General features: G+C 44.0%; 1 protein-coding gene across 4 annotated transcripts; it reads left to right on the top strand.

The window, feature by feature from the left end:
* The first annotated feature begins 34,247 nt into the window (after positions 1 to 34,247).
* LOC135538312 (BICD family-like cargo adapter 2) lies at positions 34,248 to 68,257 on the top strand. Of its 4 annotated transcripts, none has more exons than XM_064964224.1 (10): positions 34,248 to 34,501; positions 39,410 to 39,894; positions 41,493 to 41,708; positions 42,144 to 42,260; positions 42,470 to 42,616; positions 44,401 to 44,553; positions 47,537 to 47,611; positions 61,429 to 61,511; positions 65,656 to 65,770; positions 67,000 to 68,257. In XM_064964224.1, the coding sequence occupies exons 2-10, from the start codon at positions 39,613 to 39,615 to the stop codon at positions 67,177 to 67,179; spliced, it is 1,368 nt and encodes a 455-aa protein (XP_064820296.1). In that variant the 5' UTR covers positions 34,248 to 34,501; positions 39,410 to 39,612; the 3' UTR covers positions 67,180 to 68,257. The 4 variants fall into 4 exon arrangements, with proteins under 4 accessions (XP_064820296.1, XP_064820295.1, XP_064820299.1 ...); XM_064964223.1 differs by having other exon boundaries at positions 34,248 to 34,523; XM_064964226.1 differs by lacking the exon at positions 34,248 to 34,501 and adding an exon at positions 34,537 to 34,563.
* The last annotated feature ends 3,832 nt before the right edge of the window (positions 68,258 to 72,089 follow it).

The raw sequence follows: 72,089 nt of genomic DNA, 5'->3' as shown, positions 1-72,089 counted from the left end.
CATGAAATAACTGAAATGTACTAAACAACAGACAGAAACGTGAAAAAACTATACAGCCTATTTTGTGACTACAAACACAGAGACAGGAACAATCACCCACGACACACGACACACAAAGAATATGGCTGCCTAAATATGGTTCCCAATCAGAGACAACGATAATCACCTGACTGATTGAGAACCGCCTCAGGCAGCCATAGACTACGCTAGACACCCCACAAAACCCCAAGACAAAAACACACCACAATAACCCATGTCACACCCTGGCCTGACCAAATAAATGAAGATAAACATAATACATTTTGACCAGGGCGTGAAAGAACCCCCCCCCCCCCTAAGGTGCGGACACACGGACGCACATCAAAACAATAGGGAGGGTCCGGGTGGGCGTCTGTCCATGGTGGTGTCTCCGGCTCCGGCGCGGGACCCCACTCTATAAATGTCTTAGTCCCCCCTCCTCGCGTCCTAGGATAGTCCACCCTCGCCGCCGACCATGGCCTAGTAGTCCTCGCCCAGAACCCCACTGGACTGAGGGGCAGCTCGGGACTGAGGGGCAGCTCGGGACTGAGGGGCAGCTCGGGACTGAGGGGAAGCTCGGGACTGAGGGGAAGCTCGGGACTGAGAGGAAGCCCGGGACTGAGAGGAAGCCCAGCACTGAGAGGAAGCCCAGCACTGAGAGGAAGCTCAGCCAGGTAGTTGGATTCGGCATATCCGGGCTGGCTGGCGGTTCTGGCAGATCCTGGCTGGCTGGTGGTTCTGGCAGATCCTGGCTGACTGGCGGTTCTGGCAGATCCTGGCTGACTGGTGGATCTGGAAGAGTCTGGTTGACAGGCGGATCTGGAAGAGTCTGGTTGACAGGCGGATCTGGAAGAGTCTGGCTGACTGGCGGATCTGGAAGAGTCTGGCTGACTGGCGGATCTGGAAGAGTCTGGCTGACTGGCGGATCTGGAAGAGTCTGGCTGACTGGTGGATCTGGAAGAGTCTGGCTGACTGGCGGATCTGGAAGAGTCTGGCTGACTGGCGGATCTGGAAGAGTCTGGCTGACTGGTGGATCTGAAAGAGTCTGGCGGATCTGGAAGAGTCTGGCTGACTGACGGATGTGGCTGCTCCATGCTGACTGGCGGCTCTGGCTGCTCCATGTAGACTGACAGCTCTGGCTGCTCCATGCAGACTGGCAGCTCCATGCAGACTGACAGCTCCTTGCAGACTGACAGCTCCTTGCAGACTGACAGCTCCATGCAGACTGGCAGCTCCGGCTGTTCCATGAAGACTGACAGCTCTGGCTGCTCCATGTAGACTGACAGCTCTGGCTGCTCCATGTAGACTGACAGCTCGGGCTGCTCCATGTAGACTGACAGCTCTGGCTGCTCCATGCAGACTGACAGCTCGGGCTGCGCTAAACAGGCGGGAGACTCCAGCAGCGCTGTAGAGGAGGAAGGCTCTGGCTGCGCTAAACAGACGGGAGACTCCAGCAGCGCAGGAGAGGCGAGGCGCACAGTAGGTCTGATGCGTGGTGCTGGCACTGGTGGTACTAGGCCGAGGACACGCACAGGAAGCCTGGTGCGGGGAGCTGTCACCTGAGGGCTGGGGTGTGGAGGTGGTACTGGGTAGACCGGACCGTGCAGGCGCACTGGAGCTCTTGAGCACCGAGCCTGCCCAACTTTACCTGGCTCGATGCCCACTCTAGCCCGGCCAATACGAGGAGCTGGTATGTACCGCACCGGGCTATGCACCCGCACTGGAGACACCGTGCGCTCCACAGCATAACACGGTGCCTGCCCGGTCTCTTTAGCCCCCCGGTAAGCACAGGAAGTTTGCGCAGGTCTCCTACCTGGCGTAGCCATACTCCCTGTGAGCCCCCCCCAACTCTCAGGCTTCCTTCCGCGCCGCCGTGCTTGCTTCGCCATCTCCATTCTCCTATAACCCTCTTCGCACTGCTCCAGTGAATCCCAGGCGGGCTCCGGCACTCTCCCTGGGTCGACCGCCCACCTGTCTATTTCCTCCCAAGTAGTGTAGTCCCGATATTGTTGCTCCTGCTGCTGCTGTTGCTTCTCCTCATACCAAAGCCTCTCAGCTCTCGCCGCCTACAGTTCTTCTTTGGGGCGGCGATATTCTCCTGGTTTAGCCCAGGGTCCTCTCCCGTCGAGGATTTCCTCCCAAGTCCAAAAGTCCGTTTTACGCTGTTTCTCCTGTGGCTCCTGCCTGTTGACACGTTGCTTGGTCCGTTTGTGGTGGGTGATTCTGTAACGGTTTTCTGTAGGCGAAGGAAAGTCGGACCAAAATGCAGCGTGTAGATTGCGATCCATGTTTAATGAAAACGTAAAACACGAATCAAGACAAATAGTACAAAAAAAAAGAACGTAACGAAAACCGAAACAGCCTATAGTAGTGTAAACTAACATAGAGACAGGAACAAGGACACTAAGGACAATCACCCACGAAACACACAAAGAATATGGCTACCTAAATATGGTTCCCAATCAGAGACAACGATAATCACCTGACTCTGATTGAGAACCGCCTCAGGCAGCCAATGACTATGCTATACACCCCACACAACCCCAAGATGAAACACACCACAAATAAACCCATGTCACACCCTGGCCTGACCCAATAAATGAAGATAAACATAATAAATATAGACCAGGGCGTAACACATGTTATTTCTGTTGGTGCAGGGTGAGCTGCACATAGTGGACTTCCTACTAGGGCACACCGCCTCAGTTCTAACAGTATACATCTGGTTCATAGGCTCATGATTACTGCTTACAATAGCTGTAGGATCAGCAGAGGTATTCAGGGCAGTTGGAGGGACATCAATTGGGTTAGTTACATTGTGTCTACTAACTCCCCTGGTTTAATGTGCATTTGCTGAAGCATTATGACATCTCTGCATCACAATGGTAGGGATTAACTGAGCTGGGCTTGAGTCATTGATAAGTCATTGCTTCAATGCAGCCTTATAATGTTGTGAAAGGATCCAGGAACCCAAATGATTTGGGTGGTTCCCATCGTCCTTATAAAACGTGTTTTGTTTCCAAAAGGTGTTGAAATTGTCTACAAAAGTTACACCCATTGAGCTACAATAATCACATACCCAGTTGTGAAGAGAGAGAATCCTCCTGAAGTGTACAATGCTACAGGCCAGATATGATGGGTATTTTATAGTGTCTAAGGAAGCCACTTCAAGCCTACTGTATAATCCTCGTCAAGCAAACAATTGCCTCAATGGAACTGTGATTGATCCAGTTGGTCCTGAAACAAGCATAGTAGATAGAGCTCCTACAGCTCTGGAAACATTCATTTACTTCTCCAGACAAAGAGGGCTCTATTGGAAAACTCATCTGGGATTAACTTTGTTAGCTTGATGTCTAGCAGTTTAGCTAGCTAGCTAGCTAAGGTTAACGGCTCTGTCAAGCAAGCTTCAAGCAGTCTGTTAAGCGGGATTCCGGGACAAGAAATAGTGGTCCTAGTTGTTCAAAGCTAACCGCGTCGCGGAACTCATGCAAAAACAAGCTCAGTATTTATATCCAACGAAGATATTTTTGTAGTTGTAAAAAAAAAAAAGAGTGTTTCCAGCATACAGTGTTCAGCATACAGTATCAATATACTTGTTAGCCTGTTGTTAGTATGTTATTAGTCTGTTATTAGTCTGTTGTCAGCCTGTTGTTAATCTATTATTAGTCTGTTGTTAGTCTGTTATTAGTCTGTTGTTAGTCTGTTGTTAGTCTGTTGTTAGTCTGTTGTTAGTCTGTTGTTAGTCTGTTGTTAGTCTGGTTAGTCTGTTATTAGTATGTTATTAGTCTGTTGTTAGTCTGTTGTTAATCTATTATTAGTATGTTATTAGTCTGTTGTTAGTCTGTTGTTAGTCTGTTGTTAGTCAGTTATTAGTCTGTTATTAGTCTGTTGTTAGTCTGTTGTTAATCTATTATTAGTCTGTTGTTAGTCTGTTGTTAGTATGTTATTAGTCTGTTGTTAGTCTGTTGTTAATCTATTATTAGTATGTTATTAGTCTGTTGTTAGTCTGTTGTTAGTCTGTTGTTAATCTATTATTAGTATGTTATTAGTCTGTTGTTAGTCTGTTGTTAGTCTGTTGTTAGTCAGTTATTAGTCTGTTATTAGTCTGTTGTTAGTCTGTTGTTAGTCTGTTATTAGTCTGTTGTTAGTCTGTTGTTAGTATGTTATTAGTCTGTTGTTAGTCTGTTGTTAGTCTGTTGTTAGTCAGTTATTAGTCTGTTGTTAGTCTGTTGTTAGTCTGTTATTAGTCTGTTGTTAGTCTGTTATTAGTATGTTATTAGTCTGTTGTTAGTCTGTTGTTAGTCAGTTATTAGTCTGCTATTAGTCTGTTGTTAGTCTGTTGTTAATCTATTATTAGTATGTTATTAGTCTGTTGTTAGTCTGTTATTAGTCTGTTGTTAGTCAGTTATTAGTCTGTTAATTGTCTGCTGTTAGTCTGCTATTAGTCTGCTGTTAGTTTGTTATTAGTCTGCTGTTAGTTTGTTATTAGTCTGCTGTTAGTATGTTATTAGTCTGTTGTCAGTCTGTTGTTAGTCTGTTGTTAATCTATTATTAGTATGTTATTAGTCTGTTGTTAGTCTGTTATTAGTCTGTTGTTAGTCAGTTATTAGTCTGTTGTCAGTCTGTTGTTAGTCTGTTGTTAGTTTGTTATTAGTCTGGTTAGTCTGCTATTAGTATGTTATTAGTCAGTTATTAGTCTGTTGTTAGTCTGTTGTTAGTCAGTTATTAGTCTGTTGTCAGTCTGTTGTTAGTCTGTTGTTAGTTTGTTATTAGTCTGGTTAGTCTGCTATTAGTATGTTATTAGTCAGTTATTAGTCTGTTGTTAGTCTGTTATTAGTCAGTTATTAGTCTGTTGTCAGTCTGTTATTGTTAGTCTGTTATTAGTCTGCTATTAGTCTGTTGTCAGTCTGTTATTAGTCTGTTATTAGTCTGTTGTTAGTCTGCTATTAGTCTGTTGTTAGTCTGTTATTAGTCTGTTGTTAGTTTGTTATTAGTCTGTTATTAGTCTGTTGTTAGTCTGCTATTAGTCTGTTGTTAGTCTGTTATTAGTCTGTTGTTAGTCTGTAATTAGTCTGCTATTAGTCTGTTGTTAGTCTGTTATTAGTCTGTTATTAGTCTGTTGTTAGTTTGTTATTAGTCTGTTGTTAGTCTGCTATTAGTCTGCTGTTAGTCTGTTATTAGTCTGTTGTTAGTCTGTAATTAGTCTGCTATTAGTCTGTTGTTAGTCTGCTATTAGTCTGTTATTAGTCTGTTGTTAGTCTGTAATTAGTCTGCTATTAGTCTGTTGTTAGTCTGTTATTAGTCTGTTGTTAGTCTGTAATTAGTCTGCTATTAGTCTGTTGTTAGTCTGTTATTAGTCTGTTGTTAGTCTGTAATTAGTCTGCTGTTAGTCTGTTGTTAGTCTGCTATTAGTCTGTTATTAGTCTGTTGTTAGTCTGTTGTTAGTCTGCTATTAGTCTGTTATTAGTCTGTTGTTAGTCTGTTATTAGTCTGCTATTAGTCTGTTGTTAGTTTGTTTTTAGTCTATTAATTGTCTGCTATTAGTCTGCTATTAGTCTGTTATTAGTTTGTTATTAGTCTGTTGTTAGTCTGCTATTAGTCTGTTGTTAGTCTGTTATTAGTCTGTTGTTAGTCTGCAATTAGTCTGCTATTAGTCTGTTGTTAGTCTGTTATTAGTCTGTTATTAGTCTGCTATTAGTCTGTTATTAGTCTGTTATTAGTCTGTTATTAGTCTGCTATTAGTCTGTTGTTAGTCTGTTATTAGTCTGTTATTAGTCTGTTATTAGTCTGCTATTAGTCTGTTGTTAGTCTGTTATTAGTCTGCTATTAGTCTGTTGTTAGTTTGTTATTAGTCTGTTAATTGTCTGCTATTAGTCTGGTGTTAGTCTATTATTAGTCTGTTGTTAGTCTGTTATTCGTCTGTTATTAGTCTGCTATTAGTCTGTTGTTAGTCTGCTATTAGTCTGTTGCTATAGTCTGTTGTTAGTCTGTTATTAGTCTGTTAATTGTCTGCTATTAGTCTGGTGTTAGTCTATTATTAGTTTGTTATTAGTCTGTTATTAGCATGTTGTTAGTTTGTTATTAGTCTGTTAATTGTCTGCTATTAGTATGCTATTAGTCTGTTGTTAGTCTGTTATTAGTCTGTTATTAGTCTGTTGTTAGTCTGTTGTTAGTCTGTTATTAGTCTGTTGTTAGTCTGTTATTAGTCTGTTGTTAGTCTGTTATTAGTATGCTATTAGTCTGTTGTTAGTCTGTTATTAGTCTGTTATTAGTCTGTTATTAGTCTGTTAATCGTCTGTTGTTAGTCTGCTGTTAGTCTGTTGTTAGTCTGTTATTAGTCTGTTATTAGTCTGCTATTAGTCTGTTATTAGTCTGTTATTAGTCTGTTATTAGTCTGCAATTAGTCTGCTATTAGTCTGTTGTTAGTCTGTTATTAGTCTGTTATTAGTCTGCTATTAGTCTGCTGTTAGTCTGTTGTTAGTCTGTTATTAGTCTGTTAATTGTCTGCTATTAGTCTGGTATTAGTCTATTATTAGTCTGTTATTAGTCTGTTGTTAGTCTGCCAGTAGTCTGTTGTTAGTCTGTTATTAGTCTGTTATTAGTCTGCAATTAGTCTGCTATTAGTCTGTTGTTAGTCTGTTATTAGTCTGTTATTAGTCTGCTATTAGTCTGCTGTTAGTCTGTTGTTAGTCTGTTATTAGTCTGTTAATTGTCTGCTATTAGTCTGGTATTAGTCTATTATTAGTCTGTTATTAGTCTGTTGTTAGTCTGCCAGTAGTCTGTTGTTAGTCTGTTATTAGTCTGTTGTTAGTCTGCAATTAGTCTGCTATTAGTCTGTTGTTAGTTTGTTATTAGTCTGCTATTAGTCTGTTGTTAGTCTGTTATTAGTCTGTTGTTAGTCTGCTATTAGTCTGTTGTTAGTCTGTTATTAGTCTGTTGTTAGTCTGCAATTAGTCTGCTATTAGTCTGTTGTTAGTCTGCTATTAGTCTGTTATTAGTCTGTTATTAGTCTGTTATTAGTCTGTTATTAGTCTGCTATTAGTCTGTTGTTAGTTTGTTATTAGTCTGTTATTAGTCTGTTATTAGTCTGTTATTAGTCTGTTATTAGTCTGTTGTTAGTCTGTTATTAGTCTGCTATTAGTCTGTTGTTAGTCTGTTATTAGTCTGTTATTAGTCTGTTATTAGTCTGTTATTAGTCTGCTATTAGTCTGTTATTAGTTTAGTCTGTTATTAGTCTGTTATTAGTTAGTCTGTTATTAGTCTGCTGTTAGTCTGCTATTAGTCTGTTATTAGTCTGTTATTAGTCTGTTATTAGTCTGTTGTCAGTCTGCTATTAGTCTGTTATTAGTCTGCTATTAGTCTGCTATTAGTCTGTTGTTAGTCTATTATTAGTCTGTTATTAGTCTGTTATTAGTCTGTTATTAGTCTGTTATTAGTCTGCAATTAGTCTGCTATTAGTCTGTTATTAGTCTGTTATTAGTCTGTTAATCGTCTGTTGTCAGTCTGCTATTAGTCTGTTATTAGTCAGTTATTAGTCTGTTATTAGTCTGTTATTAGTCTGCAATTAGTCTGTTATTAGTCTGTTATTAGTCTGTTGTTAGTCTGTTATTAGTCTGCTATTAGTCTGCAATTAGTCTGTTATTAGTCTATTATTAGTTTGTTGTTATTGTTGTTAGTCTATTATCTGCTATTAGTCTGTTGTTAGTTTGTTATTAGTCTGTTAATCGTCTGTTGTCAGTCTGCTATTAGTCTGTTATTAGTCTGTTATTAGTCTGTTATTAGTCTGCAATTAGTCTGTTATTAGTCTGTTGTTAGTTTGTTGTTAGTCTGTTATTAGTCTGTTATTAGTCTGCAATTAGTCTGCTATTAGTCTGTTATTAGTCTGTTATTAGTTTGTTGTTAGTCTGTTATTAGTCTGTTATTAGTCTGCTATTAGTCTGCTATTAGTCTGTTGTTAGTTTGTTATTAGTCTGTTGTCAGTCTGTTATTAGTCTGTTATTAGTCTGTTATTAGTCTGCTATTAGTCTGTTGTCAGTCTGTTGTCAGTCTGTTGTTAGTCTGTTGTTAGTCTGTTATTAGTCTGTTGTCAGTCTGTTATTAGTCTGTTATTAGTCTGTTATTAGTCTGCTATTAGTCTGTTTTTAGTCTGCTATTAGTCTGTTGTCATTAGTCTGTTGTCTGTTGTTAGTCTGCTATTAGTCTGTTTTAGTCTGTTGTTAGTCTGTTATTAGTCTGGTTAGTCTGCTATTAGTCTGTTATTAGTCTGTTATTAGTCTGCTATTAGTCTGTTGTTAGTCTGTTATTAGTCTGTTGTCAGTCTGTTATTAGTCTGTTATTAGTCTGTTATTAGTCTGCTATTAGTCTGTTTTTAGTCTGCTATTAGTCTGTTGTCAGTCTGTTGTCAGTCTGCTATTAGTCTGTTGTTAGTCTGTTGTTAGTCTGGTTAGTCTGCTATTAGTCTGTTATTAGTCTGTTATTAGTCTGTTGTCTGCAATTAGTCTGCTATTAGTCTGTTGTAGTCTGTTATTAGTCTGTTAGTCTGTTGTCAGTAGTTTTATTAGTTATTAGTCTGTTATTAGTCTGTTATTAGTCTGCAATTAGTCTAGTCTGTTGTTAGTCTGTTATTAGTCTGCTATTAGTCAGTCTGTTGTCAGTCTGCTATTAGTCTGTTGTTAGTCTGTTGTTAGTCTGGTTAGTCTGCTATTAGTCTGTTATTAGTCTGTTATTAGTCTGCTATTAGTCTGTTGTTAGTCTGTTGTTAGTCTGGTTAGTCTGCTATTAGTCTGTTATTAGTCTGTTATTAGTCTGTTATTAGTCTGCTATTAGTCTGTTGTTAGTCTGCTATTAGTCTGTTGTCAGTCTGTTGTCAGTCTGCTATTAGTCTGTTGTTAGTCTGTTGTTAGTCTGGTTAGTCTGCTATTAGTCTGTTATTAGTCTGTTATTAGTCTGCTATTAGTCTGTTGTCAGTCTGCTATTAGTCTGTTGTCAGTCTGTTGTTAGTCTGTTGTTAGTCTGTTATTAGTCTGTTATTAGTCTGTTATTAGTCTGTTGTTAGTCTGTTATTAGTCTGTTGTTAGTCTGTAATTAGTCTGCTATTAGTCTGTTGTTAGTCTGTTATTAGTCTGTTGTTAGTCTGTAATTAGTCTGCTATTAGTCTGTTGTCAGTCTGCTATTAGTCTGTTGTCAGTCTGTTGTTAGTTTGTTATTAGTCTGTTGTTAGTCTGTTATTAGTCTGCAATTAGTCTGCTATTAGTCTGTTGTTAGTCTGTTATTAGTCTGTTATTAGTCTGCTATTAGTCTGTGTATGAGCTAAATGGAGTAGAATGTGTGTGTGTACTCTATTTGCAGCCTTTTTATCAATCTCCGTTGAGCCAAACATTCTTTTGGATAAACTCCCCCTGTTCCCTCTCCTCTCCCTGTCCTCGTTCGTACCCTCACTCTCTATCCCCTTACTCCCTCCCTCCCTCCCTCCATCTGCCTCACTCTCTCTTTCTCCTTCTGTCAGTCATTGAGTCATGATGGCGGAGCGGACGGTGCCTCATGCATATCCCATGAGTACTCAGTGTGAACTGAACTCTCCCAGAAGGATCTACGACCAGAACTTTGGAGAGGGTAGGAACCTCTCCCTCTCTCTGTCGCTTTCTGTCTGTCTCTCTGTCGCTGTCTGTCTGTCTTTGTCTCTCTGTGTGTTTTTTAATCAGAGGTGTATTTAGTTTGTGATCTAGTGAAAGCTACGCTATAAAACTATCACTGGATCACTGGCTGTAGCTAACATGCTATATCTCTGTACTAGTAGTGAGTGGTGTGTGTGTGTGTGTGTGTGTGTCACTAGTCACTATAAATCCAAAACAAACAGAGATGAATGTCCAATATTGTTTTCCCCTGAACTAGGGAACCCCGCTCCTCAGAAGGACTGTGTGTATAAATAGAACGTCCAGCTGAACAGGGTTCCATAATAACCTATGGCAGCCTGGAACACACACGTAGGGCTGTAAAGCCTGCATAGAGACTGGGTATGGAAAAGCATGTCTGATTAGAGGAGAGGCAGAAAAATAACAGGGGTGAGTTTCTCCTAAGCCTTGTAGCCAGAGGTATGTTTTCAGACCCACACACCATCCTAGAACAGCTGCACTGGGTTTTATAGTAACTACTGTAAATCTCTTGCCCCCCCAGCCCTGAGAGAACAATCAAACTACTGTAAATCTCTTCCCCCCCAGCCCTGAGAGAACTATCAAACTACTGTAAAGCTCTTCCCCCCCAGCCCTGAGAGAACTATCAAACTACTGTAAACCTTGATCTCCTCCCCATCTATATGATTCTATTATCTAACTCCTGACCCAGCTATATGATTCTATTATCTGACTCCTCCCCCAGCTATATGATTCTATTATTTGACTCCTCCCCATCTATATGATTCTATTATCTGACTCCTCCCCCAGCTATATGATTCTATTATCTGACTCCTCCCACATCTATATTATTCTATTATCTGACTCCTCCCCCAGCTATATGATTATATTATTTGACTCCTCCCCCATCTATATGATTCTATTATCTGACTCCTCCCCCAGCTATATGATTCTATTATTTGACTCCTCCCCCAGCTATATGATTTTATTCTCTGACTCCTCCCCCAGCTATATGATTCTATTATCTGACTCCTCCCCCAGCTATATGATTCTGATTATTTGACTCCTCACTGCCCAGGTTACTATGTCCGTCCATGATTCCCCACCCATATTTGACTCCAGCTAGGCGGGGCATATCCCCAGCTGTATGATTTTATTCTCTGACTCACTCCCCAGCTATATGATTCTATTATCTGACTCAACAAATCCCCACAGCTGTATGATTCTGATATCTAATATGAAATGCTCCCCAGCTCTTACCCTCCAACTCAGAGACCCAGTCCACTCTCACCCCCACCCTGTCAACCATGGTTACTATGTCCCAGTGTTGGCCACTCTAGTCAATCATTGAGTCCAAGTGTTGGCAGCAACTCATTGGGCCCAGTGGGCCACTCTAGAAATTATTGAGAGGCGGAACTTATTGCCCAGGGAAGTGGTGTTGGCCACTCTGGTCAACTCGATTGACTCGTCAACTCATTGAGGAGTGTCCCAGTGTTGGCCACTCTGAAATGATTGAGTCACCCAGTGTTGGCCACTGTCAACAACCTACTCTAGGAGGTAAAGACTCTGGTCAACCCCCAGTGTTGGCCACTCTAACGAAAGTTGATGGACCACTCAACAAATGCCATATGAAACACAACATTGAAGTATCACACTCTGTAAGGGAGTGTCTCTGATATACTTACAGAATAATATTGAAATTGTCTCTAAGACCACTCTGGTCAACTTTGAATGCCAGTGTTACCACTCTGGTCAACTCATTGAGGAGTTGTCCCAGTGTTGGCCACTCTGGTCAACTCATTGAGTCCCAGTGTTGGCCACTCTGGTCAACTCATTGAGTCCCAGTGTTGGCCACTCTGGTCAACTATTGAGGAGTTGTCCCAGTGTTGGCCACTCTGGTCAACTCATTGAGGTGTTGGCCAGTCAACTTATTGAGTCCCAGTGTTGGCCACTCTGGTCAACTCATTGAGTCCCAGTGTGTCCACTCTGGTCAACTTATTGAGTCTGTTGGCCACTCTAGTCAACTTATTGAGTCCCAGTGTTGGCCACTCTGGTCAAGTTGAGTCCCAGTGTTGGCCACTCTGGTCAACTTATTGAGTCCCATTGGCCACTCTGGTCAGTCATTGAGTCCCAGTGTTGGCCACTCTGGTCAACTCATTGAGGAGTTGTCCCAGTGTTGGCCACTCTAGTCAAATTATTGAGTGGTTGTCCCAGTGTTGGCCACTCTGGTCAACTCATTGAGGTGTTGGCCAGTCAACTGTCCCAGTGTTGGCCACCACTCTGGTCAACTCATTGTCAACAACTCATTGAGGAGTTGTCCCAGTGTTGGCCACTCTGGTCAACTCATTGAGGAGTTGTCCCAGTGAGTTGTCAACCAGTGTTGGCCACTCTGGTCAACTCATTGAGGAGTTGTCTGGTCCAACTCATTGAGGAGTTGTCCCAGTGTCCCAGGCTGGCCACTCTGGTCAACTCATTGGCCACTCTGGTCAACTCATTGAGGAGTTGTCCCAGTGTTGGCCACTCTGGTCAACTCATTGAGTCCCAGTGTTGGCCACTCTAGTCAACTCATTGAGGAGTTGTCCCAGTGTTGGCCACTCTAGTCAAATTATTGAGTGGTTGTCCCAGTGTTGGCCACTCTGGTCAACTCATTGAGTCCCAGTGTTGGCCACTCTAGTCAACTCATTGAGGAGTTGTCCCAGTGCTGGCCACTCTGGTCAACTCATTGAGGAGTTGTCCCAGTGTTGGCCACTCTGGTCAACTCATTGAGGAGTTGTCCCAGTGTTGGCCACTCTGGTCAACTCATTGAGGAGTTGTCCCAGTGTTGGCCACTCTGGTCAACTCATTGAGGAGTTGTCCCAGTGTTGGCCACTCTGGTCAACTCATTGAGGAGTTGTCCCAGTGCTGGCCACTCTGGTCAACTCATTGAGTCCCAGTGTTGGCCACTCCAACTTATTGTCAACTTATTGAGGAGTTGTCCCAGTGTTGGCCACTCTGGTCAACTTATTGAGTTGTCCCAGTGTTGGCCACTCTGGTCAACTCATTGAGGAGTTGTCCCAGTGCTGGCCACTCTGGTCAACTCATTGAGTCCCAGTGTTGGCCACTCCAGTCAACTTATTGAGTCCCAGTGTTGGCCACTCTGGTCAACTTATTGAGTCCCAGTGTTGGCCACTCTGGTCAACTTATTGAGTCCCAGTGTTGGCCACTCTGGTCAACTTATTGAGTCCCAGTGTTGGCCACTCTGGTCAACTTATTGAGTCCCAGTGTTGGCCACTCTGGTCAACTTATTGAGTCCCAGTGTTGGCCACTCTAGTCAACTTATTGAGTCCCAGTGTTGGCCACTCTGGTCAACTTATTGAGTCCCAGTGTTGGCCACTCTAGTCAACTTATTGAGTCCCAGTGTTGACCACTCTAGTCAACTTATTGAGTCCCAGTGTTGGCCACTCTGGTCAACTTATTGAGTCCCAGTGTTGGCCACTCTGGTCAACTTATTGAGTCCCAGTGTTGGTCACTCTAGTCAACTTATTGCCCCCACCCCAACTGAAGGGGTTGCATCAGAGAGAGACTTCAAAATGGTCCTCAATGGCCCAGTGTGCCCTCTGCTAAAATACCACTCTATCATGCTCTATTCCCCTTACCCCTGATCTGTTACCCCTGACCTCACACCCCTAATCAAACCTTGAGGAGTTGTCCCAGACCTGTCTCTCTCTCTCCCAGTCTTCCTTGGTTCATTGTGGTGTGTGTTTGTGCAACTGTCCCAGTGTTGGCCACTGTGTTGTCAGGTCAGTGGTAACCACTCCCAGAGACAAGATGTCCACGGGTTCATCAGTCGTGTCGTTTATTGAGTCCCAGTGTTGGCCACCTACATACTTCCTGTGGGTGGTCAACTATTGACCCCTACTGCTCTTCGTCGACCTATCACACGACGGCATCCTCTCAACTTATCTCTGCTCCCTCGGACAACCCCCGACCCGCCGTCCTCACACACGCATATCATACACACACACCACCTGACAAGAGAACCTAGTGACGACACACAGACACAACCAAAATACGACCTAGTGTCCTCTGTCATGGATCAACCCCAATTCCCCCAATCAAGTCCCAGTGTTGGCCACTCTGGTCATCAACCTCCAACCCAGTGTTGGCCACTCTGGTCAACTCTAGGGATCAACCCCTCTGGTCACATTGAGTCCCAGTGTTGGCCCACTCCAGTCAGTCCCAGTGTGGCCACTCTGGTCAACTTATTGATCAACCCCAATTATTGAGTCTAGTGATCCCCCAATTCCACTCTGGATCAACCCAACACCCTCTAGGATCAACCCCAATACCCCCTAGTGTCCTCTGTCATGGATCAACCCCTAATTCCCCTTATTGAGTCCCAGGATCAACCCCAACTTATTGAGTCCCAGTGTTGGATCAACTTATTGACCCAGTGTTGGTCCCTCTAGGATCAACCCCAACACCCCTAGGGGTGTCCTGGTCCTCTGTCATGTCCCATGGATCAACCCCAATTCCCCTAGGATGCCCCACCTCTAGGATCAACCCCAACACCCTCTAGGATCAACCCCAATATCTCTCCCTCTGTCATGGATCAACCCCAACACCCACTTCATCAGGATCAACCCCAATACCCTGTAGTGTCCTCTGTCATGGATCAACCCCAATACCCTCTAGGATCAACCCCAATTCCCCCCTAGGATCAACCCCAACACCCTCCGGAATGAGATCAACCCCAACACCACAGATCACCCCAAAATACCCTCTAGGGTGTCCTCTGAAGGAACAGTGTCCTCTGTCATGGATCAACCCCAACACCCTCTAGGATCAACCCCAACAGTTCCCCCTAGGATCAGACCCAACACCCTCTAGGATCAACCCCAATACCCCTAGTGTCCTCTGTCATGGATCAACCCCAATTCCCCCTAGGATCAACCCCAACACCCTCTAGGATCAACCCCAACACCCTCTAGGATCAACCCCAATACCCTCTAGTGTCCTCTGTCATGGATCAACCCCAGTACCCCCTAGTGCCCTCTGTCATGGATCAACCGCAACACCCTCTAGGATCAACCCCAATATCCTCTAGTGTCCTCTGTCATGGATCAACCCCAATACCCTCTAGGATCAACCCCAATACCCCCTAGTGTCCTCTGTCATGGATCAACCCCAATACCCCCTAGTGTCCTCTGTCATGGATCAACCCCAATACCACCCGGAATGAGATATATGGAACGCAGACCTTGGGAGATAGAACAAGGAATGAAGACCGTGGGTGAAAGCAGAAGGAACAGAGACTGTGGGGGTTAATAGACTGTGGGGGATAGGAGACCGTGGCGCATAGAACAAGGACCGGGGGATACTAGACCATGGGGGATAATAGAAGGAACGTGGGAGACCGTAGGGAGACAGTAGAAGGAAGGTAAACAGACTGTAGGGGATAGCAGGGAATAGCAGTGCAAGTAATAGCAGACGTAGACTGTAGGTGATAGCAGACTGGGGGATAGCAGACTGTAGGGGATAGCAGACTGTGGGGGATAGCAGACTGTAGGGGATAGCAGACTGTGGGGGATAGCAGACTGTAGGGGATAGCAGACTGTAGGGGATAGCAGACTGTAGGGGATAGCAGACTGTAGGGGATAGCAGACTGTGGGGGATAGCAGACTGTAGGGGATAGACTGTGGGGGAGAGACTGTAGGGGATAGCAGACTGTAGGGGATAGCAGACTGTAGGGGATAGCAGACTGTAGGGGATAGCAGACTGTGTAGCAGACTGTGGGGGATAGCAGACTGTAGGGGATAGCAGACTGTGGGGGATAGCAGACTGTGGGGGATAGCAGACTGTAGGGGATAGCAGACTGTGGGACTGTGGGGGATAGCAGACTGTAGGGGATAGCAGACTGTAGGGGATAGCAGACTGTGGGGGATAGCAGACTGTAGGGGATAGCAGACTGTAGGGGATAGCAGACTGTAGGGGATAGCAGACTGTAGGGGATAGCAGACTGTAGGGGATAGCAGACTGTGGGGGATAGGGGGGGATAGCAGACTGTAGGGGATAGCAGACTGTAGGGGATAGCAGACTGTAGCAGGGATAGCAGACTGTAGGGGATAGCAGACTGTAGGGGATATAGCAGACTGTAGGGGATAGCAGACTAGTGTAGGGGATAGCAGACTGTAGGGGATAGCAGACTGTGGGGGATAGCAGACTGGGGGATAGCAGACTGTAGGGGGATAGCAGACTGTAGGGGATAGCAGACTGTGGGGGATAGCAGACTGTAGGGGATAGCAGACTGTAGGGGATAGCAGACTGTAGGGGATAGCAGACTGTAGGGGATAGCAGACTGTAGGGGATAGCAGACTGTAGGGGATAGCAGACTGTGGGGGATAGCAGACTGTAGGGGATAGCAGACTGTAGGGGATAGCAGACTGTAGGGGATAGCAGACTGTAGGGGATAGCAGACTGTGGGGATAGCAGACTGTAGGGGATAGCAGACTGTAGGGGATAGCAGACTGTAGGGGATAGCAGACTGTAGGGGATAGCAGACTGTGGGGGATAGCAGACTGTGGGGGATAGCAGACTGTAGGGGATAGCAGACTGTGGGGGATAGCAGACTGTAGGGGATAGCAGACTGTGGGGGATAGCAGACTGTAGGGGATAGCAGACTGTGGGGGATAGCAGATAGGGGATAGACTGTAGGGGATAGCAGACTGTAGGGGATAGCAGACTGTAGGGGATAGCAGACTGTGGGGGATAGACTGTGGGGATAGCAGACTGTAGGGGATAGCAGACTGTAGGGGATAGCAGACTGTAGGGGGATAGCAGACTGTAGGGGATAGCAGACTGTAGGGGATAGCAGACTGTAGGGGGATAGCAGACTGTGGGGGATAGCAGACTGTAGGGGATAGCAGACTGTAGGGGATAGCAGACTGTAGGGGATAGCAGACTGTGGGGGATAGCAGACTGTAGGGGGGATAGCAGACTGTAGGGGATAGCAGACTGTAGGGGATAGCAGACTGTGGGGGATAGCAGACTGTGGGGGATAGCAGACTGGGATAGCAGACTGTAGGGGATAGCAGACTGTAGGGGATAGCAGACTGTGGGGGATAGCAGACTGTAGGGGATAGCAGACTGTAGGGGATAGCAGACTGTGGGGGATAGCAGACTGTAGGGGATAGCAGACTGTAGGGATGGCAGACTGGATAGCAGACTGTGGGGGATAGCAGACTGTAGGGGATAGCAGACTGTAGGGGATAGCAGACTGTAGGGGATAGCAGACTGTGGGGGATAGCAGACTGTAGGGGATAGCAGACTGTAGGGGATAGCAGACTGTGGGGATAGCAGACTGTAGGGGATAGCAGACTGTAGGGGATAGCAGACTGTGGGGGATAGCAGACTGTGGGGATAGCAGACTGTAGGGGATAGTAGGGGATAGCAGACAGACTGTAGGGGATAGCAGACTGTAGGGGATAGCAGACTGTAGGGGAGACTGTGGGGGATAGCAGACTGTAGGGGGATAGCAGACTGTAGGGGATAGCAGACTGTAGGGGATAGCAGACTGTAGCGGGATAGCAGACTGTAGGGGATAGCAGACTGTGGGGATAGCAGACTGTAGGGGATAGCAGACTGTAGGGGATAGCAGACTGTGGGGCAGACTAGCAGACTGTAGGGGATAGCAGTGGGGGATAGCAGACTGTAGGGGATAGCAGACTGTAGGGGATAGCAGACTGTAGGGGATAGCAGACTGTAGGGGATAGCAGACTGTGGGGATAGCAGACTGTAGGGGATAGCAGACTGTAGGGGATAGCAGACTGTAGGGGATAGCAGACTGTAGGGGATAGCAGACTGTAGGGATAGCAGACTGTAGGGGATAGCAGACTGTAGGGGGATAGCAGACTGTGGGGGATAGCAGACTGTGGGGGATAGCAGACTGTAGGGGATAGCAGACTGTAGGGGATAGCAGACTGTAGGGATAGCAGACTAGGGGATAGCAGACTGTAGGGGATAGCAGACTGTAGGGGATAGCAGACTGTGGGGATAGCAGACTGTAGGGGATAGCAGACTGTAGGGGATAGCAGACTGTGGGGATAGCAGGACTGTAGGGGATAGCGGACTGTGGGGGATAGCAGACTGTAGGGGATAGCAGACTGTAGGTGATAGCAGACTGTGGGGGATAGCAGACTGTAGGGGATAGCACTGATAGCAGACTGTAGGGGATAGCAGACTATGGGGGATAGCAGACTGTAGGGGATAGCAGACTGTGGGGGATAGCAGACTGTAGGGGATAGCAGACTGTAGGGGATAGCAGACTGTAGGGGATAGCAGACTGTGGGGGATAGCAGACTGTGGGGGATAGCAGACTGGGGGATAGCAGACTGTAGGGGATAGCAGACTGTGGGGGATAGCAGACTGTAGGGGATAGCAGACTGTAGGGGATAGCAGACTGTGGGGGATAGCAGACTGTGGGGGATAGCAGACTGGGGGATAGCAGACTGTGGGGATAGCAGACTGTGGGGATAGCAGACTATAGGGGATAGCAGACTATAGGGGATAGCAGACTGTGGGGGATAGCAGACTGTAGGGGATAGCAGACTGCAGGGGATAGCAGACTGTGGGGGATAGCAGACTGTAGGGAATAGCGGAATGTAGGGGTAGCAGACTGTAGGGGATAGCAGACTATAGGGGATAGCAGACTGTAGGGGATAGCAGACTATGGGGGATAGCAGACTGTAGGGGATAGCAGACTGTGGGGGATAGCAGACTGTAGGGGATAGCAGACTGTAGGGGATAGCAGACTGTAGGGGATAGCAGACTGTAGGGATAGCAGACTGTAGGGGATAGCAGACTGTGAGGGATAGCAGACTGGGGGATAGCAGACTGTAGGGGATAGCAGACTGTAGGGGATAGCAGACTGTGGGGGATAGCAGACTGTGGGGGATAGCAGACTGTAGGGGATAGCAGACTGTAGGGGATAGCAGACTATGGGGATAGCAGACTGTAGGGGATAGCAGACTGTAGGGGATAGCAGACTGTGGGGGATAGCAGACTGTAGGGGATAGCAGACTGTAGGGGATAGCAGACTGTAGGGGATAGCAGACTGTAGGGGATAGCAGACTGTGGGGGATAGCAGACTGTAGGGGATAGCAGACTGTAGGGGATAGCAGACTGTAGGGGATAGCAGACTATGGGGATAGCAGACTGTAGGGGATAGCAGACTGTAGGGGATAGCAGACTGTAGGGGATAGCAGACTATGGGGATAGCAGACTGTAGGGGATAGCAGACTGTAGGGGATAGCAGACTGTAGGGGATAGCAGACTGTAGGGGATAGCAGACTGTAGGGGATAGCAGGCTGTGGGGGATAAGTCGCCATCATTGGTGCCCATTCAGCGATGCTGATCTAACATGGTGGATATTAATCAAGTCCGTCATGATTGATGTGTTCTATCTGGCCCACAATGTGGTTTCTACAATCCCATTGATGTGTTCTATCTGGCCCACAATGTGGCTTCTACAATCCCATTGATGTGTTCTATCAGGCCCACAATGTGGTTTCTACAATCCCATTGATGTGTTCTATCAGGCCCACAATGTGGTTTCTACAGTCCCATTGATGTGTCCTATCAGGCCCACAATGTGGTTTCTACAGTCCCATTGATGTGTTCTATCAGGCCCACAATGTTGTTTCTACAGTCCCATTGATGTGTTCTATCTGGCCCACAATGTGGTTTCTACAGTCCCATTGATGTGTTCTATCAGGCCCACAATGTGGTTTCTACAGTCCCATTGATGTGTTCTATCTGGCCCACAATGTGGTTTCTACAGTCCCATTGATGTGTTCTATCAGGCCCACAATTGATGTGTTCTACTAATGTGGTTACAATCCCATTGATGTGTTCTATCAGGCCCACAATGTGGTTTCTACAGTCCCATTGATGTGTTCTATCAGGCCCACAATGTGGTTACTACAATCCCATTGAAGTGTTCTATCAGGCCCACAATGTGGTTTCTACAATCCCATTTGGATATATTTGTCTGTTTTCGCTGCATAATATTTAGAAGTTGTCTTTTTCGGGTTTCAAATTTCTTTGTGCTCAATGCCAACTCCCGTTCTGATAAACTGGTAGCAAAACTAGCATAGAGAAGTCGGTGTTTGTAGTCAAAGCCGTTTTTAACTGTAGTGCATTTGATTGGTGACGAACATGTACTGTATAGGGGATGGCATCTTTACAAGCATTATACTCAAATCAAATTTTATTTGTCACATACACATGGTTAGCAGATGTTAATGCGAGTGTAGCGAAATACTCCAATATCTACCACAGCGTAGTGTGAAATACATATATTAACAATAGCCTAAATGTAGGTTGATTCTGATGGTCAGTAATGAGGAGATTATGGATCTATCCCCAACCGTTTCCATGGTTTCTGTGGAACTCTTACATAATCTATTAGATCGGACATTTCTGAAGATTTATATTGTTGCTTAGTGATGCTCAAGTTTACAATAAAATATACCTATTGTTTTTGTAATAAACAATAGTGTTGTTTCTTAAACTAGAATATAGTCTAATGATCTCCATAGATCATAAATAAATGAATAAATAAGGATTGAGTTCCCGAATTGAATGGTTTATTAACCGGAACTCACACATGCTACTGTTTGGTCTTAGCCTCCACCAAATTACTCCCTATTCAACGCTCTGTTAAGATGTGAAAGAGGCAGAACAATGCAAACATGGCAACACATCACACCTGTAGTGCCCAGCACCCTCCCCAGCCATCCGGCCGTTGCACCAACCCAAGGATGCCAGGCGCCGAAACATTTCCTTCCTTTGATTGGCCAACAGAATATCAGAACACAGGCACATAACTGTCCAAGCGGGTTGCTAGTCGATACAATTGTTTTGTGATCTTTTTAGATTGGTTCTGTGAATAATAAAAGTCAAGTTTAAAGACTAAGGGGATATCTGTGATTTCTGTAGTCTGGCTCTCTGCAGCGAGGATGTGTGTGTGTGTGTCTGTATGTATTTAAAATAACTCAAGAAATCTGTCATTAATTTTTATGTTTTTGCCAAGGGTAATTTTACTAACTAAGATGTTTGGTGTTTCTCAAAGAAAAAAATGTGCATGAAAACAAGTTATCTGTTGTTGAATGTGGAAGAATCTGTTGAAGAATCCCTACTGTTGACCAATCACAGACGAAGGGGCGTAGACTTTGGGTCCTAACTTCGACTTGCCTCTAGAAAAAATGAACAGCCGAAAAAAAAACTCACTAAGTCCAAAACGAACAAAAACGTCACAAAATGTCATCATAAGACATGCACAAACTTTTTCTAACTGTTTCGGCTGTATATGTGAAAATGAGCATGCCGAAATCAAGTGCAAAGCACACTGGGTATTATTATTGGCCTTGTTTTGGGGTGGAGCTCATTAAAATATTACACAGCATGCTTTGCAATTGATAATTTTTACGTATACTGTACATTTACATGTAGTTAACTTATCACACCATAATGCCATCAGATTTCTGATACCGATGCAGGGTAAAAGGGGGACCCAAAATTGTAAACCACTTATTAAAAAATGGTATAGAAAAGTATTTTGTATTTTGAAAATACAAATTACAGCTAAAATACTTAAATCCAGTACCAGTCAATAGTTTGGACACACCTACTCATTCAAGGGTTTTCTTTATTTTTACTATTTTCTACATTGTAGAATAATAGTGAAGACATCAAAACTATGAAATAACACATATGGAATCATGTAGTAACCAAAGAAGTGTTAAACAAATCAAAAATATATTTCCTATTTGAGATTCTTCTAATAGCCACCCTTTGCCTTGACAGCTTTTTACACTCTTGGCATTCTCTCAACCAGCTTCATGAGGTAGTCACCGGGAATGCATTTCAATTAACAGGTGTGCCTTCTTAAAAGTGAATTTGTGGAATTTATTTCCTTCTTAATAGGTTTCAGCCAATCAGTTGTGTTGTGACAAGGTAGGGGGGTATACAGAAGATAGCCCTATTTGGTAAAAGACCAAGTCCATATTATGGCAAGAACAGCTCAAATAAGCAAAGAGAAACGACAGTCCATCATTACTTTAAGACATGAAGTTCAGTCAATATGTAAAAGTTCAAGAACTTTGAACTATTCTTCAAGTGCAGTCACAACCACCTTCAAGCTCTATGATGAAACTGGCTCTCATGTGGACTGCCACAGGAATGGAAGACCCAGAGTTACCTTTGCGGCAGAGGGCAAGTTCATTAGAGTTACCAGCCTCAGAAATTGCAGCCCAAATAAATGCTTCACAGAGTTCAAGTAACAGACAAATCTCAAAATCAACTTTTCAGAGGACTGTGTGAATCAGACCTTCATGGTCGAATTGCTGCAAAGAAACCACTACTAAAGGACACCAATAATAAGAAGAGACTTGCTTGGGCCAAGAAACATGAGCAATGGACATTGGACCAGTGGAAATCTGTCCTTTGGTCTGATGAGTCCAAATTTGAGATTTTTATACTCCGCATGTGTGGTTCCCACCGTGAAGCATGGAGAAGGTGTTATGGTGTGGGGGGTGCTTTGCTGGTGAAACTGTCTTGATATATTTAGAATTCAAGGCACACTTAACCAGCATGAATACCATAGCATTCTGCAGCAATACGCCGTCCCATCTGGTTTGTGCTTAGTGGGACTATCATTGGTTTTTCAACAGGACAATGACCCAAACCACACCTCCAGGCTGTGTCAGGGCTATTTGACCAAGGATAGTGATGGAGTGCTGCATCAGATGGCCTGGCCTCCACAATCACCTGGCCTCAACACCATTGAGGTGATTTGGGATGAGTTGGACCGCAGAGTGAAGGAAAAGCAGCCAACAAGTTCTCTGCATATGTGGAAACTGCTTCAAGACCGCTGTAGATAATATTATAATCTGACAGTATAAAGTCTTCATGTATGTACATATTATTAGATACATATTGTCAATATTAATAAAGACAGTATGTATATAATAATATCTACATTAATAAAGACAGTGTCTATATAATAATATCTACATTAATAAAGACAGTGTCTATATAATAATATCTACATTAATAAAGACAGTGTCTATATAATAATATCTACATTAATGAAGACAGTATGTATATAATAATATCTACATTAATAAAGACAGTATCTCCATAATAATATCTATATAATAATATCTACATTAATAAAGACAGCATCTATATAATAATATCTACATGAATAAAGACAGTGTCTATATAATAATATATACATGAATAAAGACAGTGTCTATATAATAATATCTACATTAATAAAGACAGTAATTAATAAAGACAGCATAATATCTATATAATAATATCTATATAATAATATCTAAAGATTTGTAATATAATAATATCTACATGAATAAAGACAGCATCTGGGGACAGTGCGTATAATCGGTGGCAGGGAAGTCAGACACAGGAGAGCAGAACTTGGTAATTAGCCGGAGCAGTTTAATAGCAAAACCCACGGCATAAAAATTAAAAGAACAATTGGGTCCAAAAACCCGTTGCGCACCAAACAACACGTTGTTACGGCAAATGAGTGAGGAGGTGTGGAGTCAGGCGCAGAGAGCAAAAGATGTGGGAAAAACACGCTTTAATGTCCCGAAAAATAACATGAACAAAAGTAGGAAAACAAATGATCAGAAATATTAACGGACAGCGCGAAACCCAAAATACAAACAAAATACACTCAAACATAGAACAGACGAACAAGCCCGCACGAAACAGAAGTGGGCTGAACAAACTATATATAACCCTACCCTAACAACCAAACAAGAAACAGGTGATACCAATCAGACAAAACCAAAGGAACACAGAACAACGGATCGGTGATAGCTAGTAGACCGGCGACGACGACCGCCGAGCGCCACCCGAACAAGAAGGGGAGTTCTTTCGGCGCCGACAGAGATGGCCGCCTCGCTTCGCGTTCCTAGGAAACTATGCAGTTTTTTGTTTTTTTTACGTGTTATTTCTTACATTAGTACCCCAGGTCATCTTAGGTTTCATTACATACAGTCGAGAAGAACTACTGTATATAAGATCAGCGTCAACTCACCATCAGTACGACCAAGAATATGTTTTTCGCGACGCGGATCCTGTGTTCTGCCTTACAAACAGGACAATGGAATGGATCGCATGCAGCGACCCAAAAAAACGACTCCGAAAAAGAGGGAAACGAGGCGGTCTTCTGGTCAGACTACGGAGACGGGCACATCGTGCCCCACTTCCTAGCATTCTTCTTGCCAATGTCCAGTTTGAAATCCGAGCAAGGGTAGCATTCCAGAGGGACATCAGAGACTGTAACTTTCTGTGCTTCACGGAAACATGGCTCACTGGAAAGACGCAATCCGAAGCGGTGCAGCCAACGGGTTTCTCCACGCATCGCGCCGACAGAAACAAACACCTTTCTGGTAAGAAGAGGGGTGGGGGTGTATGCCTTATGGCTAACGAGGCATGGTGTGATGACAGAAACATACAGGAACTCAAATCCTTCTGTTCACCTGATTTAGAATTCCTCACAATCAAATGTAGACCGCATTATCTACCAAGAGAATTCTCTTCGATTATAATCACAGCCGTATATATCCCCCCCCAAGCAGACACATCGATGGCTCTGAATGAACTTTATTTAACTCTTTGCAAACTGGAAACCATTTATCCGGAGGCTGCATTCATTGTTGCTGGGGATTTTAACAAGGCTAATCTGAAAACAAGTCTCCCTAAATTTTATCAGCATATCGATTGCGCAACCAGGGGTGGAAAAACCTTGGATCACTGTTACTCTAACTTCCGCGACGCATATAAGGCCCTGCCCCACCCCCCTTTCGGAAAAGCTGACCACGACTTCATTTTGCTGATACCTGCCTACAGACAAAAACTAAAAGAAGAAGCTCCCACGCTGAGGTCTGTCCAACGCTGGTCCGACCAAGCTGTCTCCACACTCCAAGACTGCTTCCACCACGTGGACTGGGACATGTTTCGTATTGCGTCAAATAACAACATTGACGAATACGCTGATTCGGTGTGCGAGTTCATTAGAACTTGCGTTGAAGATGTCGTTCCCATAGCAACGATTAAAACATTCCCTAACCAGAAACCTTGGATTGATGGCAGCATTCGCGTGAAACTGAAAGCGCGAACCACTGCTTTCAATCAGGGCAAGGTGTCTGGTAACATGACTGAATACAAACAATGCAGCTATTCCCTCCGTAAGGCTATCAAACAAGCTAAGCGTCAGTACAGAGACAAAGTAGAATCCCAATTCAACGGCTCAGACACAAGAGGCATGTGGCAGGGTCTACAGTCAATCACGGACTACAGGAAGAAATCCAGCCCAGTCACGGACCAGGATGTCTTGCTCCCAGGCAGACTAAATAACTTTTTTGCCCGCTTTGAGGACAATACAGTGCCACTGACACTGCCTGCAATGGAAAAATGCGGTCTCTCCTTCACTGCAGCCGAGGTGAGTAAAACATTTAAACGTGTTAACCCTCGCAAGGCTGCAGGCCCAGACGGCATCCCCAGCCGCGCCCTCAGAGCATGCGCAGACCAGCTGGCTGGTGTGTTTACGGACATATTCAAACAATCCCTATACCAGTCTGCTGTTCCCACATGCTTCAAGAGGGCCACCATTGTTCCTGTTCCCAAGAAAGCTAAGGTAACTGAGCTAAACGACTACCGCCCCGTAGCACTCACTTCCGTCATCATGAAGTGCTTTGAGAGACTAGTCAAGGACCATATCACCTCCACCCTACCTGACACCCTAGACCCACTCCAATTTGCTTACTGCTCAAATAGGTCCACAGACGATGCAATCTCAACCACACTGCACACTGCCCTAACCCATCTGGACAAGAGGAATACCTATGTGAGAATGCTGTTCATCGACTACAGCTCGGCATTCAACACCATAGTACCCTCCAAGCTCGTCATCAAGCTCGAGACCCTGGGTCTTGACCCCGCCCTGTGCAACTGGGTACTGGACTTCCTGACGGGCCGCCCCAGGTGGTGAGGGTAGGTAACAACATCTCCTCCCCGCTGATCCTCAACACTGGGGCCCCACAAGGGTGCGTTCTGAGCCCTCTCCTGTACTCCCTGTTCACCCACGACTGCGTGGCCACGCACGCCTCCAACTCAATCATCAAGTTTGCGGACGACACAACAGTGGTAGGCTTGATTACCAACAACGACGAGACGGCCTACAGGGAGGAGGTGAGGGCCCTCGGAGTATGGTGTCAGGAAAATAACCTCACACTCAACGTCAACAAAACTAAGGAGATGATTGTGGACTTCAGGAAACAGCAGAGGGAACACCCCCCTATCCACATCGATGGAACAGTAATGGAGAGAGTAGCAAGTTTTAAGTTCCTCGGCATACACATCACAGACAAACTGAATTGTTCCACTCACACAGACAGCATTGTGAAGAAGGCGCAGCAGCGCCTCTTCAACCTCAGGAGGCTGAAGAAATTCGGCTTGTCACCAAAAGCACTCACAAACTACTACAGATGCACAATCGAGAGCATCCTGGCGGGCTGTATCGCCGTCTGGTACGGCAACTGCTCCGCCCTCAACCGTAAGGCTCTCCAGAGGGTAGTGAGGTCTGCACAACACATCACCGGGGGCAAACTACCTGCCCTCCAGGACACCTACACCACCCGATGTTACAGGAAGGCCATAAAGATCATCAAGGACATCAACCACCCGAGCCACTGCCTGTTCACCCCGCTATCATCCAGAAGGCGAGGTCAGTACAGGTGCATCAAAGCTGCGACCGAGAGACTGAAAAACAGCTTCTATCTCAAGGCCATCAGACTGTTAAACAGCCACCACTAACATTGAGTGGCTGCTGCCTACACACTGACACTGACTCAACTCCAGCCACTTTAATAATGGGAATTGATGGGAAATGATGTAAATATATCACTAGCCACTTTAAACAATGCTACCTTATATAATGTTACTTACCCTACATTATTCATCTCATATGCATACGTATATACTGTACTCTATATCATCGTCTGCATCCTTATGTAATACATGTATCACTAGCCACTTTAACTATGCCACTTTGTTTACATACTCATCTCATATGTATATACTGTACTCGATACCATCTACTGTATCTTGCCTATGCTGCTCTGTACCATCACTCATTCATATATCCTTATGTACATATTCTTTATCCCCTTACACTGTGTATAAGACAGTAGTTTAGGAATTGTTAGTTAGATTACTTGTTGGTTATTACTGCATTGTCGGAACTAGAAGCACAAGCATTTCGCTACACTCGCATTAACATCTGCTAACCATGTGTATGTGACAAATAAAATTTGACAAATGAAATTTGATTTGATATGATTTGAGTCGCCTTCGGTAATATTCGTGACATACGTGCACAAGTACTTACAACAAACGATCCCACACAAAGACATGGGGGAAACAGAGGGTTAAATACACAACAAATGACTGAGGGAATTGAAATCAGGTGTGAGGAAAAACAAGAGAAAAAGAAAACACATGGAAAATAAACAGTGGATCGATGATGGCTAGAAGACCGGCGACGCCGGGCGCCGAGCGCCGCCAAAACAAGGAGAGGACCCGACGGTGGAAGTCATGACAACATTAATATAGGCAGTATGTATTTAATAATATCTACATGAATAAAGACAGTGTCTATATAATAATAATATCTACATTAATAAAGACAGTGTCTATATAATAATATCTACATGAATAAAGACTGCATCTATATAATAATATCTACATGAATAAAGACAGTGTCTATATAATAATATCTACATGAATAAAGACAGTGTCTATATAATAATATCTACATGAATAAAGACAGTATCTATATAACAATATATACATTAATATAGGCAGTATGTATATTATAATATATACATTAATATAGGCAGTATGTATATAATAATATCTACATTAATAAAGACAGTGTCTATATAATAATATCTATATTAATGAAGACAGTGTCTATATAATAATATCTACATTAATAAAGACAGAGTCTATATAATAATATCTATATTAATGAAGACAGTGTCTATATAATATAATCTACATTAATAAAGACAGAGTCTATGTAATAATATCTACATTAATATAGGCAGTATGTATTTAATAATATCTACACAGTGGAATCATCATCATGTTGTATATAACTGACAGTAATACATAGTGGAACCATCATCATCATGTTGTATATAACTGACAGTAATACACAGTGGAACCATCATCATGTTGTTGTATATAACTGACAGTAATACACAGTGGAACCATCATCATGTTGTATATAACTGACAGTAATACACAGTGGAACCATCATCATGTTGTATATAACTGACAGTAATACACAGTGGAACCATCATCATGTTGTATATAACTGACAGTAATACACAGTGGAACCATCATCATGTTGTATATAACTGACAGTAATACACAGTGGAACCATCATCATGTTGTATATAACTGACAGTAATACACAGTGGAACCATCATCATGTTGTATATAACTGACAGTAATACACAGTGGAACCATCATCATGTTGTTGTATATAACTGACAGTAATACACAGTGGAACCATCATCATGTTGTTGTATATAACTGACAGTAATACACAGTGGAACCATCATCATGTTGTTGTATATAACTGACAGTAATACACAGTGGAACCATCATCATGTTGTATATAACTGACAGTAATACACAGTGGTACCATCATCATGTTGTATATAACTGACAGTAATACATAGTGGAACCATCATCATGTTGTATATAACTGACAGTATTACACAGTGGAACCATCATCATGTTGTATATAACTGACAGTAATACATAGTGGAACCATCATCATGTTGTATATAACTGACAGTAATACACAGTGGAACCATCATCATGTTGTATATAACTGACAGTAATACACAGTGGAACCATCATCATGTTGTATATAACTGACAGTAATACACAGTGGAACCATCATCATGTTGTATATAACTGACAGTAATACACAGTGGAACCATCATCATGTTGTATATAACTGACAGTAATACATAGTGGAACCATCATCATGTTGTATATAACTGACAGTAATACACAGTGGAACCATCATCATGTTCTATATAACTGACAGTAATACACAGTGGAACCATCATCATGTTGTTCTATATAACTGACAGTAATAAACAGTGAAACCATCATCCATGTAAATTAGTTTTTTCTTCAGAATCTTATTTTTATTTAATTAAAAGTATCGACTGAAGATTCCACAATAAAACAGTGGTGTACTTTTATACATTATTAAATGTACTACTACTACTACTATACTATTACTACTACTACTCCAACTACATCTACTATTATTTCTACTATTACAACTACTATTACTATTACTATTACTACTATTATGACTACTATTACTATTACTATTACTACTTCTACTATTACAATTACTACTTCTATTACTACTACTACTACTACTACTAATATTACTACTACTACTACTATTACTACTACTAATGTTACAATTACTGCTACTACTACTACTATTACTATTACTACTTCTATTACTACTACTTTTACTACTATTACTATTACTAATATTACTACTACTACTATTAATATTACTAATATTACTACTACTACTATTACTAATATTACTACTACTACTATTATTAATATTACTACTATTACTACTTCTACTACTATTACCACTACTACTACAAATGTTACTATTACTACTACTACTACTAATATTACTACTACTACTATTACTAATATTACTACTACTAATATTACTAATATTACTACTATTACTACTTCTACTACTATTACCACTACTACTACAAATGTTACTATTACTACTACTACTACTAATATTACTACTACAATTACTATTACTGTTACTATTACTACCTCTAATATTACTATTGCTACTACTATCACTACTATTACTATTAGTATAACTACTAATATCACTACTATTACTATTACTATTATTATTACTATTGCTATTATTATTATTATTACTATTACTATTACAATCACTACTAATACTACTACTACTACTAGTACTACTACTATTGCTACTACTACTACTAGGACTACTATTACTACTACTACTATTACAACTACTCCGACTAGTACTACTACTATTGCTACTACTACTGCAAGGACTACTATTACTACTACTATTACTACTACTATTACTTCTACGATTACTATTACTACTACTACCACTATCACTATTACTACTACTACTATAACTACTACTATTACTACTATTACTATTACTACTATTACAACTATTACTATTACTACTATTACTACTATTACTATTACTAATATTACTACTATTCCTATTACTACTATAACTACTAATATTACTACTATTACTACTACTCCTATAACTACTAATATTACTACTATTACTATTACTACTATTACTACTATAACTACTACTATTACTACTATTACTATTACTACTATTCCACTACTATTGCTACTATTACTAATATTACTACTACTACTACTACTACTGTTACTCGTACTACTACCACTATTATTACCACGACTACTACTACTACTATTACTACTATTACTACTACTGTTACTATTACTACGACTACTTCCATTGCTACAATTAATACTATTACTACTACTATTACTACTACTAGTAGTATTACTACTACTACTGTTACTATTAATACTATTACTACTACTATTACTATTACTACTACTACTACTGTTACTATTACTACGACTACTTCCATTGATACTATTAATACTATTACTACTACTACTAGTATTACTACTACTACTGTTACTATTAATACTATTACTACTACTATTACTACTACTACTAGTATTACTACTACTACTGTTACTATTAATACTATTACTACTACTATTACTACTACTACTAGTATTACTACTACTACTGTTACTATTAATACTATTACTACTAATATTACTATTACTACTACTACGACTGTTACTATTAATACTATTACTACTGCTACTACTGTTACTATTAATACTACTACTACTACTACTACTACTACTACTGTTACTATTAATACTATTACTACTACTATTACTATTACTACTACTACTACTGTTAATATTAATACTACTACTACTACTACTACTACTGTTACTATTAATACTATTGCTACTACTATTACTATTACTACTACTGTTACTATTAATACTGTTACTACTACTATTACTATTACTACTACTGTTACTATGAATACTATTACTACTACTACTACTGTTACTATTACTACGACTACTTCCATTGATACTATTAATACTATTACTACTACTATTACTACTACTATTACTACTACTACTACTACTACTACTACTACTGTTACTATTAATACTATTACTATCACTAGTACTACTACTACTACTACTACTATTAATACTATTACTACTAATATCACTACTACTACTACTAATGTTACTATTAATACTATTACTACTGTTACTATTACCACTACTACTACTAATGTTACTATTACTACGACTACTTCCATTGCTACTATTAATACTATTACTACTACTATTACTACTACTACTACTACTACTATTACTATTACTACTACTACTACTACTACTACTACTACTACTACTACTACTACTACTACTACTACTGTTACTATTAATACTATTACTACTACTATTACTACTACTATTACTACTACTACTACTATTACTACTACTACTACTACTGTTACTATTAATACTATTACTACTACTATTACTACTACTACTATTATTACTACTACTACTACTGTTACTATTAATACTATTACTACCACTATTACTACTACTACTACTGTTACTATTGCTACTATTACTACTACTACTACTATTACTATTATTACTACTACTACTACTGTTACTATTAATACTATTACTACTACTATTACCACTACTACTACAAATGTTACTATTACTACTACTACTACTACTAATATTACTACTACAATTACTATTACTGTTACTATTACTACCTCTACTATTACTATTACTACTACTATCACTACTATTACTATTAGTATAACTACTAATATCACTACTATTACTATTACTATTATTATTACTATTGCTATTATTATTACTATTACTATTACAATCACTACTAATACTACTACTACTACTAGTACTACTACTATTGCTACTACTACTACTAGGACTACTATTACTACTACTACTATTACAACTACTCCTACTAGTACTACTACTATTGCTACTACTACTGCAAGGACTACTATTACTACTACTATTACTACTACTATTACTTCTACGATTACTATTACTACTACTGCCACTATCACTATTACTACTACTACTATAACTACTACTATTACTACTATTACTATTACTACTATTACTATAACTACTATTACTACTATTACTACAAGTAATATTACTACTATTACTACTATTACTATTACTACTATAATTACTAATATTACTACTATTACTACTATTACTACTACTCCTATAACTACTAATATTACTACTATTACTATTTCTACTATTACTACTATAACTACTACTACTACTACTACTACTACTACTGTTACTCGTACTACTACCACTATTATTACCACGACTACTACTACTACTATTACTACTACTACTACTACTGTTACTATTACTACGACTACTTCCATTGCTACAATTAATACTATTACTACTACTATTACTACTACTACTAGTATTACTACTACTACTGTTACTATTAATACTATTACTACTACTACTATTACTACCACTACTACTGTTACTATTACTATTACTACTACTACTAGTATTACTACTACTACTGTTACTATTACTATTACTACTACTACTACTGTTACTATTACTACGACTACGTCCATTGATACTATTAATACTATTACTACTACTACTAGTATTACTACTACTACTGTTACTATTAATACTATTACTACTACTATTACTACTACTACTACTACTACTGTTACTATTAATAATATTACTACTACTATTACTACTACTACTACTACTGTTACTATTAATACTACTACTACTACTACTACTACTACTGTTACTATTACTACTATTACTACTACTATTACTATTACTACTACTGTTACTATGAATACTGTTACTACTACTACTACTGTTACTATTACTATGACTACTTCCATTGATACTATTAATACTATTACTACTACTATTACTACTACTACTACTACTACTACTACTGTTACTATTAATACTATTACTATCACTACTACTACTACTACTACTACTATTAATACTATTACTACTACTATCACTACTACTACTACTACTAATGTTACTATTAATACTATTACTACTGTTACTATTACTACTACTACTACTAATGTTACTATTAATACTATTACTACTGTTACTATTACTACTACTACTACTACTGTTACTATTACTACGACTACTTCCATTGCTACTATTAATACTATTACTACTACTATTACTACTACTACTACTACTACTATTACTATTACTATTAATACTACTACTACTACTACTACTACTACTACTACTACTGTTACTATTAATACTATTACTACTATTATTACTACTACTACTACTGCTACTGTTACTATTGCTACTATTACTACTATTACTATTATTACTACTACTACTACTACTACTGTTACTATTAATACTATTACTACTACTATTACTACTACTACTACTGTTACTATTGCTACTATTACTACTACTACTATTACTGCCATTACTATTACTACTACTATTACTGTACCACTACAGGTGAGGAGAGACAGAGAGGACAGGTGAGGAGAGACAGAGAGAGCTGTACCACTATAGGGTGAGGAGAGACATAGAGGACAGGTGAGGAGAGACTTAGAGAGCTGTACCACTATAGGTGAGGAGAGACATAAAGGACAGGTGAGGAGAGACAGAGAGAGCTGTACCACTATAGGTGAGGAGAGACAGAGAGAGCTGTACCACTACAGATGAGGAGAGACAGAGAGAGCTGTACCACTATAGGTGAAGAGAGACAGAGAGAGCTGTACCACGACAGGTGAGGAGAGACAGAGAGAGCTGTACCACTATAGGTGAGGAGAGACAGAGAGAGCTGTACCACGACAGGTGAGGAGAGAGAGATAGGGAGAGAGAGAGAGATAGGGAGAGAGAGAGAGAGAAAGGAGAGAGAGAGAGAGAGAGGGGGAGGTAGAGAGAAAGACAGAGAGAGAGAGAGAGAGAGAGAGAGAGGGAGAGAGAAAGGAGGGAGAGAAAGGAGAGAGAGAGAGAGTCAGAGAGAGAGGGGAGGTAGAGAGAAAGACAGAGAGAGAGAGAGAGAGAGAGAGAGAAAGACAGAGAGAGAGTGAGTCAGAGAGAGAGATAGAGAGGTAGAGAGAAAGACATAGAGAGAGAGAGAGAGAGAGAGAGAGAGAGAGAGAGAGAGAGAGGACAATCACTGACTGTTTGTCACTTGTAGGTGGAGCTTCCAGCCTCATTTGCATGCCCCGCTCCCTTAGACACAGATATGTTATGATATATTTTATGGTCCGCAATGGTGACAATTGACTTGGACAATAGAGAGTGCTGCTACTTCCACATAAATACATGAATACGTGGAATAACCCCCCATCATACATCCCACTCCCACCTACTAATATGCAGAGGGTGAGGGGCAGCCCCACAGAAACCCGATGAATCACACACACCTGACGAGGCAAACAGGAAGAGCAGTAGAAGTTGTTTGGCAGCAACGGCAGCAGGAGCAGGTACGAGACACAACACACACAGGTTAGTGTTTGGTGTTAACGGTCAGTGTTTGGTGTTCACGGTTAGTGTTTGGTGTTAACGGTTAATGTTTGGTGTTAACGGTCAGTGTTTGGTGTTAACGGTTAGTATTTGGTGTTAATGTTTGGTGTTAACGGTCAGTGTTTGGTGTTAATGGTTAGTGTTTGGTGTTCACGGTTAGTGTTTGGTGTTAACGGTTAATGTTTGGTGTTAACGGTTAGTGTGTGTGTAGAGGACCGTACAGTTCTCTCTGTTCCATACGGTCTGTTTATGCAACCCAAACCAGCTTTTAGAGAAGGGTGTGTATCGGTGTGACTGTGGAATGGGGAGGTGGATAGAGTATACCACTGAAACTGCTATTTATAGTAATGTAGTAGCATAGTGGATAGTGGTAGTATTGCAGCAGTATAGTGGTAGTAGTATAATAGTATACTGTCAGCATCGTAGTATAGTGGTAGTGCTGTAGTATAGTGGTAGTGCTGTAGTATAGTGGTAGTGCTGTAGTATAGTGGTAGTGCAGCAGTATAGTGGTAGTAGTATAATAGTATACTGTCAGCATCGTAGTATAGTGGTAGTGCTGCAGCAGTATTGCAGTATAGTGGTAGTGCTGTAGTATAGTGGTAGTGTTGTAGTATTGCAGCAGTATAGTGGTAGTAGTATAATAGTATACTGTCAGCATCGTAGTATAGTGGTAGTGCTGCAGCAGTATTGTAGTATAGTGGTAGTAGTATAATAGTATAGTGTCAGCACAGTACCATAGCAATGTGTTGTCGTATAGTGGTAGCGTTGTAGTATAGTGGCAGTGCTGTAGTATAGTGGTAGCGTTGTAGTATAATGGTAGCATTGTAGTATAGTGGTAGTGCTGTAGTATAGTGGTAGTGCTGTAGTATAGTGGTAGCGTTGTAGTATAGTGGTAGTGCTGTAGTATAGTGGCAGCGTTGTAGTATAGTGGCCGTGCTGTAGTATAGTGGTAGTGTTGTAGGATAGTGGTAGTGTTGTAGTATTGTATTATAGTGGTAGTGCTGTAGTATAGTGGTAGTGCTGTAGTATAGTGGTAGTGTTGTAGGATAGTGGTAGTGTTGTAGTATTGTAGTATAGTGGTAGTGCTGTAGTATAGTGGTAGTGCTGTAGTATAGTGGTAGTGCTGTAGTATAGTGTCAGTGTTGTAGGATAGTGGTAGTGTTGTAGTATAGTGGTAGTGTTGTAGTATAGTAGCAGTGTTGTAGTAGTGTGGTATAGTGGTAGTGCTGTAGTATAGTGGTAGTGCTGTAGTATAGTGGCAGTGTTGTAGGATAGTGGTAGTGTTGTAGTATTGTAGTATATTGGTAGAGTTGTAGTATAGTGGCACTGTTGTAGTAGTGTAGTATAGTGACAGTGTTGTAGTATTGTGTTAGTGTCGTAGTAGTGTAGTATAGTGGTAGTGTTGTAGTATAGTGGTAGTGTTGTGGTATAGTGGTAGTGTTGTAGTATAGTGGCAGTGCTGTAGTATAGTGGTAGTGTTGCGGTATTGTAGTATAGTGGTAGTGTTGTAGTATAGCGGTGGTGCTGTAGTATAGCGGCAGTGCTGTAGTATATTGGTAGTGCCATATTATAGTGGTAGTGTTGTAGTAGTGTAGTATAGTGATAGTGTTGTAGTATAGTGGCAGTGTTGTAGTAGTGTAGTATAGTGACAGTGTTGTAGTATTGTGGTAGTGTTGTAGTAGTGTAGTATAGTGGTAGCGTTGTAGTATAGTGGTAGCGTTGTAGTATAGTGGTAGTGCTGTAGTATAGTGGTAGTGCTGTAGTATAGTGGTGGCGTTGTAGTATAATGGTAGTGCTGTAGTATAGTGGTAGCGTTGTAGTATAGTGGTAGTGCTGTAGTATAGTGGTTGTGCTGTAGTATAGTGGTAGCGTTGTAGTATAGTGGTAGTGCTGTAGTATAGTGGCAGCGTTGTAGTATAGTGGCCGTGCTGTAGTATAGTGGTAGTGTTGTAGGATAGTGGTAGTGTTGTAGTATTGTAGTATAGTGGTAGTGCTGTAGTATAGTGGTAGTGCTGTAGTATAGTGGTAGTGTTGTAGGATAGTGGTAGTGTTGTAGTATTGTAGTATAGTGGTAGTGCTGTAGTATAGTGGTAGTGCTGTAGTATAGTGTCAGTGTTGTAGGATAGTGGTAGTGTTGTAGTATTGTAGTATAGTGGTAGTTTTGTAGTATAGTAGCAGTGTTGTAGTAGTGTGGTATAGTGGTAGTGCTGTAGTATAGTGGTAGTGCTGTAGTATAGTGGTAGTGTTGTAGGATAGTGGTAGTGTTGTAGTATTGTAGTATATTGGTAGAGTTGTAGTATAGTGGCACTGTTGTAGTAGTGTAGTATAGTGACAGTGTTGTAGTATTGTGTTAGTGTCGTAGTAGTGTAGTATAGTGGTAGTGTTGTAGTATAGTGGTAGTGTTGTAGTATAGTGGCAGTGCTGTAGTATAGTGGTAGTGTTGCGGTATTGTAGTATAGTGGTAGTGTTGTAGTATAGCGGTGGTGCTGTATTATAGCGGCAGTGCTGTAGTATATTGGTAGTGCCATATTATAGTGGTAGTGTTGTAGTATTGTAGTATAGTTGTAGTGTTGTAGTATAGTGGTAGTGCTGTAGTATAGTGGCAGTGTTGTAGTATAGTGGTAGTATTGCAGCAGTATTGCGGCGGTGTTGTAGTATAGTGGTAGTAGTATAATAGTATAGCGTCAGCACAGTACCATAGCGATGTGCTGTAGTATAGTGGTAGCGTTGTAGTATAGTTGCAGTGCTGTAGTATAGTGGCAGTGCTGTAGTATAGTGGCAGTGTTGTAGTATAGTGGTAGTGTTGTAGTATTGTAGTATAGTGGTAGTCTTGTAGTATAGTGGCAGTGTTGTAGTATTGTGGTAGTGTTGTAGTAGTGTAGTATAGTGGTAGTGTTGTAGTATAGTGGTAGTGCTGTAGTATAGTGGTCGTGCTGTAGTATAGTGGTTGTGCTGTAGTATAGTGGTAGTGTTGTAGTATTGTAGTATAGTGGTAGTGTTGTAGTATAGCGGTGGTGCTGTGTTATAGTGGCAGTGCTGTAGTATAGTGGCAGTGCTGTAGTATAGGGGTAGTGTTGTAGTATTGTAGTATAGTGGTAGTGTTGTAGTAAAGTGGTAGTGCTGTAGTATAGTGGCAGTGTTGTAATATAGTGGTAGTGCTGTAGTATAGTGGTAATGCTGTAGTATAGTGTTAGCATAGTGGTATAGTGGTAGTGCTGTAGTATAGTGGTGGTGCTGTAGTATAGTGCTTGTGCTGTAGTATAGTGGTAGTGTTGTAGTATAGTGTCAGCGTAGTAGTATAGTGGTAGTGCTGTATTATAGTGGTAGTGCTGTAGTATAGTGGTAGTGTTGTAGTATAGTGTCAGCGTAGTAGTATAGTATTAGCGTAGTAGTATAGTGGTAGTGTTGTAGTACAGTGGTAGTGCTGTAGTATAGCGGTAGTGCTGTAGTATAGTGTTTGCGTCGTAGTATAGTGGTAGTGCTGTAGTATAGTGTTTGCGTCGTAGTATAGCGGTAATGTTGTAGTATTGTAGTATAGTGGTAGTGTTGTAGTGTAGTGTCAGCATAGTAGTATAGTGGTAGTGTTGTAGTATAGTGGTAGTGTTGTAGTATTGTAGTATAGTGGTAGTGTTGTAGTATAGTGGTAGTGTTGTAGTATTGTAGTATAGTGGTAGTGTTGTAGTGTAGTGTCAGCATTGTAGTATAGTGTCAGCATAGTAGTATAGTGTCAGCATAGTAGTATAGTGTCAGCATAGTAGTATAGTGTCAGCATAGTAGTATAGTGTCAGCATAGTAGTATAGTGTCAGCATAGTAGTATAGTGTCAGCATAGTAGTATAGTGTCAGCATAGTAGTGTAGTGTCAGCATTGTAGTATAGTGTCAGCATAGTAGTATAGTGTCAGCATAGTAGTATAGTGTCAGCATAGTAGTATAGTGGTAGTGTTGTAGTATAGTGGCAGTGTTGTAGTAGTGTAGTGTTAGCGTAGTGGTATAGTGGTAGTGATGTAGTATAGTGGCAGTGTTGTAGTGTAGTGTCCGCATAGTAGTATAGCGGTAGTGTCGTAGTATAGTGGTAGTGCTGTAGTATAGCGGTAGTGCTGTAGTATAGTGTTAGCATAGCGGTATAGTGGTAGTGCTGTAGTATAGTGGCAGTGTTGTAGTGTAGTGTCCGCATAGTAGCATAGTGTTAGTGTTGTAGTTTATTGGTAGTGTTGTAGTATCGTGGTAGTATTGTGGTATCGTGGCAGTGTTGTAGTATAGTGGTAGTATTGTGGTATAGTGGTAGTATCACAGTATTATGGCGGTAGTATTTTAGGATAGTGGTAATATTGTAGTAGAATAGTGTTAGTATTGTGGTTTATTAGCAGTAGTATTGTAGTATAGTGGTGGCAATGTAGTAGAATAGTGGCAGTAACATAGTATAGTGGTAGCAGGGAGTAGTATTGTGATCATATTCTAGTATGCTGTTAGTATTGCAGCAGTATAGTGTAAATATTGTAGTATAGTGGTATTTTCGTGGTAGTATAGCGGTTGTATTGTGGTAATATTGTAGTATAGTGGTAGTATAGGGCTAGTATTGTATTAAGTAAATGTAATACCGTCTTACAATTCATATCATCACCATTCATCCAATCAGCTTTCACATCATCACCATTCATCCAATCAGCTTTCACATCATCACCATTCAGCCAATCAGCTTTCACATCATCACCATTTAACCAATCAGCTTTTACGTCATCACCATTTAGCCAATCAGCTTTCACGTCATCACCATTCAGCCAATCAGCTTTCACGTCATCACCATTCAGCCAATCAGCTTTCACATCATCACCATTCAGCCAATCAGGGACTGTTTCTCTTTGTTTTAGTTTCAGAGAGCCAACCAATCCAGGGGGGCCTTCACCTCTCCACCCTAACCCAGACCAGATCAGACCAGTCCAGATCAGAACCAGACCCAGACCAGTCCCGGTCAAGTTGTTTAAGGCGTAACGGACTGAGAGATGAGGGGTAGGGCTCTCTGACCCCTGACACTAACAAGGTGGTGTAACCTCCAACCCCTGTGGCTCCTCCGATGTTCTCCAGAAAGGACAGCCTTCCCTCCCCCAGCTTGGAAGACTCCTTCTTTCCCCTCTCCTCCACCTCCTCCCATTCTCTCTCTCTCGCTTATCCCTCCTCCTCTTCCTCCTCCTGTTGCCAGGGTGGGAGTGGCTCCATGGGGAAGGCGGGGTTAAAGGCAGAGCTGGAGGCGGGTCTAGAGACAGATCTGATCCTGGCTGCTGAGTTGGGCCAGGCTCTGTTGGAGAGGAATGAAGAGCTGGCCGAGGCACTGACACAGAGAGACAGACATGTAGAGGTGAGACAACTGACAGAGAGACTGACAGACAGGTAGAGGCGAGACAACTGACAGAGAGACAGACATGTAGAGGTGAGACAACTGGCAGAGAGACAGACATGTAGAGGTGAGACAACTGGCAGAGAGACAGACAGGTAGAGGAGAGACAACTGACAGAGACACAGACAGGTAGAAGTGAGACCAACTGACAGAGACAGACAGAAAGGTAGTGGAGAGACAACTGACACAGACAGGTAGAGGAGAGATAACTGACACAGACAGGTAGAGGAGAGACAACTGACACAGACAGGTAGAGGAGAGATAACTGACACAGACAGGTAAAGGAGAGATAACTGACAGAGAGAAGATAACTGACACAGACAGGTAAAGGAGAGATAACTGACAGAGAGTAGATAACTGACACAGACAGGTAGAGGAGAGACAACTGACAGAGAGCAGATAACTGACAGAGACAGGTAGATGAGAGATAACTGACAGAGAGCAGATAACTGACAGAGACAGGTAGATGACAGATAACTGACAGAGAGCAGATAACTGACACAGACAGGTAGAGGAGAGATAACTGACGGAGAACAGATAACTGACACAGACAGATAGAGGAGCGATAACTGACACAGAGAGACAGATAACTGACAGACAGGTAGAGGAGAGATAACTGACACAGACAGGTAGAGGATAGATAACTGACACAGACAGGTAGAGGAGAGATAACTGACACAGAGAGACAGATAACTGACACAGACAGGTAGAGGATAGACAACTGACACAGACAGGTAGAGGAGAGATAACTGACAGAGAGTAGATAACTGACACAGACAGGTAGAGGAGAAATAACTGACACAGAGAGACAGATAACTGACACAGACAGGTAGAGGAGAGATAACTGACAGAGAGTAGATAACTGACACAGACAGGTAGAGGAGAAATAACTGACAGAGAGTAGATAACTGACACAGACAGGTAGAGGAGAGATAACTGACACAGACAGGTAGAGGCGAGATAACTGACACAGACAGGTAGAGGAGAGATAACTGACACAGACAGGTAGAGGAGAGATAACTGACACAGAGAGACAGATAACTGACACAGACAGGTAGAGGATAGACAACTGACACAGACAGGTAGAGGAGAGATAACTGACAGAGAGTAGATAACTGACACAGACAGATAGAGGAGAGATAACTGACAGAGACAGGTAGAGGAGAGATAACTGACAACAGACAGGTAGAGGAGAGATAACTGACAACAGACAGGTAGAGGAGAGATAACTGACAGAGAGCAGATAACTGACAACAGACAGGTAGAGGAGAGATAACTGACAGAGAGTAGATAACTGACACAGACAGGTAGAGGAGAAATAACTGACACAGACAGGTAGAGAAGAGACAACTGACACAGACAGGTAGAGGAGAGACAACTGACACAGAGAGACAGACAGCTAAGAGAGAACCAGTGTTTTAGGAGCAACGATGTATAGATGTAGTGTTTTTTGTGGTTGTGTGTGTATGTGTGTGTGTGTGTGCGTGTGTGTGTGTGGTTGTGTGTGTATGTGTGTGCATGTGTGTGTGTGTGTGTGTGTGGTTGTGTGTGTGTGTCAGGTCCTGCAGCAGGAGAAGCATGTTCTTCGGAGGAGATTGGAGGTATGTGAGCTGTCGTCACAACAGAGAGAGGCGGAGCTAACCTCCGAACTCTCCTCCTTACTGGCCGAGCTGGACCGACATCACAGCCGGGGGCAGGGCCAGAAGCGGGAGGAGAACACACAGCTGACTGAGCTGGCCAATCACAACCACCGCCTGGTGGAAGAGTTGGCAGAGGTACAGACAAACACACACATAGATGAGTTCCAGGCTGTCTACATTGTAGACTCCTGGAAAGGTGTTTAACCAGGGTGGCCACACCAGATCCAGTGGAATAGTCGACGTTCGTCCAGGTCACAAGGACATTGGGAGTTGTCTTCAAAAGCTTCATGCTGTGGCGTGGCACACAATTGGTTGATGCAATGCAACTTCTTCAATGCAGTTAGACAGGAACTCGACCACGGTCTGTGGAATGGAATGTAGACCAGCCAGCTGAATCAACCACACCTACATTAATCACACGTCAGACAGACAACACAATACAACTCGTTCTCGCCTCTCCTCCCTCTCTCCCTCCCTGTCCTCCCCCTCCCTCCTCTCCTCCCTCCCTCCCCCTCCGCTCCTCCTCCTCCCTCCCTGTCCTCCCCTCCCTATCCTGTTCCACTCCCCCAGGCGGTGTCAGTAGAACACTCATTGCGTGTGGAACTCCGTTCACTCCGAGAAGAGATCGAAGACTCCTCCCTCAGCAAAACCATTAGTTCTACACAACTAGACAACACACAAGCAGAGGTACACACACACACACACGCACGCACGCACACACGCACGCGCACGCACGCACGCACGCACACACACACACACACACACACACACACACACACACACACACACACACACACACACACACACACACACACACACACACGCACACACACACGCACACACACACACACCTCCCTCTCTCCTCTCCTCTCATCCCTCTCTCCTCTCCTCTTCAGAACAGGGTGTTGAAGGAGAGGCTGGGTAATATGGAGGAACAGTTGAGGCTGTGGCAGGAGGACTGTGATAGGCTGAGAGGAGAGAGGGAGAGGCAAAGAGACAGACTGACAGATCTACAGACCAATCTGAGAGAGAGAGAAGCCCAGGTGAGAACACAGGGGGTGGGTCTTGGAGGGACTGGGTTGATTGCTTAATTTGGATGTAGGTGGAGGGACATTGGGGATAGAGACAGGGAGTAGGGTGGGGGGTGTGAGGGACATTGGGGATAGAGACAGGGAGTAGGGTGGGGGGTGTGAGGGACATTGGGGATAGAGACAGGGAGTCGGGTGGGGGGGTGTGAGGGACATTGGAGATAGAGACAGGGAGTAGGGTGGGGGGTGTGAGGGACATTGGGGATAGAGACAGGAAGTAGGGTGAAGGGGGTGACATTGGGGATAGAGACACGGAGTAGGGTGGGGGGGGGGCATTGGGGATAGAGACAGGGAGTAGGGTGGGGGGAGTGGGAGAGGCATTGGGGACAGAGAATGGGAGTAGGGTGGGGGGGATTGGGAGGGACATTGGGATAGAGACAGGGAGTAGGATGGGGGGTGGGAGGGACATTGGGGATAGAGACATGGAGTAGGGTGGGGGGTGGGAGGGACATTGGGGATAGAGACAGGAAGTAGGGTGAGGGGGGTGACATTGGGGATAGAGACATGGAGTAGGGTGGGGGGGTGGGAGGGACATTGGGGATAGAGACATGGAGTAGGGTGGGGGGAGTGGGAAAGACATTGGGGATAGAGACAGGGAGTAGGATGGGGGGTAGGAGGGACATTGGGGATAGAGACAGGGAGTAGGATGGGTGGGTGGGGGGAGGGACATTGGGGATAGAGACAGGGAGTAGGATGGGGGTGGGAGGGACATTGGGGAGAGAGACAGGGAGTAGGATGGGTGGGTGGGGGAGGGACATTGGGGATAGAGACATGGAGCAGGGTGGGGGTGACATTGGGGATAGAGACATGGAGTAGGGTGGGGGGATGAAAGGAGGGAGGGACATTGGGGATAGCGACAGGGAGTAGGGTGGGGGGGGGGAGTGGGAGGGACATTGGGGATATAGACAGGGAGTAGGGTGGGGGGGGGGGGGAGGGACATTGGGACAGAGACAGGGAGCAGAGTGGGGGGTGGGAGGGAGTGACACTGGGGATAGAGTCAGGGAGTAGGATGGGGGGGGGATGGGAGGGACATTGGGGATAGAGACAGGGAGTAGGATGGGGGGTGGGGGGAGGGACATTGGGGATAGAGACATGGAGTAGGGTGGGGGTGGGAGGGACATTGGGGATAGAGACAGGAAGTAGGGTGAGGGGGGTGACATTGGGGATAGAGACATGGAGTAGGGTGGGGGGGGTGGGAGGGACATTGGGGATATAGACAGGGAGTAGGGTGGGGGGGGGGTTGGGAGGGACATTGGGACAGAGAATGGGAGTAGGGTGGGGGATTGGGAGGGAGTGACACTGGGGATAGAGTCAGGGAGTAGGGTGGGGGGTGGGAGGGACATTGGGACAGAGACAGGGAGTAGGGTGGGGGGTGGGAGGGACATTGGGGACAGAGACAGGGAGTAGGGTGGGGGGTGGGAGGGACATTGGGGATAGAGTCAGGGAGTAGGGTGGGGGGGTGACATTGGGGATAGAGTCAGGGAGTAGGGTGGGGGGTGGGAGGGACATTGGGGACAGAGACAGGGAGTAGGGTGGGGGGGTGGGAGGGACATTGGGGATAGAGTCAGGGAGTCGGGTGGGGGGGGACTAACCCTGCTAACCCAAGCCTGTGTGTGTGTGTGTGTGTGTGTGTGTGTGTGTGTGTGTGTGTGTGTGTGTGTGTGTGTGTGTGTGTGTGTGTGTGTGTGTGTGTGTGTGTGTGTGTGTGTGTGTGTGCGTGTGTGTGTGTGTGTGTGTAGTTGGAGCAGGAACAGAGTGTGGTGTTTGAGTTGCGGACACTGAGTCGTTCTCTAGAGCGGAGAGTCCAGAGGCTGGAAGAGGACACCAGTCTGGACGACACACACACTTACACACACCCTCTGTCCCTGCTCAGTGAGATACAGCAGACTCAGGTACTCACACACCCTCTGTCCCTGCTCAGTGAGATACAGCAGACTCAGGTACTCACACACCCTCTGTCCCTGCTCAGTGAGATACAGCAGACTCAGGTACTCACACACCCTCTGTCCCTGCTCAGTGAGATACAGCAGACTCAGGTACTCACACACACTCTCTGTCCCTGCTCAGTGAGATACAGCAGACTCAGGTACTCACACACCCTCTGTCCCTGCTCAGTGCGATACAGCAGACTCAGGTACTCACACACACCCTCTGTCCCTGCTCAGTGAGATACAGCAGACTCAGGTACTCACACACACTCTGTCCCTGCTCAGTGAGATACAGCAGACTCAGGTACTCACACACCCTCTGTCCCTGCTCAGTGAGATACAGCAGACTCAGGTACTCACACACCCTCTGTCCCTGCTCAGTGAGATACAGCAGACTCAGGTACTCACACACCCTCTGTCCCTGCTCAGTGAGATACAGCAGACTCAGGTACTCACACACCCTCTGTCCCTGCTCAGTGAGATACAGCAGACCCTCTGTCCCTGCTCAGTGAGACACAGCAGACTCAGGTACTCACACCCCTCTGTCCCTGCTCAGTGAGATACAGCAGACTCAGGTACTCACACACCCTCTGTCCCTGCTCAGTGAGATACAGCAGACTCAGGTACTCACACACACCCTCTGTCCCTGCTCAGTGAGATACAGCAGACTCAGGTACTCACACACACCCTCTGTCCCTGCTCAATGAGATACAGCAGACTCAGGTACTCACACACCCTCTGTCCCTGCTCAGTGAGATACAGCAGACTCAGGTACTCACACACCCTCTGTCCCTGCTCAGTGAGATACAGCAGACTCAGGTACTCACACACCCTCTGTCCCTGCTCAGTGAGATACAGCAGACTCAGGTACTCACACCCTCTGTCCCTGCTCAGTGCGATACAGCAGACTCAGGTACTCACACACCCTCTGTCCCTGCTCAGTGAGATACAGCAGACTCAGGTACTCACACACCCTCTGTCCCTGCTCAGTGAGATACAGCAGACTCAGGTACTCACACCCTCTGTCCCTGCTCAGTGAGATACACCAGACTCAGGTACTCACACACCCTCTGTCCCTGCTCAGTGAGACACAGCAGACTCAGGTACTCACACACACCCTCTGTCCCTGCTCAGTGAGATACAGCAGACTCAGGTACTCACACACCCTCTGTCCCTGCTCAGTGAGACACAGCAGACTCAGGTACTCACACACCCTCTGTCCCTGCTCAGTGAGATACAGCAGACTCAGGTACTCACACACCCTCTGTCCCTGCTCAGTGAGATACAGCAGACTCAGGTACTCACACACACCTTCTGTCCCTGCTCAGTGAGATACAGCAGACTCAGGTACTCACACACACCCTCTGTCCCTGCTCAATGAGATACAGCAGACTCAGGTACTCACACACCCTCTGTCCCTGCTCAGTGAGATACAGCAGACTCAGGTACTCACACACCCTCTGTCCCTGCTCAGTGAGATACAGCAGACTCAGGTACTCACACACCCTCTGTCCCTGCTCAGTGAGATACAGCAGACTCAGGTACTCACACCCTCTGTCCCTGCTCAGTGCGATACAGCAGACTCAGGTACTCACACACCCTCTGTCCCTGCTCAGTGAGATACAGCAGACTCAGGTACTCACACACCCTCTGTCCCTGCTCAGTGAGATACAGCAGACTCAGGTACTCACACCCTCTGTCCCTGCTCAGTGAGATACACCAGACTCAGGTACTCACACACCCTCTGTCCCTGCTCAGTGAGATACAGCAGACTCAGGTACTCACACCCTCTGTCCCTGCTCAGTGAGATACACCAGACTCAGGTACTCACACACCCTCTGTCCCTAGTCAGTGAGATACAGCAGACTCAGGTACTCACACACACCCTCTGTCCCTGCTCAGTGAGATAAAGCAGACTCAGGTACTCACACACACCCTCTGTCCCTGCTCAGTGAGATACAGCAGACTCAGGTACTCACACACCAGTGGAGGCTACTGAGGGAAGGACGGCTCGTAATAATGTTTGGAACGGAGCAAATGGAATGGCATCAAAAACATGGAAATCATATATTTGACACCATTCAACTGAATTGGCTCCAGCCAATTCCACAAGCCTGTCCTCCCCAATTAAGGTGCCGCCACCCTCATTTGGCACACACACTAAAATACCAACAGCCTGTTTTCTGTACCGTTTTTAAAGACTGGAAAGCAGTGGAGTAATGCAGTGCTATATCACAGTTCACTGAAACAGACTTTTAAAGGTTATTTATGGCTGAGCCCAACGCACAGCGTTCATCATGAATGTGATCTTTGTGAACGTCTAAGTTAAGGCCTTAAAAAATAGTGTTGGCTGTATAGTGACTTGCACTATAGAGGGGTTAGCTCACAACAGCACGAAAACAATGTAGTGTGTATTGTTGTTGTTGCTCTGACAGTGTGTGTTGCTGTTGCTATGACAGTGTGTGTTGTTGTTATGACAGTGTGTGTTGTTGCTATGACAGTGTGCTTTGTTGCTATGACAGTGTGTGTTGTTGTTGTTATGACAGTGTGTCTTGTTGTTATGACAATGTGTATTGTTGTTATGACAGTGTGTATTGTTGTTGTTGTTATTACAGTGTGTGTTGTTGCTATGACAGTGTGTCTTGTTGTTATGATAGTGTGTGTTGTTGTTATGACAGTGTGTGTTGTTGTTATGACAGTGTGTGTTGTTGTTATGACAGTGTGTGTTGTTGCTATGACAGTGTGTTTTGTTGCTATGACAGTGTGCGTTGTTGCTATGACAGTGTGTGTGGTTGTTATGACAGTGTGTGTTGTTGTTATGACAGTGTGTGTTGTTGTTATGACAGTGTGTGTTGTTATTACGACAGTCTGCGTTGTTGCTATGACAGTGTGTGTTGTTGCTATGACAGTGTGCGTTGTTGCTATGACAGTGTGTCTTGATGTCCAGGCTACAGAGACACTGTTGGCCCACTCTACCATCCTACAAGACAAAGATCAGGAGATAGACACACTGAGAGAAAAGGTGAGTTAATACACACACACATGTAAAGGACATCACTCTGCTTGTATAGCGAGTACCACTTCCCCCTCTTTCGGTTCATGCCTTCACACCGCCCTCCTTGACAACATTCCAACGGGTTGAGACTCCCAAAAGCTACCTCTTGCTATGTGGATATATACTAAGGTATTGGAAATTGTTTTAAAAAGGACCTATCAGGGATAGGAAGTTTATTCTGTTTGTCCTTTATCAGAGCGATATAAGAAAGATCAGAAAACATATATTTTTTTTAGATGTATTTAACCCCTAATGTTTTGTTAAAGTCTCAATATATACTGTACTTCCATTAGTTCTTTCAACTGGTACCTGGGGACATTGGGCATGGGCATCCTAGAGCAAAACAACCTATATGTACGTGTTTGTGAGAGTCTCACCTTTCCACAGTAGTTAATATTTTAATAGTTTGTAGGACAAACCGTTCAGAAGCTAAAAACAATTTTGTGAGAAGACCGATTTTCGGGATGTCTCATGGTCTGACAAACATCGCTCCAGCTGTCACCTTTCACCACAGATGTCTCATGGTCTGATAGACATCGCTCTAGCTTTGACAACTTTCACCACAGATGTCTCATGGTCTGACAGACATCGCTCTAGCTCTGACACCTTTCACCACGGATGTCTCATGGTCTGACAGACATCGCTCTAGCTCTTTCACCACAGATGCGGAAGTGTGACAAAGGCGGATATGGTGGATTGAGTCACATCCAATGAAAAAGAACAGATACTGTGTCTATCTTAAATTGAAAGATTTTAATGGGGATTTTTTAAATTATAGTAATTAGATTTCCGAGGACATCGACCTTAGGGGATTAATGGAAGCTTCTCTAATGTCAAACATGGAAAGTGTGGTGTACCACAGGGCAGCTCTCTAGGCCCTCTACTATTTTCTATTTTTACCAATGATCTGCCACTGGCATTAAAAAAAGCATGTGGGTCCATGTATGCTGATGATTCAACCATGTACGCATCAGCAACCACAGCTAATGAAGTCCCTGAAACCCTTAACCTGTTGAGTGTAGGGGGCAGTATTTTGATGTTTGGATGAAAAACTGCCTATTTCTCAGGCCCAGAATCTAGAATATGTATATAATTAACAGAGATTAGGATAGATTAGGATAGAAAACACTCTAAAGTTTCCAAAACTGTCAAAATATTGTCTGTGAGTATAACAGAACTAATATTGCAGGCTAAATCCAACCCGGAAGTGCTGTTTTAACTGAAAGCTCTCTGTTCCATTGCCTGCCTTTGCTCCATTTAAAGGGATAACAACCAGATTCCTTTTCCTATGGCTTCCCCATTCCCCGTGTGAACAGTCTTTAGACATAGTTTCAGGCTTTTATTTTGAAAAATGAGAAAGATCACATTGCGTCATTGTATGGCTGTTTTGCATGTGCAACAGCTTGGAGCAGACATTTTCTCTCTCTCTCCTATTGAAGAAGCTACAGTCCTGGTTGAAATATTGATTATATATTGTAAAAGCAACCTGAGGATTGATTATAAAAACGTTTGACATGTTTCTACGAACTTTACGGATACTATTTGGAATTTTCATCTGCCCCGTCGTGATCGCTCGAGCCTGTGGATTACTGAACATAATGCGCCAACCAAATGGAGGCATCTTGGATATAAAAATAATCTTTATGGAACAAAAGGAACATTTATTGTGTAACTGGGAGTCTTGTGAGTGCAAACATCTGAAGATCATCAAAGGTAAGCGATTCTTTTTATTGCTTTTCTGACTTTCGTGACCAATCTACTTGGCTGCTAGCTGTTTGTAATGTTTTGTCTACTGAAAGAGATGTCCTTACATAAACGCTCAGTATGCTTTCACCGTAAAGGCTGTTTTGAAATCTGACACGCCAGGTGGAATAACAACAAGCTAAGCTGTGTTTTGCTATATTGCACTTGTGATTTCATGAAAATGAAATATTTTTAGGAATTTAATTTGAATTTGGCGCTCTGCAATTCAACGGATGTTGACGAAAATGATCCCGGTAACGGGATGGGTGCATCAAGAAGTTAACAAAGAGTTGCAGTCTGTTTTGGAATAAGGTGGCCAGTAATAAACTGTTCCTGAACATCTAATCCTAAAAGCATTGTTATCACTGCTCAGATTAAAACCCAGATGCAGACACCGGAGGCAGATATAGTTCGAGTCTCAGAGTTTATTATAGTTCAAGTGGCAAAAGGTAAGTCAATGCAGGCAATGAGTCATAATCCAAATCAGAGTCAGGCAGCTTCAGGTTCAGGACGGCAGGCAATCACTTGTTACCTTAGGTTGTAAACTGTCATGGTCAAAACATATAGATTCAATGGTGGTAGAGATGGGGAGAGGTCTGGCTGTAATAAAGAGATAGGGAGAGGTCTGTCCCTAATAAAGAGATGGGGAGAGGTCTAGCTGTAATAAAGAGATGGGGAGAGGTCTAGCTGTAATAAAGAGATGGGGAGAGGTCTGTCTGTAATAAAGAGATGGGGAGAGGTCTGTCCCTAATAAAGAGATGGGGAGAGGTCTGTCTGTAATAAAGAGATGGGGAGAGGTCTGGCTGTAATAAAGAGATGGGGAGAGGTCTAGCTGTAATAAAGAGATGGGGAGAGGTCTGTCTAATAAAGAGATGGGGAGAGGTCTGTCCCTAATAAAGAGATGGGGAGAGGTCTAGCTGTAATAAAGAGATGGGGAGAGGTCTAGCTGCAATAAAGAGATGGGGAGAGGTGTGGCCGTAATAAAGAGATGGGGAGAGGTCTGTCCCTAATAAAGAGATGGGGAGAGGTCTGTCTGTAATAGAGAGATGGGGAGAGCTCTCGCTATAATAAAGAGATGGGGAGAGGTCTGGCCGTAATAAAGATATGGGGAGAGGTATAGCTGTAATAAAGAGATGGGGAGAGGTCTCGCTATAATAAAAAGATGGGGAGAGGTCTGTCTGTAGTAAAGAGATGGGGAGAGGTCTGGCCGTAATAAAGAGATGGGGAGAGGTCTAGCTGCAATAAAGAGATGGGGAGAGGTCTAGCTGTAATAAAGAGATGGGGAGAGGTCTGTCTGTAGTAAAGAGATGGGGAGAGGTATAGCTGTAATAAAGAGATGGGGAGAGGTCTGTCTGTAGTAAAGAGATGGGGAGAGGTCTGGCCGTAATAAAGAGATGGGGAGAGGTATAGCTGTAATAAAGAGATGGGGAGAGGTCTGTCTGTAGTAAAGAGATGGGGAGAGGTCTGGCCGTAATAAAGAGATGGGGAGAGGTCTGTCTGTAGTAAAGAGATGGGGAGAGGTATAGCTGTAATAAAGAGATGGGGAGAGGTCTGGCTGTAATAAAGAGATGGGAAGAGGTCTGGCCGTAATAAAGAGATGGGGAGAGGTCTAGCTGTAATAAAGAGATGGGGAGAGGTCTGGCTGTAATAAAGAGATGGGAAGAGGTCTGTCCCTAATAAAGAGATGGGGAGAGGTCTCGCTGTAATAAAGAGATGGGGAGAGGTCTGGCCGTAATAAAGAGATGGGGAGAGGTATAGCTGTAATAAAGAGATGGGGAGAGGTCTGTCTGTAATAAAGAGATGGGGAGAGGTCTGGCCGTAATAAAGAGATGGGGAGAGGTCTGGCCGTAATAAAGAGATGGGGAGAGGTCTGGCCGTAATAAAGAGATGGGGAGAGGTCTGGCCGTAATAAAGAGATGGGGAGAGGTCTGGCCGTAATAAAGAGATGGGGAGAGGTCTGTCTGTAATAAAGAGATGGGGAGAGGTCTGTCTGTAATAAAGAGATGGGGAGAGGTCTGGCCTTAAAGAGATGGGGAGAGGTCTGGCTGTAATAAAGAGATGGGGAGAGGTCTGTCCCTAATAAAGAGATGGGGAGAGGTCTCGCTGTAATAAAGAGATGGGGAGAGGTCTGGCCGTAATAAAGAGATGGGGATAGGTATAGCTGTAATAAAGAGATGGGGAGAGGTCTGTCTGTAATAAAGAGATGGGGAGAGGTCTGGCTGTAATAAAGAGATGGGAAGAGGTCTGTCCCTAATAAAGAGATGGGGAGAGGTCTCGCTGTAATAAAGAGATGGGGAGAGGTCTGGCCGTAATAAAGAGATGGGGAGAGGTCTGGCCGTAATAAAGAGATGGGGAGAGGTCTGGCCGTAATAAAGAGATGGGGAGAGGTCTGTCTGTAATAAAGAGATGGGGAGAGGTCTGTCTGTAATAAAGAGATGGGGAGAGGTCTGGCCTTAAAGAGATGGGGAGAGGTCTGGCTGTAATAAAGAGATGGGGAGAGGTCTGTCCCTAATAAAGAGATGGGGAGAGGTCTGTCTGTAATAAAGAGATGGGGAGAGGTCTGTCTGTAATAGAGAGATGAGGGAGAGGTCTGTCCCTAATAAAGAGATGGGGAGAGGTCTGTCTGTAATAAAGAGATGGGGAGAGGTCTGGCTGTAATAAAGAGATGGGGAGAGGTCTGGCCGTAATAAAGAGATGGGGAGAGGTCTGGCTGTAATAAAGAGATGGGGAGAGGTCTGGCCGTAATAAAGAGATGGGGAGAGGTCTGTCTGTAATAAAGAGATGGGGAGAGGTCTGTCTGTAATAAAGAGATGGGGAGAGGTCTGGCCGTAAAGAGATGGGGAGAGGTCTGGCTGTAATAAAGAGATGGGGAGAGGTCTGTCCCTAATAAAGAGATGGGGAGAGGTCTGTCTGTAATAAAGAGATGGGGAGAGGTCTGTCTGTAATAGAGAGATGAGGAGAGGTCTGTCCCTAATAAAGAGATGGGGAGAGGTCTGTCTGTAATAAAGAGATGGGGAGAGGTCTGGCCGTAAAGAGATGGGGAGAGGTCTGTCTGTTATAAAGAGATGGGGAGAGGTCTGTCTGTAATAAAGAGATGGGGAGAGGTGTATCTGTAGTAAAGAGATGGGGAGAGGTATAGCTGTAATAAAGAGATGGGGAGAGGTCTGTCTGTTATAAAGAGATGGGGAGAGGTCTGTCCGTAATAAAGAGATGGGGAGAGGTATAGCTGTAATAAAGAGATGGGGAGAGGTCTGTCAGTAATAAAGAGATGGGGAGAGGTCTAGCTGTAATAAAGAGATGGGGAGAGGTCTGTCTGTAATACAGAGATGGGGAGAGGTCTCTCTGTAATAAAGAGATGGGGAGAGGTCTGTCTGTAGTAAAGAGATAGGGAGAGGTATAGCTGTAATAAAGAGATGGGGAGAGGTATAGCTGTAATAAAGAGATGGGGAGAGGTCTGGCTGTAATAAAGAGATGGGAAGAGGTCTGTCCCTAATAAAGAGATGGGGAGAGGTCTGTCTGTAGTAAAGAGATGGGGAGAGGTCTGGCCGTAATAAAGAGATGGGGAGAGGTCTGTCTGTAATAAAGAGATGGGGAGAGGTCTGTCTGTAATAGGGAGATGGGGAGAGGTCTGCCTGTAATAAAGAGATGGGGAGAGGTCTGTCCCTAATAAAGAGATGGGGAGAGGTCTGTCTGTAATAAAGAGATGGGGAGAGGTCTGGCCGTAATAAAGAGATGGGGAGAGGTCTGTCTGTAATAAAGAGATGGGGAGAGGTCTGTCTGTAGTAAAGAGATGGGGAGAGGTCTGTCTGTAATAAAGAGATGGGGAGAGGTCTAGCTGTAATAAAGAGATGGGGAGAGGTCTGTCTGTAGTAAAGAGATGGGGAGAGGTCTAGCTGTAATAAAGAGATGGGGAGAGGTCTGTCTGTAGTAAAGAGATGGGGAGAGGTCTGTCTGTAATAAAGAGATGGGGAGAGGTCTAGCTGTAATAAAGAGATGGGGAGAGGTCTGTCCCTAATAAAGAGATGGGGAGAGGTCTAGCTGTAATAAAGAGATGGGGAGAGGTCTGGCTGTAATAAAGAGATGGGGAGAGGTCTAGCTGTAATAAAGAGATGGGGAGAGGTCTGTCCCTAATAAAGAGATGGGGAGAGGTCTGTCTGTAGTAAAGAGATGGGGAGAGGTCTAGCTGTAATAACGAGATGGGGAGAGGTCTGTCCCTAATAAAGAGATGGGGAGAGGTCTAGCTGTAATAAAGAGATGGGGAGAGGTCTGTCTGTAATAAAGAGATGGGGAGAGGTCTGCCTGTAATAAAGAGATGGGGAGAGGTCTGTCCCTAATAAAGTGATGGGGAGAGGTCTGTCTGTAATAAAGAGATGGGGAGAGGTCTGGCCGTAATAAAGAGATGGGGAGAGGTCTGTCTGTAATAAAGAGATGGGGAGAGGTCTGTCTGTAGTAAAGAGATGGGGAGAGGTCTGTCTGTAATAAAGAGATGGGGAGAGGTCTAGCTGTAATAAAGAGATGGGGAGAGGTCTGTCTGTAGTAAAGAGATGGGGAGAGGTCTAGCTGTAATAAAGAGATGGGGAGAGGTCTGTCTGTAGTAAAGAGATGGGGAGAGGTCTGTCTGTAATAAAGAGATGGGGAGAGGTCTAGCTGTAATAAAGAGATGGGGAGAGGTCTGTCCCTAATAAAGAGATGGGGAGAGGTCTAGCTGTAATAAAGAGATGGGGAGAGGTCTGGCTGTAATAAAGAGATGGGGAGAGGTCTAGCTGTAATAAAGAGATGGGGAGAGGTCTGTCCCTAATAAAGAGATGGGGAGAGGTCTGTCTGTAGTAAAGAGATGGGGAGAGGTCTAGCTGTAATAACGAGATGGGGAGAGGTCTGTCCCTAATAAAGAGATGGGGAGAGGTCTAGCTGTAATAAAGAGATGGGGAGAGGTCTGGCTGTAATAAAGAGATGGGGAGAGGTCTAGCTGTAATAAAGAGATGGGGAGAGGTCTGGCCGTAATAAAGAGATGGGGAGAGGTCTGGCCGTAATAAAGAGATGGGGAGAGGTCTGGCCGTAATAAAGAGATGGGGAGAGGTCTGGCTGTAATAAAGAGATGGGGAGAGGTCTGGCTGTAATAAAGAGATGGGGAGAGGTCTGTCTGTAATAAAGAGATGGGGAGAGGTCTGTCTGTAATAAAGAGATGGGGAGAGGTCTGGCCTTAAAGAGATGGGGAGAGGTCTGGCTGTAATAAAGAGATGGGGAGAGGTCTGTCCCTAATAAAGAGATGGGGAGAGGTCTGTCTGTAATAAAGAGATGGGGAGAGGTCTGTCTGTAATAGAGAGATGAGGAGAGGTCTGTCCCTAATAAAGAGATGGGGAGAGGTCTGTCTGTAATAAAGAGATGGGGAGAGGTCTGGCTGTAATAAAGAGATGGGGAGAGGTCTGGCCGTAATAAAGAGATGGGGAGAGGTCTGGCTGTAATAAAGAGATGGGGAGAGGTCTGGCCGTAATAAAGAGATGGGGAGAGGTCTGTCTGTAATAAAGAGATGGGGAGAGGTCTGTCTGTAATAAAGAGATGGGGAGAGGTCTGGCCGTAAAGAGATGGGGAGAGGTCTGGCTGTAATAAAGAGATGGGGAGAGGTCTGTCCCTAATAAAGAGATGGGGAGAGGTCTGTCCCTAATAAAGAGATGGGGAGAGGTCTGTCTGTAATAAAGAGATGGGGAGAGGTCTGGCCGTAATAAAGAGATGGGGAGAGGTCTGTCTGTAATAAAGAGATGGGGAGAGGTCTGTCTGTAATAGAGAGATGGGGAGAGGTCTGCCTGTAATAAAGAGATGGGGAGAGGTCTGTCCCTAATAAAGAGATGGGGAGAGGTCTGTCTGTAATAAAGAGATGGGGAGAGGTCTGGCCGTAATAAAGAGATGGGGAGAGGTCTGTCTGTAATAAAGAGATGGGGAGAGGTCTGTCTGTAGTAAAGAGATGGGGAGAGGTCTGTCTGTAATAAAGAGATGGGAGAGGTCTAGCTGTAATAAAGAGATGGGGAGAGGTCTGTCTGTAGTAAAGAGATGGGGAGAGGTCTAGCTGTAATAAAGAGATGGGGAGAGGTCTGTCTGTAGTAAAGAGATGGGGAGAGGTCTGTCTGTAATAAAGAGATGGGGAGAGGTCTAGCTGTAATAAAGAGATGGGGAGAGGTCTGTCCCTAATAAAGAGATGGGGAGAGGTCTAGCTGTAATAAAGAGATGGGGAGAGGTCTGGCTGTAATAAAGAGATGGGGAGAGGTCTAGCTGTAATAAAGAGATGGGGAGAGGTCTGTCCCTAATAAAGAGATGGGGAGAGGTCTGTCTGTAGTAAAGAGATGGGGAGAGGTCTAGCTGTAATAACGAGATGGGGAGAGGTCTGTCCCTAATAAAGAGATGGGGAGAGGTCTAGCTGTAATAAAGAGATGGGGAGAGGTCTGGCTGTAATAAAGAGATGGGGAGAGGTCTAGCTGTAATAAAGAGATGGGGAGAGGTCTGGCCGTAATAAAGAGATGGGGAGAGGTCTGGCCGTAATAAAGAGATGTGGAGAGGTCTGGCCGTAATAAAGAGATGGGGAGAGGTCTGGCTGTAATAAAGAGATGGGGAGAGGTCTGGCCGTAATAAAGAGATGGGGAGAGGTCTGTCTGTAATAAAGAGATGGGAGAGGTCTGTCTGTAATAAAGAGATGGGAGAGGTCTGGCCTTAAAGAGATGGGGAGAGGTCTGGCTGTAATAAAGAGATGGGGAGAGGTCTGTCCCTAATAAAGAGATGGGGAGAGGTCTGTCTGTAATAAAGAGATGGGGAGAGGTCTGTCTGTAATAGAGATGAGGAGAGGTCTGTCCCTAATAAAGAGATGGGGAGAGGTCTGTCTGTAATAAAGAGATGGGGAGAGGTCTGGCTGTAATAGAGAGATGAGGAGAGGTCTGTCCCTAATAAAGAGATGGGGAGAGGTCTGGCCGTAATAAAGAGATGGGGAGAGGTCTGGCTGTAATAAAGAGATGGGGAGAGGTCTGGCCGTAATAAAGAGATGGGGAGAGGTCTGTCTGTAATAAAGAGATGGGGAGAGGTCTGTCTGTAATAAAGAGATGGGAGAGGTCTGGCCGTAAAGAGATGGGGAGAGGTCTGGCTGTAATAAAGAGATGGGGAGAGGTCTGTCCCTAATAAAGAGATGGGGAGAGGTCTGTCTGTAATAAAGAGATGGGGGAGAGGTCTGTCTGTAATAGAGAGATGAGGAGAGGTCTGTCCCTAATAAAGAGATGGGGAGAGGTCTGTCTGTAATAAAGAGATGGGGAGAGGTCTGGCCGTAAAGAGATGGGGAGAGGTCTGTCTGTTATAAAGAGATGGGGAGAGGTCTGTCTGTAATAAAGAGATGGGGAGAGGTCTATCTGTAGTAAAGAGATGGGGAGAGGTATAGCTGTAATAAAGAGATGGGGAGAGGTCTGTCTGTAATAGAGAGATGAGGAGAGGTCTGTCCCTAATAAAGAGATGGGGAGAGGTCTGTCTGTAATAAAGAGATGGGGAGAGGTCTGGCCGTAAAGAGATGGGGAGAGGTCTGTCTGTTATAAAGAGATGGGGAGAGGTCTATCTGTTATAAAGAGATGGGGAGAGGTCTGTCTGTAATAAAGAGATGGGGAGAGGTCTATCTGTAGTAAAGAGATGGGGAGAGTTATAGCTGTAATAAAGAGATGGGGAGAGGTCTGTCTGTAATAAAGAGATGGGGAGAGGTCTAGCTGCAATAAAGAGATGGGGAGAGGTCTGTCTGTTATAAAGAGATGGGGAGAGGTCTCTCTGTAATAAAGAGATGGGGAGAGGTCTGTCTGTAGTAAAGAGATGGGGAGAGGTATAGCTGTAATAAAGAGATGGGGAGAGGTATAGCTGTAATAAAGAGATGGGGAGAGGTCTGGCTGTAATAAAGAGATGGGGAGAGGTCTGTCCCTAATAAAGAGATGGGGAGAGGTCTGTCTGTAATAAAGAGATGGGGAGAGGTCTGGCCGTAATAAAGAGATGGGGAGAGGTCTGTCTGTAATAAAGAGATGGGGAGAGGTCTGTCTGTAGTAAAGAGATGGGGAGAGGTCTGTCTGTAATAAAGAGGTTGGGAGAGGTCTAGCTGTAATAAAGAGATGGGGAGAGGTCTGTCTGTAGTAAAGAGATGGGGAGAGGTCTAGCTGTAATAAAGAGATGGGGAGAGGTCTGTCTGTAGTAAAGAGATGGGGAGAGGTCTGTCTGTAATAAAGAGATGGGGAGAGGTCTGTCCCTAATAAAGAGATGGGGAGAGGTCTAGCTGCAATAAAGAGATGGGGATAGGTCTGGCTGTAATAAAGAGATGGGGAGAGGTCTAGCTGTAATAAAGAGATGGGGAGAGGTCTGTCCCTAATAAAGAGATGGGGAGAGGTCTAGCTGTAATAAAGAGATGGGGAGAGGTCTGGCTGTAATAAAGAGATGGGGAGAGGTCTAGCTGTAATAAAGAGATGGGGAGAGGTCTTGTTGTAGTAAAGAGATGGGGAGAGGTCTGTCTGTAGTAAAGAGATGGGGAGAGGTCTGTCTGTAATAAAGAGATGGGGAGAGGTCTGTCTGTAGTAAAGAGATGGGGAGAGGTCTAGCTGTAGTAAAGAGATGAGGAGAGGTCTGTCAGTAATAAAGAGATGGGAGAGGTCTGTCTGTAATAAAGAGATGGGGAGAGGTCTGTCTGTAATAAAGAGATGGGGGGAGAGGTCTGTCTGTAATAAAGAGATGGGGAGAGGTCTGTCTGTAGTAAAGAGATGGGGAGAGGTCTGTCTGTAATAAAGAGATGGGGAGAGGTCTGTCTGTAATAAAGAGATGGGGAGAGGTCTAGCTGTAGTAAAGAGATGAGGAGAGGTCTGTCAGTAATAAAGAGATGGGGAGAGGTCTGTCTGTAATAAAGAGATGGGGAGAGGTCTGTCTGTAATAAAGAGATGGGGAGAGGTCTGTCTGTAATAAAGAGATGGGGAGAGGTCTGTCTGTAATAAAGAGATGGGGAGAGGTCTGTCTGTAGTAAAGAGATGGGGAGAGGTCTGTCTGTAATAAAGAGATGGGGAGAGGTCTGTCTGTAATAAAGAGATGGGGAGAGGTCTGTCTGTAGTAAAGAGATGGGGAGATGTCTGTCTGTAGTAAAGAGATGGGGAGAGGTCTGTCTGTAATAAAGAGATGGGGAGATGTCTGTCTGTAATAAAGAGATGGGGAGAGGTCTGTCTGTAATAAAGAGATGGGGAGAGGTCTATCTGTAGTAAAGAGATGGGGAGAGGTCTGTCTGTAATAAAGAGATGGGGAGAGGTCTGTCTGTAGTAAAGAGATGGGGAGAGGTCTGTCTGTAATAAAGAGATGGGGAGAGGTCTGTCTGTAGTAAAGAGATGGGGAGAGGTATGTCTGTAGTAAAGAGATGGGGAGAGGTCTGTCTGTAGTAAAGAGATGGGGAGAGGTCTGTCCCTAATAAAGAGATGGGGAGAGGTCTGTCTGTAATAAAGAGATGGGGAGAGGTCTAGCTGTAATAAAGAGATGGGGAGAGGTCTGGCCGTAATAAAGAGATGGGGAGAGGTCTGTCTGTAATAAAGAGATGGGGAGAGGTCTGTCTGTAGTAAAGAGATGGGGAGAGGTCTGTCTGTAATAAAGAGATGGGGAGAGGTCTGTCTGTAGTAAAGAGATGGGGAGAGGTATGTCTGTAGTAAAGAGATGGGGAGAGGTCTGTCTGTAGTAAAGAGATGGGGAGAGGTCTGTCCCTAATAAAGAGATGGGGAGAGGTCTGTCTGTAATAAAGAGATGGGGAGAGGTCTAGCTGTAATAAAGAGATGGGGAGAGGTCTGGCCGTAATAAAGAGATGGGGAGAGGTCTGTCTGTAATAAAGAGTGCTGCCAGTCTCTCTTGGCTAAGAGATGAGGAAAGATTGAGAGCATCACTTTTTGTTTGAATTAGAACCGTTAATGTGTTGGAAATGGTTTGTCAACTTTGTCAACACACAGCTTTGACACACACATTTACACCACCAGACATGTCACCAGGGGTCATTTCACAGTCCCCAGGTCCAGAACAAATTAAAGGAAACGTACAGTCTTATACAAAGCCACAAATGCAAGAAACTCCCTTTCATCTTAAGTAAACAGCAAACTTTAAAAAAATTTTTTAACAACACCTCACGGCACAATGCCCCCGTGTGACCTACTTGTTGTGTGTATGACATGTGAAACTGATAGAGATATATGTATATGTATCTATATGTTCATGTTTCTAAATGTACAGTACCAGTCACTCATTCAAGGTTTTTCTATGTTCTACATTGTAGAATAATAGTGAAGACATCAAAACTATGAAATAACACATATGGAATCATGTAGTAACCAAAAAAAAGTATAAATATATTTTATATTTCAGATTCTTCAACCCTTTCAGATTCTTCCACCCTTTGCCTTGATGACAGCTTTGCACACTCTTGGCATTCTCTTAACCTGCTTCACCTGGAATGCTTTTCCAACAGTTTGAAGAAGTTCCCACATATGCTGAGCACTTGTTGGCTGCTTTTCCTTCACTCTGCGGTCCAACTCATCCCAAACCATCTCAATTTGTTTGAGGTCGGGTAATCACCCGAGGCCAGGTCATCTGATGCAGCACTCCATCACTCCCCTTGGTCAAATAGCCCTTACGCAGCCTGGAGGTGTGTTGGGTCACTGTCCTGTTGAAAAACAAATGATAGTCCCACTAAGCACAAACCAGATGGGACGGCGTATCGCTGCAGAATGCTGTGGTATCCATGCTGGTTAAGTGTGCCTTGATGGACTGTCGTTTATCTTTGCTTATTTAAGTGTGTAATGCTGTCATCGTGGCAAAGGGTGGCTACTTTGAAGAATCTCAAATATAAATAATGTTTTTATTTGTTTCACACTTTTTACATGATTCCATGTGTTATTTCATAGTTTTGATGTCTTCGCTATTATTCTACAATGTAGAACATAGTAAAAACACTTGAATGAGTCGGTGTGTTCAAACTTTTGACTGGTACTGTATGTAACATTGTAGTCTTTTGTCTGTAATGTACTTTTAGTTGAATGTTGGAGCCCAGTAAGACGAGCTGTCGTCATTGGCGACGACTAATGAGGATCCTAATAAATCAAATTAAAAACACACTCCAACACCTCTCTCTCAAACACACTAACCTCTCTCTAACTTCTCTCTAACCTCTCTCTAACTGCTCTCCAACACACTAACCTCTCTCTAACCTCTCTCTAACACACCAATCTCTTTCTAACCTCTCTCTAACACACTAACCTCTCTCTAACCTCTCTCTAACACATTAACCTCTCTCTAACCTCTCTCTAACCTCTCTCTAACACACTAATCTCTCTCTAACCTCTCTCTAACACATTAACCTCTCTCTAACCTCTCTAACACACTAATCTCTCTCTAACCTCTCTCTAACCTCTCTCTAATCTCTCTCTAACACACTAACCTCTCTCTAACCTCTCTCTAACACACTAACCTCTCTCTAACACACAAACCTCTCTCTAACACACTAACCTCTCTCTAACCTCTCTCTAACACACTTACCTCTCTCTAACCTCTCTCTAACCTCTCTCTAACACACTAACCTCTCTCTAACACACTAACCTCTCTCTATCCTCTCTCTAACACACTAGCCTCTCTCTAACCTCTCTCTAACACACTAAACTCTCTCTAACCTCTCTCTAACACACTAACCTCTCTCTAACACACTAACCTCTCTCTAACCTCTCTCTAACACACAAACCTCTCTCTATCCTCTCTCTAACACACTAACCTCTCTCTAACCTCTCTCTAACACACTAACCTCTCTCTAACACACTAACCTCTCTCTAACCTCTCTCTAACACACTAACCTCTCTCTAACACACTAACCTCTCTCTAACCTCTCTCTAACACACTAACCTCTCTCTAACACACGAACCTCTCTCTAACCTCTCTCTAACACACTTACCTCTCTCTAACCTCTCTCTAACCTCTCTCTAACACACTAACCCCTCTCTAACCTCTCTCTAACCTCTCTCTCTTGTTCTCCTCAGCTATGCTCCAGAGAGGCGGAGCTTGATTCTCTGAGGGAGGAGCTACAGCCATTCAGGAGCTGTCAAGGAAAACCCAGCTACAGGTACACCCGTATGCACTCACACACACTTACACACACTTACACACACTCTCACGCACACTTACACGCACTCACACACACACACTCACACTCACACTGTGTTGTTGTTTGTGTTGCGCTGCTTTGCTTTATCTTGGCCACGTCACAGTTGTAAAATGAGAACTTGTTCTCAACTGGCCTACCTGGTTAAATAATGGGTAAATAAAATCAAATAAAATACAATAGGCCTAATGTAATCATATAAAACACATACTGTAGTCCTATTGTATTTCCTACTGTAATCATATAGAACACATACAGTAGGCCTACTGTAATCAAATAAAACACATACTGTAGTCCTATTGTATTTCCTACTGTAATCCTTTAGAACACATACTGTAGTCCTACTGTAATCATATAAACACATACTGTAGTCCTACTGTAATCATATAGAACATGTACTGTAGGCCTACTGTAATCATATAGAACACATACTGTAGTCCTACTGTAATCATATAGAACACATACTGTAGTCCTACTGTAATCATATATAACACATATTGTAATCATATAGAACACATACTGTAGGCCTACTGTAATCATATAGAACACATACTGTAATCATATAGAACACATACTGTAATCATATAGAACACATACTGTAGGCCTACTGTAATCATATAGAACATGTACTGTAATCATATAGAACACATACTGTAGTCCTACTGTAATCATATTAACACATACTGTAGTCCTACTGTAATCATATAAACACATACTGTAGTCCTACTGTAATCATATAGAACATCTACTATAGTCCTACTGTAATCATATAGAACACATACTGTAGTCCTACTGTAATCATATAGAACACATACTGTAGTCCTACTGTAATCATATATAATACATATTGTAATCATATAGAACACATAATGTAGACCTACTGTAATCATATAGAACATGTACTGTAGTCCTACTGTAATCATATAAATACATACTGTAGTTCTACTGTAATCATATAGACACATACTGTAGTCCTACTGTAATCATATAGAACATGTACTGTAGGCCTACTGTAATCATATAAACACATACTGTAGTCCTACTGTAATCATATAGAACATGTACTGTAGGCCTACTGTAATCATATATAACACATACTGTAGTCCTACTGTAATCATATAGAACACATACTGTAGTCCTACTGTAATCATATATAACACATATTGTAATCATATAGAACACATACTGTAGGCCTACTGTAATCATATAGAACACATACTGTAATCATATAGAACACATACTGTAATCATATAGAACACATACTGTAGTTCTACTGTAATCATATAGAACATGTACTGTAATCATATAGAACACATACTGTAGTCCTACTGTAATCATATAGAACATGTACTGTAGTCCTACTGTAATCATATATAACATGTACTGTAGTCCTACTGTAATCATAGAAACACATACTGTATTTCTACTGTAATCATATAGAACACATTGTGTAGTCCTACTGTAATCATATAAACACATACTGTAGTCCTACTGTAACCATATATAATACATATTGTAATAATATGGAACACATAATGTAGGCCTACTGTAATCATATAGAACACATACTGTAATCATATAGAACACATACTGTAGTCCTACTGTAATTATATAGAACATGTACTGTAGTCCTACTGTAATCATATAGAACATGTACTGTAGTCCTACTGTAATCATATAAATACATACTGTAGTCCTACTGTAATCATATAAACACATACTGTAGGCCTACTGTAATCATATAGAACACATACTGTAATCATATAGAACACATACTGTAGTCCTACTGTAATCATATAGAACACATACTGTAGTTCTACTGTAATCATATAGAACATGTACTGTAATCATATAGAACACATACTGTAGTCCTACTGTAATCATATAGAACATGTACTGTAGTCCTACTGTAATCATATTTAACATGTACTGTAGTCCTACTGTAATCATGGAAACACATACTGTAGTCCTACTGTAATCATATAGAACACGTTGTGTAGTCCTACTGTAATCATATAGAACACATACTGTAGTCCTACTGTAATCATATTGAACACATAATGTAGGCCTACTGTAATCATATAGAACACATACTGTAATCATATAGAACACATACTGTAGTCCTACTGTAATCATATAGAACACATACTGTAGTCCTACTGTAATCATATATAACACATATTGTAATCATATAGAACACATACTGTAGGCCTACTGTAATCATATAGAACACATACTGTAATCATATAGAACACATACTGTAATCATATAGAACACATACTGTAGGCCTACTGTAATCATATAGAACACATACTGTAATCATATAGAACACATACTGTAGTCCTACTGTAATCATATAGAACATGTACTGTAGTCCTACTGTAATCATATAGAACACATACTGTAGTCCTACTGTAAACATTTAGAACACATACTGTAATCATATAGAACACATACCGTAGTCCTACTGTACTCTTCTAGAACACATACTGTAATCATATAGGACACATACTGTATGCCTACTGTAAGTCCAGAGACTAGAGACTATGAGGAACGGTAGTGGCTCCAGACAGTGCTTTGAAGGGCTGGTTGATCTCCCCCTCCAGGATGGAGAAGCTGTCTTGGTTAAAGTACAGGGATTCTAGTGGGGGGATATAGGTAGCACACAGGAGGACATTTGTCTCTGTTGTACAGGGATTCTAGTTTGGGGATATAGGTAGCACACAGGAGGACATTTGTCTCTGTTGTACAAGGATTCTAGTGGTGGGATAGAGGTAGCACACAGGAGGACATGTTTATCTGTTGTACAGGGATTCTAGTGGGGGGATAGAGGTAGCACACATGAGGACATTTGTCTCTGTTGTACAGGGATTCTAGTGGTGGGATAGAGGTAGCACACAGGAGGACATGTTTATCTGTTGTACAGGGATTCTAGTGGGGGGATAGAGGTAGCACACAGGAGGACATGTTTATCTGTTGTGATCATTTCCTTTGGAATTTCGAGCCAAATGTAAACTGTTCCTGTTTTGATTAATTTAATAGAGTGAGTTATGTCTGTTCTATACCAAATTATCATACCCCCTGAGACCCTTCCCTGTTTCACACCTGGTAGTGTGGTGGATGGGACTACCTGCTCTCTGTAACCTAGAGGGCAACCAGTGGGTCTGTCTCCTCTATACCACCCACCTGGTAGTGTGGTGGATGGGACTACCAGCTCTCTGTAACCTAGGGGGAAACCAGTGGGTCTGTCTCCTCTATTACCACCCACCTGGTAGTGTGATGGATGGGACTACCAGCTCTCTGTAACCTAGGGGGAAACCAGTGGGTCTGTCTCCTCTATTACCACCCACCTGGTAGTGTGATGGATGGGACTACCAGCTCTCTGTAACCTAGGGGGAAACCAGTGGGTCTGTCTCCTCTATACCAGGTTTCTTGTAGGATGCCAATGTCAGGTTCCTGCTCTTTAGGCCAAAGGCAGATGACCTCAGGCATTGGAAATTCCATTATGAGATAGTGAAGGCTTTGTGTTCCATAAAGTGTCCAATGTTGTTGGTTGTGTGGTTTGGCCTCAGACCAGTAAGTGTGAGCAGAGCCTGCTGAGTATCTGGTACATTCCATTGGCTTGGGCTTGTTTAAGAGTGGGGGTTGGGCCTGTTTTCCCTCTCACTACCTGGGCATATGTGTGACTTCCATGTTGGGGCCCTCTTTGCTGGGGTGGGGTGCATGGGGTGGGCAGGAGGGGCATAGGTCTGATCTGAGGGGGCATAAATGGGGTGTGGGCATGGCTGACTTGGGGGATTGTTGATTGTTTGGGGTGGGGGTGTGCATGTGGCTGATGGTGTTGTGGTCTGGATGTGAGTCCTCTCGGCGTGGGTCCTCTATGTGTAGGTCCAGGGGGGGGGGGTTTATTCATCTGTTTCTCCTGTGTGAAGTGTAGGGGCTGCGTTTGAGAGCGATGTCCTTTAGAGTCCGGGCGAAGGTGGGCACTGCTGCCTTGTAGAGGTGGACCTGGTCATAAAGGCTGTTCAAGTCCAGGGTGGAGTGGTGGGCCAGGTAAACATTTGGTTTTGAATCTCTCTCTCTCTCTCTCTCTCTCTCTGTGTAGCTCCCTGGAGAGCGAGGTGTGTACGGTGCGAGCGGAGAGAGACAGTCTGACCCAGCAGCTGCTGAACACCATTCAACATAAGGTGGTGCTGTCGCAGGAGGTCGACGCATTTCAGGTAGGTCTGGGGGGTGACATGGCAGGTGGGTCTGGGGGTGACATGGCAGGTGGGTCTGGGGGCGACATGGCAGGTAGGTCTGGGGGTGACATGGCAGGTGGGTCTGGGGGGGTGACATGGCAGGTGGGTCTGGGGGCGACATGGCAGGTGGGTCTGGGGGTGACGGTGGCAGGTGGGTCTGGGGGTGACATGGCAGGTGGGTCTGGGGGTGACATGGCAGGTGGGTCTGGGGGTGACATGGCAGGTGGGTCTGGGGGTGACATGGCAGGTGGGTCTGGGGGTGACATGGCAGGTGGGTCTGGGGGTGACATGGCAGGTGGGTCTGGGGGGTGACATGGCACAGGTGGGTCTGGGGGGTGACATGGCAGGTGGGTCTGGGGGTGACATGGCAGGTGGGTCTGGGGGTGACATGGCAGGTGGGTCTGGGGGGTGACATGGCACAGGTGGGTCTGGGGGTGACATGGCAGGTGGGTCTGGGGGTGACATGGCAGGTGGGTCTGGGGAGTGACATGGCAGGTGGGTCTGGGGGTGACATGGCAGGTGGATCTGGGGGTGACATGGCAGGTGGGTCTGGGGGTGACATGGCAGGTGGGTCTGGGGGTGACATGGCAGGTGGGTCTGGGGGTGACATGGCAGGTGGGTCTGGGGGCGACATGGCAGGTGGGTCTGGGGGGTGACATGGCAGGTGGGTCTGGGGGTGACATGGCAGGTGGGTCTGGGGGTGACATGGCAGGTGGGTCTGGGGGTGACATGGCACAGGTGGGTCTGGGGGTGACATGGCAGGTGGGTCTGGGGAGTGACATGGCAGGTGGGTCTGGGGGTGACATGGCAGGTGGGTCTGGGGGTGACATGGCAGGTGGGTCTGGGGGTGACATGGCAGGTGGGTCTGGGGGTGACATGGCAGGTGGGTCTGGGGGTGACGGTGGGCTTGTTTTCTCAGACTGACAGTTACAGTACAAAGAAGAAAACATTTCAATTTACTATTTTATTTTATCGACCTCTCTCCCCACTTTCAACCCCTTCTCTCGCTCTTCCCCTCCTTCTCCCCCTCCCTCTCTCTCTCCCTACCTCTCTCTCCCCCTCCCTCTCGCTCTCTCCTACAATCTCGCTCTCTTCCCCCTCTCGGCCTCTCCCCTCACTCTTCCCTCCCCCTCTCGCTCTCTCCACTCCGCTCTCTCTCCCTTCTCTCTCTCCTCTCCCCTCGCTCTCCCCCTCTCTCTTTCTTTCAGGAGGACATGCGCCTGCTGATAAGTCAGCAGGTGCAACAGCAGGCAGAGGAGAAAGAGAGAGAAAAGGAAGGAGAGAAAGAGAGCAAGAGGAAGGGGCTGCAGAGAACCCGGTCCATGAGAGTCAGAGGAGAGAGAGGGAAAGGAGGATTCTTCTCTTCTCTCTTTAAAGGGGATGAATAGAGAGATGGAGGGACATAAAAACGGGGGAGAGAGGGGGAAAGAGAGGATTCTTCTCTCTTTAAAGGGGATGAATAGAGAGATGGAGGGACATAGAAACGGGGGAGAGAGGGGGGAAAGAGAGGATTCTTCTCTCTTTAAAGGGGATGAATAGAGAGATGGAGGGACATAGAAACGGGGGAGAGAGGGGGAAAGAGAGGATTCTTCTCTCTTTAAAGGGGATGAATAGAGAAATGGAGGGACATAGAAACGGGGGAGAGAGGGAAAGAGAGGACAGATATTTGATGTAAATATTGAAATATAGATCACATGGTTAAACATTAAGATATTTAGTTTATACTGTAATGTTTTACACATTCGAAAGTCTCTCAGCCTATCACACAATGTTATGCAAATTAGTTCCTGTATGTGAGGATACTGGGGGTAGTTTTTGGTGAGGCGTTTGTGCAGCAGGTCAGTGCTGGTGTGCACTGTCTGTGTTCATCCAAATAAATTACAACTTGATTGTTTTATGGGAAATCAGTGTCCTAGACTGTTTACGCTAGTCAACAAACTACATGCGCCTGTCGGTGGCCTTACAGGCTCATTACAATACTATACCACGTCCATGTAATGTTGAGAATGTTCTACTGTGTATATTTAGAATGTTCTACTGTGTATATTTAGAATGTTCTACTGTGCATATTTAGAATGTTCTACTGTGTATATTTAGAATGTTCTACTGTGCATATTTAAAATGTTCTACTGTGCATATTTAGAATGTTCTACTGTGTATATTTAGAATGTTCTACTGTGTATATTTAGAATGTTCTACTGTGTATATTTAGAATGTTCTACTGTGTATATTTAGAATGTTCTACTGTGTATATTTAGAATGTTCTACTGTGTATATTTAGAATGTTCTACTGTGTATATTTAGAATGTTCTACTGTGTATATTTAGAATGTTCTACTGTGTATATACAGTGCCTTGCAAAATTGTTCAGCCCTTATTGGATTTATGACAATGAATTACATTTTTTCATCCCACATTTTCATAACACAATAAAATATGAAGAAATCCAAGGGGCCTGAAAACATTATGCAAGTGTAACGGCGTTCTTCGTTTGTCGAAAGAGAGTCGGACCGAAATGCAGCGTGGTGGTTACTCATGTCTTTAATGAAACAAATGACGATACATGAAATAACTTATAAATACAAAAACAACAAACGGAACGTGAAAAACCTATACAACCTGTCTGGTGAACACTAACACAGAGACAGGAACAATCACCCACAAACACACAGTGAAACCCAGGCTGCCTAAATATGGTTCCCAATCAGAGACAACGATAATCACCTGACTCTGATTGAGAACCGCCTCAGGCAGCCATAGACTAATCTATACACCCCACACAACCCTAAGACGAAACACACTACAAATAAACCCATGTCACACCCTGGCCTGACTCAATAATATAACATAATAAATATAGACCAGGGCGTAACAGCAAGAAGCTGTATATACAGTATATTCATGATACTATTGTGTTAATATACAGTATATTCATGATACTATTATGTTTACATACAGTATATAAATTCATGATACTATTGTGTTTATATATAGTATATTCATGATACTATTGTGTTTATATACAGTATATACATTCATGATACTATTGTGTTTATATACATATATACACTACCATTCTGTTATGAACTTGAGTGAAGACCCAAAAGCGGTTTTAACAGAAAACAGAGTTCTTTAATGAAAAAACAGGAATGGCATAAATCCTCTTCCAACGTTGTCAGCGGAACAAAAAGAACGTTAGTATAGTGCAGGAGGCACCTGCCAGGCAGACTCCGACAGGACAGGACAAGGTGGAAGCAAACGAGACGACAGCTTGCTTCTGGCATCAAAAAACACAAACAAGAATCAGACACTGAAAGTAGCAGGAACAGAGAAAGAAATAGAGACCTAATCAGAGGGGGAAGAGAGAACAGGTGTGAAAGAGTGAATGAGCTAGTTAGAGGAGATGTAGAACAGCTGAAGAATGAGAGACAGAGAAGGTAACCTAAAAAGACCAGCAGAGAGAGAGAGTGAAGAGAAAGGACAGGAACAGACATAACAAGACATGACAGTACCCCCCCCCACTCACCGAGCGCCTCCTGGCGCACTCGAGGAGGAAACCTGGCGGCAACGGAGGAAATCATCGATCAGCGAACGGTCCAGCACGTCCCGAGAGGGAACCCAACTCCTCTCCTCAGGACCGTACCCCTCCCAATCCACTAGGTACTGATGACCACGGCCCCGAGGGCGCATGTCCAAAATCTTACGAACCCTGTAGATGGGTGCGCCCTCGACAAGGATGGGGGGGGAGGGACGAGCGGGGGCGAAGAACGGGCTTAACACAGGAGACATGGAAGACCGGGTGAACGCGACGAAGATAGCGCGGGAGAAGAAGTCGCACTGCGACAGGATTAATGACCTGGGAAATACGGAACGGACCAATGAACCGCGGGGCCAACTTGCGAGAAGCTGTCTTAAGGGGAAGGTTCTGAGTGGAGAGCCATACTCTCTGACCGCAACAATATCTAGGACTCTTGGTCCTACGCTTATTAGCGGCCCTCACAGTCTGCGCCCTATTACGGCAAAGTGCCGACCTGACCCCCTTCCAGGTGCGCTCGCAACGCTGGACAAAAGCCTGAGCGGAGGGGACGCAGGACTCGGCGAGCTGAGATGAGAACAGCGGAGGCTGGTACCCGAGGCTACACTGAAAAGGGGATAGACCGGTAGCAGACGAGGGAAGCGAGTTGTGGGCGTACTCTGCCCAGGGAGCTGTTCTGACCAAGACGCAGGGTTACGAAAAGAAAGACTGCGTAAAATGCGACCAACAGTCTGATTGGCCCGTTCGGCTTGACCGTTAGACTGGGGATGAAAGCCGGACGAGAGACTGACGGAAGCCCCAATCAAACGGCAAAACTCCCTCCAAAATTGAGACGTGAACTGCGGGCCTCTGTCGGAAACGACGTCAGACGGAAGGCCATGAATTCGGAAAACATTCTCGATAATGATCTGAGCCGTCTCCTTAGCAGAAGGGAGCTTATCGAGAGGAATGAAATGAGCCGCCTTAGAGAATCTATCGACAACCGTAAGAATAACTGTCTTCCCCGCTGATGAAGGCAGTCCGGTGATAAAATCTAAAGCGATGTGAGACCACGGTCGAGAGGAATGGGAAGCGGTCTGAGACGGCCGGCAGGAGGAGAGTTCCCAGATTTAGTCTGCGCGCAGACCGAACAAGCGGCGACAAATCGACGCGCGTCACGTTCCCGAGTGGGCCACCAGAAACGCTGGCGAATGGAAGCGAGCGTACCCCGAACGCCGGGGTGGCCGGCTAACTTGGCAGAGTGGGCCCACTGAAGAACGGCCGGACGAGTAGGAACGGGAACGAACAGAAGGTTCCTAGGACAAGCTCGCGGCGACGGAGTGTGAGCGAGTGCTTGCTTTACCTGCCTCTCAATTCCCCAGACAGTCAACCCGACAACACGCCCGTCAGGAGAATCCCCTCGGGGTCGGTGGAGACCTCAGAAGAACTGAAGAGACGAGATAAAGCATCAGGCTTGGTGTTTTTTGAGCCCGGACGATAAGAAATAACAAACTCGAAACGACGAAAAACAGAGCCCAACGAGCCTGACGCGCATTAAGTCGTTTGGCTGAACGGATGTACTCAAGGTTCCTATGGTCAGTCCAAACGACAAAAGGAACGGTCGCCCCCTCCAACCACTGTCGCCATTCGCCTAGGGCTAAGCGGATGGCGAGCAGTTCGCGATTACCAACATCATAGTTACGTTCTGACGGCGATAAGCGATGAGAGAAAAACGCGCAAGGATGGACCTTGCCGTCAGAGAGAGAGCGCTGAGAAAGAATGGCTCCCACGCCCACCTCTGACGCGTCAACCTCAACAACAAACTGGCTAGAGATGTCAGGTGTAACAAGAATAGGAGCGGATGTAAAACGATTCTTAAGAAGATCAAAAGCTCCCTGGGCGGAAACGGACCACTTAAAGCACGTCTTAACAGAAGTAAGGGCTGTGAGGGGAGCTGCCACCTGACCGAAATTACGGATGAAACGACGATAGAAATTAGCGAAGCCCAGAAAGCGCTGCAGCTCGACGCGTGACTTAGGAACGGGCCAATCAATGACAGCCTGGACCTTAGCGGGATCCATCTTAATGCCCTCAGCGGAAATAACGGAACCGAGAAAGGGACAGAGGCGGCATGAAAAATGCACTTCTCAGCCTTCACATAAAGACAGTTCTCCAAAAGGCGCTGGAGGACGCGTCGCACGTGCTGAACATGAATCGAGAGAGACGGAGAAAAATCAGGATATCATCCATGTAAACGAAAACAAAAATGTTCAGCATGTCTCTCAGGACGTCGTTAACTAGTGCCTGAAAGACAGCTGGAGCGTTAACGAGGCCGAAAGGAAGAACCCGGTATTCAAAGTGCCCTAACGGAGTGTTAAACGCCGTCTTCCACTCGTCCCCCTCCCTGATGCGCACGAGATGGTAGGCGTTACGAAGGTCCAATTTGGTGAAAAACCTGGCTCCCTGCAGGATCTCGAAGGCTGAAGACATAAGAGGAAGCGGATAACGATTCTTAACTGTTATGTCATTCAGCCCTCGATAATCCACGCATGGGCGCAGGGACCCGTCCTTCTTCTGAACAAAAAAAAACCCCCGCTCCGGCGGGAGAGGAGGAGGAGACAATGGTACCGGCGTTGAGCGAAACCGACAAATAATCCTCGAGAGCCTTACGTTCGGGAGCCGACAGAGAGTATAATCTACCCCGGGGGGGAGTAGTTCCCGGAAGGAGATCAATACTACAGTCATACGACCGGTGTGGAGGGAGAGAAGTGGCCTTGGAACGACT

This window comes from Oncorhynchus masou, unplaced genomic scaffold (genome assembly GCF_036934945.1).
Source record: "Oncorhynchus masou masou isolate Uvic2021 unplaced genomic scaffold, UVic_Omas_1.1 unplaced_scaffold_939, whole genome shotgun sequence".
Lineage (NCBI taxonomy): Eukaryota > Metazoa > Chordata > Actinopteri > Salmoniformes > Salmonidae > Oncorhynchus > Oncorhynchus masou.
The sequence above is the reverse complement of the archived record's forward strand: the minus strand, read 5'-3'. Positions and strand labels throughout refer to the sequence as shown.

Bases quoted from the DNA above. Each gene is read 5' to 3' on its own strand.
- LOC135538312 (XM_064964224.1), top strand. From the start codon at position 39,613: ATGTTCTCCAGAAAGGACAGCCTTCCCTCCCCCAGCTTGGAAGACTCC. The intron at 41,709-42,143 runs GTACAGACAAAC...CCACTCCCCCAG, and splicing joins TGGTGGAAGAGTTGGCAGAG to GCGGTGTCAGTAGAACACTC. The intron at 47,612-61,428 runs GTGAGTTAATAC...TGTTCTCCTCAG, and splicing joins TAGACACACTGAGAGAAAAG to CTATGCTCCAGAGAGGCGGA.